The sequence below is a fragment of the Mastigoproctus giganteus genome, chromosome 2 (assembly GCF_048544385.1).
Source record: "Mastigoproctus giganteus isolate SK-2022 chromosome 2, ASM4854438v1, whole genome shotgun sequence".
NCBI lineage: Eukaryota > Metazoa > Arthropoda > Arachnida > Uropygi > Thelyphonidae > Mastigoproctus > Mastigoproctus giganteus.
In genome coordinates, this window is record NC_143576.1 from 155806498 (window position 1) to 155878586 (window position 72089).

The window sequence follows — 72089 nt, forward strand, 5'->3', positions numbered from 1 at the left end:
TGGAGTTAAAGTTGCGTAAAGATTAAACAAGAGCAGGTTTAGTGAATTGCTGGCGCACGAACGTTGCGAGTGTTTTCGCTTAGCGAATGCCGTGCACTGGACGTTTAGTTTCACGTAACGTTGACCTGAATCATATGACAAGAGCTTGGCTTTATCAATCGTTTGAAGTTTTTCTCGTGGGGTTGCCGTTTTCAACCTAGTAGATCGGTCGAAATGACAACCCTTGATACTCTTCAAAGTTGTAATGAATTTCTTCAAGAGGACCGAAGTGTCGATTTGAATAAAATTTGAGACAAATTGAATCCTATCCAATGAATTCACCCTTACATACAGGGTGGTTCTCCGCAAACAGGTTTTATTCTGCAGACCAACGCTGAAATGTATTGAGGAGTAAAAATCTAAGAGTGTATCACTTTATGTGGTCTTGATCTTATTCTGATTTTCGCATAACTGGACCCTTTAAAGATTCATTCGAAGGTGCAAGTTCAAGAATCACGCAGAGGTTCCAAAACGGTGTATAATTGCAGGAATTCTTTAAGAAATGTTTTTTTTTTTTTTATCTGATAGAATCAGAAAGTTCGTTGCAGCTGGCTGAAATAAATATATACGAGTACAAAGACCATGTAGGGGGATTACAATGGACAAAATAGTATATTCTACGTTTCGGGAAAAAAAAAAAGGGTCCATAAAAGTTTCTCTCATCTAGACGATATTCGAAACCAACCTATGATTAGATAATACACTAGAAAGAAAGGACTGAGATTGCAAGTACAATAAAATTAATTTTGTAATGCCTAATGAGCTGCCTCATATAAGACAAACTATTAAAGAAAAGTTTGCAATCCTGAATCGCTTGATTTAATTTAGTTAAATCAATCAATTAATTAGGGCATTAGTTAAGCCATCTGCGGCACAGGAAGTAGGGTTTTCCTAGTGAGTTACACAAATTAAGTTCACGCAACATGAAAATCGGTCCGTGAACATACTTGATAAACGATGAAATCATTTAAGTCTCAAATGCATTTTATCGGTAAATCGGGTGTGTTCATCATCGGTTTTTCTGTTCTGGTGGAAGAAAAAAAATGTTTCTAGAAGAAAAAGATATATACTCTACTGTATATCATACTACCCTCGCACGACGGTAGTATTTTTTCGCAACCGTAGCCAATCCTTAAACTCTGCCATGGTGTGAAAACGGCCCATAAATGTTCATCGCTGTACTGAAAGGATGTGAACCCAGGCCAGTCCACACGGCGTGGAAGTAGGGTGTGGAAGGGGATTATGACTCCTGTGCTGCATACGAGGGTTTAAAACTTCCAAAGCAAGGCCAGTATCTACAAGAGCAGATTTAACCAGTAGAAAGTTCTGAAAGAAGTTCGTATTATCCAGTTTTTTGCCCCAAAAGCATCAAGGACATGAACTCTGGTCTGAATATTTGTATTGTTACTCCAACCGAGGAATATTTTTACTTTGACTAAATTCGTTGACGAGACGAGCCTTGTACAGAGCGAAAAATAAATTCGGATCCTTCGGCTTTTCTACAAAGCCTCTGTGTGTGTGTATGGCGGGGGATAAAATGGTCTTTACTTTATTTCTTTTTTTAATGATTATTATTATTAAATATCTTTATTTAATATTCTTGTTTTGTTCCCTTATTAGATAAATAGACCTTTTTCTTACACATCTGACTTAGACTTCACAGGAGAATTCCAGATTCAAGGGAACTTCTCAATTACGTATAATTCCCTTCGGAAAGGCTGAATGTTCAAGAATGACAAAATCACACGTTAATTTATAACATAACATAGTTTATTTACATATATATATATATATATATATATATATACACAAAATGAAAAAAATGATCAAACTAAAGCAATACTAATATTATTCAGATTTGCCTATGTAGCATCAGATATGTATACAAATTAATACATTGAGTTTTACACTTGAAGGGTTATTTCTTTATAGACAACAAAATCAATATCCTTACACAAACTTATTTTAATTTCTTCTTTCTTCACACACGAACAATAATTACTTAAGATGTTTAGTTCACACTCTTTCTCTTATGTAAATCAAATTCTTACCTTATAAATTGATTTAGGAATTTCACTCTTAATTTCTAATTTAATTAATGCCCTTTTTTGTCTTGGGGAATATGATATCACAAACATTTCCTAATCAAGATGAATCGTACATTTAATATCAATTTCTGGACTAATGCTGGTCCCAAGGGTTAGCTACATTCATAAGGCTATTTCTTTCTCTGTATTTCTCTACCCTTCCCTTCCAAAATATATCATACATATATGTTAGAGAATAACAAATATCCAATTTCTCTCTTTTGCCTTTCTACCTATGTCAAATTATACATTACTCAAAATCCAAAACTATCATCTGACTTATCTCTATATTTATGTATATTTATTTATACCTTTGTACCACCTTCCCTTTACATCTTTCTAAATTTCTACTAATCTGCTATTAGAGTTCCTACAGTCGTTTATTTGTGAGGGAGAATACTATATACTAGTCACTTAATTTTACGAATCGGATTTCTCCGTTTTGGGGCCTTCAGCTCCTTTTCTTGGAATGGCATCATCGTTTGCCAAGGGCATTCATCTCAGGACTTCTAGTTTCTCAATGGGCTGTAGTCTACATCTGGATAGGGCATCATTGTGTCTTTTATGAATTTATGGGCTCATCTTCGATACTGCTACTTAACCTACAGTTCAGCTATTCTGGCGGACTCGGGATTACAACTTTACCTTCTCAGCTCACTTATCTGCGCCTTGCCTTTATCACTGCCTTCAGATGGTGGACTAGGGTTATTTTTCTCCTTACACTACTTATTTTCACGCTGGCCACTTTCTCTACCTTCCTACTCATCGAGCTACTAATTCCGTGTTTTCGCTCCTTCTCTCGAGCTACTAATTTTGCGGATTTCGCTCCTTCTCTCTCCACCTTATTAAAACTTATTCACAAGAAGAAAATTCACAGGGCATCTCTCACTAACCACTTCTCCACTTTACTTTTTACAGCTCATCCACAAGGAGAAAGCTCATAGGGTGCCACCCTCGCTCCACCTTTTAAAAACTTCTTATTAAAGTAAGAAATATTTCACAGCGCTCGTTTGCATACGGGTCACTACCCTTGCCTTCCAACTACGGACTACTCGACTGTTCTCTTCTATTATGAAACTCCACTAACTTTTCTTAACTTACTGACTGCACCTAAACTTATCTAACCCTTCTAAGATGGATTAGATAAAACTTATCTAATCCATCTTAACTTTGTCAGAACTTTCCTAACTGGCTGACAGGACAGGACAGGACTTATCTAACCCTACACAACTTATTACTCATTTTCCCACTAATATTGTCAAAAACTCAACTCTGTCTTTCCTAACTCATCTTCACAAAACACCCACATCTCAACTGTGTGTTCTTTTTAATCCATTTCCACAAACACCGACAAAATCTCAACTGTGTGACTAACTCATTTTCACAAAAAACCAACAAAATCTCAACTGTGTGTCCTTTCCCAACTCATCTTAAAAACACCAACAAAAAAAAATTCAACTCTGTCTTTGACTAACTCATATTTACCGACACCGACAAATATCTCAACTTTCCCTGTCTTTACTAACCCATTTTACAAAAAACTCACAAACTCAGTCCTTTGCTGTATTGTTCTTTCGGAGCCATAATTATTCACACGTACTCACTAGCTGCTACCTGTGTCCCGTTGTTATCACGTTATTTCCCGTGTGCTGGGAGCTGAGGTGCACCCCTTCTGTTAGTCATTTCTTTGTTTACCCCTCTCTCTTGTGACCTTGTCTAAATTTAATCCCTTACGAGTGACCCATTATCTTAGTAATATTTGTGACTGGTAATGTTTTGCTGCCCCATATTACTATATCAGAAGCTTTACTTTTAATAAATCTCACTCTTGTATAAAATATTTATTTGTAAGATTACATCTTACACCTCAAAAGGTCTCAAGGATCTTGTGGCCATAGAGCAGTTCCCATTATCCGATATGGCAATAGACGTGGCGAAAAATAGTAGGCTAGTCATGATTTGCCCCATTTCCCGAATGTTAGACAGAGATTTTTTCCCACCACTCTAGATGAAAATAGTTTCAAGACTCAACCTAGACCAATCTCTAATAGAACATTGACTAATTAGTCGCCGCCTCCGTAGCCAGGTGGGAAGGAGCAGCAGTGCGTAGCACACGCTTCTTGATTAGACCGGGATTCGAGCCCGTCACCACCAAATACGGAGGATGCGGAAAGGTCAGGAAATGACCACCGCATATCCCGGAGCAATATAGCCTTAGTTGCTAATGCTCCTAAAAACCAAACAACAAACAAACTAATTAGTCTTGGCTCCAGAGTCGGTGCTCTCTGCAGCAAGATCACGTGTATGTGTTAAGCAACTAAGGCTATGAAGCATCAGTATATTATGTCTGTAATTACGTGTATAATTCGGTCGCTTTACTCTTGATTGGAAGAAAACTTGAGTTTCCGGAGGAAAAGCCATGCGACCCTTGCCAGAGACGATTGACTAATTCAGCCACGTTGTGAGACAGAAAAAAAAAAAAAAAAAAAAAATTCTCCCATCACTGATGAGATTCGAACTTGGGCCTTTTCCACTGATGTGAAAGAATGGGGGTTATATCACTGTGCTATCCATCGGCTACAGCAACTTAGATGGGAGGCGCTATGAGAGGACGTGGAGATAAAAGGAATCAACTGTATAACTGCCCTGCAATTTCAGAGAAAAAAAAAAAAAATTACGTGCACGTTATCTGCTACCATATTTTACTGCTAAATTCAGATAGCAGCACTCGTAATTGGACATTATAACTCTTCACTGATCTTGAACGTTTCTTTCAAGTATACTCCTATCTTATTTTTTTCCCATAGTCTGGAAATTATTACTCTTGACACCTCATCTGGCAACTCCTGTCAATAGCCATCTACTTTTGTGAACCTCACGAAAGTCTGTGGCATTCTGTAGAAAGAAAAACTAACCACATGGATTCTATATTGAGTTATGTTATAAATAAATGGCAAATTAATGGTAAAATGCTAAAGATTGTAACAGGTCTCGGTACAATCTTTAGCTTAGTCGGTCGAATGTGGGTATTGAGAATGTGTCTGAGGAGCGTCATCTACGGCAGCGTACTGTGTCCACAATGCCGTTCGAAGGAAAGTTAAATGGTTTGGGGCTGTTTCTCGTAGTTCCTATTCGGACCGTTGGTTGTAGTAACGAAAATCAAAATCAATACCAAGTCGTTCACTAACATTTTGGACAGACTCCATGCTGCACGATCACTCTGCCTCGATCGATTACCTTGGAGATATACCGGAATGCCGGTCAGGCCACGGAAATTACGCCGTTCTATACAATATCGATCGGTCAATCCATGAAAACAGAGGTCAAAGGCTGGTCTACGCCTTATTCATTTGTTCATTAAAACTCGCGTTTTACCAACCTGATAGTGTCCAAATACTTTGTTAGGGTAGTGTATCCAGGAAACCAGAATTCCAGGTCTAAACCTAATTATAATCGTTCCGAGAATTCGAGTCCCATAACTCAAAACTAGGATTATTTAAACAAAAGGTAATCAATTGGAATCAACATTGTTAGTTGAATTCACCACGTGTGTGCTAATTTTTACAATAAGTTATAATAGGATTCTTTATGCCTTCGTTACAAGGGAAAAGAAGTCTGAAAGTGAGGGGTTGGGTGCTATTCTCACACTCGTTTAACTCAATGGACTAATTTTGAATTTGTCGCTAGATTAAATGCATGCTAAGCTACAAAGAAATAAGGGTGGGATCAGTGTATCGTGTCTAGTAAGTGTATGTATTCTTCGGACGGTTTTCTGGGAGGAAAAAACCATGACACTTTCGTCCGAGACAGAATAACTCAGCCACGTTGTGAAAAAAACAGCCCATAAAAACTCCTCGCACCATTGATTTGAACTCGGGCCATTTTAGCCCATAAAGTAAACAAAAAAAAAAAAAAAAGGTTTAAGGATACTGGTTGGAGAAGATTAATGTTTATGGAACGATGAACTCTAATATAACGGATTATGATAAGGGTTAATTATTGCAAATTAAACAGTAATTCTAAGGGCTTGAAATGATATTTTAAAATACTTCGTTTCTCCTGATGGATTTTTATGATATCGTTTGAAACGAAACTCAGGTGATAATAAAATGAAAAATTCCAATTAGACATAATGAATTAAAGTGGATAAACTACCTTTTCATTCTCAATCCTTAAGTAAGAGATAAGAAAGAGATACTTCACAATGTGGATAATCCCGATACGTATTAGCAATAAAACTAACGCAGCTGAGGTTCACTGAGACAAAGCCTCCCTCACAGGATTTCCGTATTCGTTAAGTGCTTTTCCTTCGAGTGTTTATTACTTGTCCTTATGACTGCTCAGTCCGTGACAGTCCGAGCGACATGCGGTTGACCCCGACACACAGCTGCACTAGGACCACCCGTCTTGACCATGGTGCTCGTGATCTTTTGTTTGGACATAAGATGTACACATGCCAGTCGGCAGGAAATAATAGCCTTTGTGGGTTCTTCTGTGTATTTCTCTGTGACTTTTTAAAGAGACCACATTTATGGGTTCAACAGACTTCCAGGTTCGCTTGTCTTGAGCAGAACGAAAGTCAGTTTAGAGTAGTTTAGACAGTACGTTAGAGTTTTATCTTAGAGCATATTGACTTTAAAATTACCAAAGTCACGAGATGAAAAGATTACAATCTTTACTTTTTTCTTTAAATTCAGTTCTTTATATGTTTAAACACACAAAGGTTTGAAGTGCAAAGGTAAAAATACTTTTCCTGTGGTATTTATTTCTCATGTGAGGTAATAATACACTATAAACAAGGAGCACTCTCCCTTCACAAAAAAGGAAGTATAAGATTAACGCTTTTGCAGTACGTACCACCATGATAAACGGCATCGTTTATTTTTGTGTAAGTGCTGTTTATTTGTTGCGCAAAACTGGATTAGTTGTTGTAGAATTGCCCATGGGAGATCGTTGCTTGAAAATATTTGAACAGGCCTTTTTCTTTTCGAGACTTTCCACAGAATTTGAAAGTGAAAAAGAGGTAAGAAAAGAAAAGAAAGAAAAAGAGGTACGCGAACAGAAGTAAAGGAAGCCAGAGAGAGAGAGAGAGAGAGAGAGAGAGAGACTCCAGTCGTTGAAACAAATGTTAACACAGTGTACTGTGCAGGTGCTGTTGGGTCATCTGTCTTCACATCAGACACTGAACTTTGTCTGGCTGAGAAGTATGGGAAGGAGATAGAGAAAAGAATGTAAAAATAAACAAACACATTTAAGTGAGCAACGTTTGGGTGGTCTTGATGCCGATGCCAATAAGAGGGAAATTCAAATGGCTGAAGCCATTGCCAGATCCGTTATCGTGTAAACATCGCTGGGAAGTGCCGACTCATGTTTCCTGGGTCGGCAAAAGCACAAGGATTGTTTCATCAAACGTTAAAAGCTTGCTAAATAATATTTCCCCATGAAAGCATAATTATTCTGACTTTTAACGCCGAATTGCCTTTAACACGGAGGTCATATACACTGTATCATCGAAAGTACTGAACACCGAAGAAACGCCCACAGCAAAAACGTAACGCAAAAGTTCACTACTTATTTAATTGCATTTGAACTTTTAATAAGCTTGCTGTACTTATTACGTTTGATAAAATACCGCACCATTCCATACTGCAGTTATTTAGCGATAATCAATTCGGTAAAACTCTAATGCGTTTCCTACAGGCATCGAAGTTTAGGATGAGCTGTCATCAGTGTGATATGAAAGGTTCGCAAAAGGGCAGACCACTTTGGAGATAAGTTACTCTTGTTATCACACAGAGTTTTCGGGGGAGACAGGGAAATTCTTCATTAATTGCCCTATTAATTCATGGAAACGATTGTCTCCTACCGTGCCTCTTAGCTAAAACAAAAGAGAAGATGTGCACCGAAAATAAACACGTTGATTACTAACCCTACTTATAAGAAACTATCCTTCACAGATGAGCTCTTGATTCGTTTTTATCCCTTCTATTCGTGTGAATAGTGTGCAAATTGTGTGGAGTGGTAATTTGCATGCTATTCATTGTACGATAACGGTGGCTATGTAACGAACATCTTTCATCTGCTCTGCATGAATAGAATCCCTGAAAGCAGACAGGTTTGTTCAGGAAACCTCTACTGATATTTGCCTTTAGGTGTATGTTGTACGTAACAGAAAGCAACGCATAATCAGATAAAATGCTTTTATTGCCTCACGTATAAATTTAAATACGTAATTAAAAAATATGAAACTTTGTGTCCCTCAAAGAGAGGGACACAAAGTCCCTCCCTTTGAGGGTGACATATCACGACTTACAATGTCTTTAGTCCATTTTTGAAATAGCAATGCCTTAAGTTGCAAGTCGCTTTGTGTGACATTACCTTCTAGAAGCGAGTGTTGTAAATTGGGCTATAAAAATTGATGCTTTTTTCAACAGTGTTAACATGTTTTTTTTACGTATGGTTGCGTTCGTTAACAGCGTTATTCATGGTTCTGTATCTGAATTTACAATGTCCATTCTCAAAATCCCACTTTTCTCTTGGTACCATTTCCATGTAGTTAGTTATCGGGCATAACTTATAGTTATGCAATTTATACCTTCTTGTAGAATTCTATACACACACCTGCATTAACTCCTACCTCTTGAGCACCTTTGAAGATCGATGTGGGTTTTTCACACATTTAGCTAAAAGAACTGTTGCACTCGTCTCCTGTGGATTCTTCACGATTCTAAGTGAGATTTCTCTGCAACAATTCCAGCAAACGTGTTGCTTTTTAGCTTCTGGAAATGATTCACAAGTAACTAATAACCAAATCGTAAAGGGTAACTCAATAAACTGATCCTTCCTAACATTTAAGGTCCGTTCTTTTCATTGCATTTTCCTACCAGTGGTTCTGTATAATAATTACATTATTGAATATTTTCGACTTTGGAAATACCCTTTCGCGCAAGAAAGACCTTGTATATTTTAATTGGTACCTCGTAGATAATCGAAATTAGGCTCCTTATATGAGTACCACAACCAGATTAAAAAGACTTTCGCGTTTTTCTCTGGCTAAGAATAGAAAAAGGAACGGTTCTATTTTTTAACATAACTTTATCACGTACAAGTGTCTCTAATAGGTTCCCTTTTTGTCATGGGCTATTGCTGTGCAATCCTTTTCCCCACCATACGTTTTCGATGAGGTTGAGATAATTGCTGTTAAGCGAGCCATTTGGCCTGCAAAGAATATCTGCCCTAAAACATTTTGTATGAGATTGCTAGAAAATGGCAACACAATTCGTTCAATAACCTTTTCCCAGAATTTTCATTTAATAATAATAGTTCTGCAAAACCTGAATATTAACATTTCATTTCATTGTGCCTGTTAAAAAAGTGAATTCGCTCCCACGCCATTGGTGAGATTTCTAAGTGAGATTTCTCTGCACAAGATACTTGAGAATTTATGTTTTTGACAATTCAGGGTGCCAACAGAACGATATAGGACCCGATTAAAGATTGAGACTACAAGATAAATCTTATCTTGTGGCCCCACATTACAGATAAAGGTTTAAAAGGTTTTGTAAAGTATTTCAATAAAATTAAATAAGTTTGATTTATTAATTTACTCAATATTTGAGCCATCTGAGGTTTTTTTCGAGGTTCTATGTGATACCATTGGGGGTTTCTCAGAAGCTATGTCCATTTTGCACGATGGAAAATTCATCCCTAGAGCTATGCAGGTTAAACTTTAACCAGAAAATAAAACTGCTTGATAAATCAATTTTCAAATATACACACACTTTTAGGAAAACTTTCTTTGGAAAATTTAAACTACAATAATAACGAGTTCGCATGGAAAAGGCCCGTGTTTGAATCCTGTCAATGAAGCGAGGAACTTATGGGCCTTTTTCTTTCCGTGGCTGAGCTAGTCGGTCTCGGGTGTGGTAGAAAGGTTTCTTATCCCGGAAACTCGTAGAAAAAAAATAAATAAAAAGGAACGATTTGGGTGGAAATGTAAGCGTATTTTCCTGTTACTCCAGGGACTTTCCTTCATGCAGTAACTGAAGAGAAAAATCACAATAATTTGCATTTATTATTTACACATTATGCAAGTATACTGGACGTACTAATACAACTTTAAAATAGTGTTAGTCCTCATTGGAGAGGCGTCTCCTACCCCAAGGAGAAGAGCACTTTCGGCCATACACTTTCGTTTTCTTTTAAGTCACCACTACTTCATCTGTTATACTGATGACATTTTTCTGGCTTTACCAGCTCTTTCCTGTAAGTTAGCTTTCTTTGCTCTGGCCGAGTGGTCAAGCGATGCGCTATGATATATAAATACATGCGCTTTGAGGATATATATACTGTACAGTCAGTCCTCGTATAAGACGTGTTTACACTACACGAATTCGATCATACACGATTTATAAATAGGGGAACGATATCTTATATAACACGAACCGAATTCGCTTATGCACGATTCGCCTTTGTGTTTACAAGAAATGGCAGTTGAACGCGGAATCACCCCAACCGAACGCAACACGATAGGAATGAAGAGAAGATTCTGAAAATGTATTTGTTTTTTATATGAGTGAAGAGGAAACACATTTCACCATAATAACGTAAAAACCAACACAATTCCAGCTATCGATATAATCGCAAATGCAATTAGATGGAGTTTACTACCAGTTTATAACAGATTCCACTAGCAGGAACGCAACTGGAAATTGTTTTTATTGTTTTATGGTAGTAACACCTAGAAATGTGCTTTAGTAAAATGCGAGGTGTTAATCTCTGCCTTTGCGGTGTTTATTCAGTTGTTACACGCGCGCAGCTTTGTTTATGTGTATCAAGCGTGCCTCCTCGTTTTGTAATTGTGCTTTGTTCCCTAAAAATGAGTTAAGTACTTAAAAGGTGTGAAAAGAAAGCGTCCTGGTGAAGACACTGCGGATTCAGAGAGAAAAAGAAAAGCAATATCGACAAACAGAGGCGAACTGGGTCAAAAATTCTTACCCGGGAAAGTTAATAGTGGCCTCATACTATGGTTTATGGCCAAAATCACTCCGGCCCATCGGGGTTTCCCCGGCAAGGCTTATGGCCAGTCCGCTTCTCTGTCGAATGAGAAAAAATATGAAATTGTGAAACGCTTTGAGCGAAATGAAAGACCATGTGATATTGCACGTGCTACAGACCTAAATGAGGCAACGCCGAGAATTAGAAAGGATGCAGAGAAAATAAAAAAAAACAACTTTCATAGCAGGAACAACTCAAAGTGTAATTAAAAACCATTAGATTAAGACACAAAGAATTGGAAGAGATGGAATATATATACACACACACAGATTCAAACTAGATTCAAATTTTAAGCGTCCGAATGCTAAATTTATCTTCTCAGTCCATTGCACAAAGTTTCACTCTACTATTCTAACAGCAATTTGGTTTATGAACCTCGTTCATAATCTGAACCGCACATGGAAATACTTGGCCATCTATATTCCACTTCTTTTTTTTATTCATCACTAATATGGTCTTTCATCTCGAAATTGACCTTTCAGCCTATATCAGCGGAATATTTTCTCAGCGAGTGGTGAAATAACAAGCTCGAACTTCCTATTGTGCCATAAAGACATCGCCTTTACTAACAAATCGAACTAATGTCTGTTATTATTGTTCGGTGGCATTACAAAGCTAGTTAGCGTTTTGGATCTCTGATCACTAACCAAAGTAACTTGCTCAACATCTGGGACCTTCTTCAGTTGCTAATTCTACCCAACAACAAAGGAGTCACTCCGTCTTAGCAGTCTAAACAGATTCGATTCTTCGATCATCAACATCTCGGTCAATCTAGCCACAGCTTTCGATCTTTATCTTAATGTCTGCCTTCAAAACAAAGTGTATACAGAAAAAGTATCTTGGGCTCACTGCTGAGGTATCTTGGACTCACTACTGAAGTTAAGTTTTAACTACAGTAGCGTTGTCATCTCTAGTTTCAATGAGGGGTTTTATATATTTTGTTATTTTATTCTTTTGTTAAAGCCTAACTTGCCTATATTAAGTGTTAATATTTTTTTATACAATGTAAACCCCTGTAGCTTCTCTGTACCGAGATATTGCCCCTTTTTTTTAGTTGGCAATAAATGATTTTATATATAAATATTACCACCACTCAATAGAAAACTATGCATTACATCTTTAATACTTAATTTTAATAACAACGTGTCATAGCGCAATGCATTTAAACAATAAATTGTGTAAGTTACCTTTTAATGCCAATTAATTTAAAGTTAAATTAGCTGGCCTATAAACGTAAGTTTAGTTAAAAGTTTCTCTATAAAAAAAAAACAAAAAAAAACTCTTGATTTCACAAAAATAGTTTACTTTCAAGTTTTCTTTTTTTTAATCTTATGCAATCCAAGAAACTTTTTGGACAAAAGTCTCACGTTATTTTGCTGTTTGGTTGCACAATGCGTTCCCCTTATAAACCTAAGCGGTCCATTGGCTTCCTAAAAATCGGTGCTTACTCCTCTCAGTAATCCACTCATCATTTTAAAAAAAAAAAAAAAAACTCTTCACCATCAAATTTTCAATTAAGAATATCGAGAGAAGGGGGGAGAAAAAGAGTTCTACAACTTTCCAAAGGATTGTACAAGACTTTGGGTTCAGATTACAAACTTAGAGGAGGCGGGGGGGGGGGAAGAGAGAAAGAAAAAATTTCTGACTTTTTCAATCAAACCAAAACTTGTAACCTTTCTGTTAACATTAGAATATCCTTGAGGACCGGTTTCTTCCCTCCATAGGGGGTATGGATCATGATCCACCTGCTTAGAAACACAACATATTGGATGTTCCTCTGCATTATTCTGTCGTTTACTGTGCAGCTTCAATATTAATGGTTTATCGACTACTTCAGCTATAATGAGTATTCTGTTCCGTGATTTTTAGGAGCTATTTAGTACAGGAGTCGGCAACCTACCTTATTAATGTCAAAGTTACTAAAGACTATCTAGGATGGCTCCACAAGACGGCTTCATTAAATCATACCCTCAAGATTTTTCCATAAAAGTTTTCACAAAAGAGAAACGGGCACGTGCTCAAAGTTAATTTCAAGGCAGAGCTTTCAAGAAGTATTTAAAATCCAACTCTCGCCGAGTGCCACTTTTGAAAAATAACGAGTGTCCTTGCATACAGATGCCTGCCTGCCTTCTTAAAAATTCGCCACTGGACCAGGAGATTCCATACCAGAATATCCTTGAGGCCATCTAGGATGGCTCCACAAGACGGCTTCATTAAATCATACCCTCAAGATTTTTCCATAAAAAGTTTTCACAAAAGAGAAACGGGCACGTGCTCAAAGTTAATTTCAAGGCAGAGCTTTCAAGAAGTATTTAAAATCCAACTCTCGCCGAGTACCACTTTTGAAAAATAACGAGTGTCCTTGCATACAGATGCCTGCCTGCCTTCTTAAAAATTCGCCACTGGACCAGGAGATTCCATACCAGAGGGAAACAGTGTTACACTGTTCACATGCGAGCTAATCTGGCACGCCAATCCCGAAAGTTTGTATACTCCTCATTTAGTATCTTCGCCTTTATAAAAGGTCTTGTTTTCGTGTGAGTGACCAAAAAGTGACCACTGTGCGCCTGAATATAAGCCTGTAAAAGCATCACCATAGACCTCCTCAAAAATTTCCAGGTGTCTGTCGAATTTGCTGTACTGGAACTGACGGGTCTGCCACCCTCCGAAACTTTCTAAATAAACCTGTTTCCATAATCTTTCATGTATTCTCTGAAAGGTCTTTTCTGATGTCTTGCCTCTGCTACATTGCATCTACCAAGTCCACACATGTGATGCATGTTTGCCCTCTCGCTATTGAAAAAGTCTCCATTATCACGGCAAATGCACAATATCAAAATATTAAATCTCCAAATATAGTGCCCTTGTCAGGAGAACTAATTGATATCACTCAAAGAACGCTACAGGATCTTGTTTGCATAACTATAGCAATGCCCTCTGAGATATCGAGCACTGTGAATAGTTGAAAGGAGCTAGCTAGCTATGCTGAGTTTACGGAAAGAATTGCTAGAACACAAATTGCTGTAATTAGGAAACAATGATCTTATTTCTCCCTTTTTATAATACATATATAGTAGCTATGTTCGTTTGTCTCGGGAGAATGTTGCATGGTCTTCTCTTCCGAAAAGAACCTTTCATCCCGCAGCGAGCAAAATCGACTATTGACAGACTCTTCGTGGCGTCAATTGTTTCGATATAGATTACAATCCAATCTATGGATGGATTTTTTTAAAAAGAATTTATACTTTTAGGCAAGATCTTATAATGTTGGGACATTAAATTTTTGACATAAAACATTATAAATTTGCCTTTCATTTTTGCAATATAATCAAAGAGGTCAGAAAACAAATGAACCTTGTGAAACGTCAAACATATTGAGAGTCATATTCCGTAGTCCTTTTCAATCGCAGTCAACACCATTTCCGTTTCTATTCTAGAAAACGCTTCATCTGTTTGAAGTCATGATATTTATACTGTAAAATCCCGGATCGAATATATACACAGGGAATCCATTCATTATAAAAAAAAGTCCCAGATATTGTTATCGCAGAATCTGTTGTCCCAACTTCTGAAAATATTCTGCAGAAGGCAGAATATTTGCAGAAGTTGGGGACCTAAATGTCTGAATTTGACTAAACTCTTTCCTAAACAATTTATATGCCTTTTTCAGAGACTAAGACAGAAGCTTAATATCAACTTCTCTGACATATATTCTCAACCTAGATTTATCAATTCATTAAAACAAAGGAAATCAATAATATATGTTTATTGATGAACTCCGTCTAAGCATCGATGCTAACGATTCATCTTAATTTGGTTTTGAATTTTTTTCTCACGAATTGGTCTTATATTCATCGGCCCTTTGAGTCTTTGCTTGATTCTCAAATGTTTAAAAATAAATTCACGAAATTGCGATTATTAATAATTTATTGAAACAATAAATGTAAAAAAAAAAAATTAAATCCTCAACTTTCCACCGGTAAAATTGATGACTTCATTTCCAGAGCGAGTTAGTAATGATTCATTTATTTTCCATTTTTTCACGTGCGCGAGTTAATCGCCAAGTGAGGAAAAAATATAGAATATTTTCCCCATTAAATCTTTATATTACATTTGATTATGTATGATTGAAATTCATGCGATGTTGAACATTTCTTTTATTAGAAACGTTTCACTTAAGAGTTTAAAAAGAAAACCTAAAGAACAAGTATCAAAGTACATGTATCACGGACTCATGTAAATTAGAATTCAGTCCAATGCTTCGTTTTTATGAATTAAGCTTTTATATCGCCAATGTACCTCACTATATGATTCTGCGCATATCACCTTACATTGGATGATCCAGCAGCCTAATTAACGGAAATGTCCTTACCTTCTAAAAAGTGTTCTTGGATCCAGATTATGGAGGTATCGTTTGAGAAGGTACCTCCTACAACCACGTGACTTGAGCAGTGCCATAAATCTCAGGCTTTTTTTGCCTCATTACACGGGTCTTTAAGGCACATACTGTTGCCCGCTACAGTGACAAATTGCTGTCCTCCCTCTGAAATCTCCCCGATCCCCCCCCCTCCTCCTCCTCCTTTCGCCTTCCGTATTTCGCTCTGGGGTCGGGAAATGGAATGCGTGAAGTGATGTCTCCGCCTCTTCCATCCTGATAGGCCTGCCGATGACGAAATGAAGGCATATTAGTGGGTCGTTATGGCGACGTCCAGTTGTTTGTCTGTCGATCGCAGTTCCACGTGTCTTTGCGAGGATTACATCTATCGTAGGGTTTCCGATTGAATTTTGTAAGCGAGTGTAGTTTAGGAAGAGCACAATATCTGTACGTGCGTCTTTATATAGCTGCTTTCGATTGGCATTCCGAACTCGTAGAGACTCGATTCAGTTTTAGAAAACTGTTTTGCGTTATCAGTAAGACGCGACGAATTCGTGACTGAAGTAGGACGTGGAAGTTGATTAGAGACGCTACCGTTGATCCGAACAGGGGCTATCCTTAGACTAAGTGGCGATCTTCCCACAGTGGAGAGGATTGTCCTTTGATTGACAAGAAAAGTGAATTAGGGGACCCCTCTACTTGGTTGTGACATGCTCTCACCTGGGATAATGGATAAACGGGAAACCCCACGGCAATCTTTGTCCGAATGGACACCCGGTCATTACGAATTCTCGACAAACCGTGGGATGACGTTTCCTAATACGTCACCCCTGACGCCCTTCTCCATTTTTCATATCCTGACAAAAAACGACCCGATATCGAGATCTTTCATAGGTGACCGCCAACGGGATCCCGGACAAGATATAGTGGGTGCAGGCAAACTGGACTCGCACCCAAAGTCTCACTTATTCAAATTAAAGGCACTCGAAATGGGCAGGATGTCAACACGAGCATTAGAAGGAGACGACACGGTGATAAATGTCCACAACTCCGATCATTTGAACCTGAACTACACGGAGATCAGTCCCCCAATTTCTCCATCATCCGCTGATGACATGACTCTCGAAAGAAGACAGTCCGGTGAAAAAGGTCTCAAAGAACACCAGAGAGAAGTTCCCCTCGAGAAATGCGAGGCAGAATACGGAGGATCAGGTGACGGAAGTCAAGGGGAGCGTAATCTGCTGACAGCTGACGAAAGCAAACTTGAATCAGGTAAGTGTTACTAATTAAGCTACCAATGCACTAAGATAAGTAAACTGTTGTAAAGATAATTTAAAAAAGATATTGCGATAGCACTATCATTCTATTCGCCTAAAACAGTTATGCTAAAAGTAAAAATAGATCGATTGCAAGATGTACAGTAAAAGACGCAGTCTTTGTTACTATGATAAAGTTTTCTCAACTTTGTGATGAGTATTTTATAGCTGTTTTTCCTCTTCTTTGAAATAACTCAATCTACAATTACGATAATTTGTGTGTGCGCATTCTGTTTGACTATTTGCTGTTACGATTGCTTCTGTAAACAGAACTGGCGCTAGTTCAGAGGCAACTTTTATGGAACACAAGTTACTCTACACTGTTTTAATGACAGTGCAATTTGTGTTCTTTACTATTAATGGTCAAGTCCTATGTAATGTCTTGGAATGTTCATGTAAGAACTTTAATTGATTTTAAGTTAAGAATATAGGGAAGATAAATTAACCTGGGTATAAATTCTATTAAGCTAAATCCGGTGCTATTGCACCTGACAAGAAGTACAAATTATTTGTGTATTTGAAAAATCGCTACCAGAAAAGGAAAACTCCATTTACAAGGCATTCCACGAGTCAAAGTTTCTACAAGTCTAAAATCTTTGATTTTTATAAATTCTTAACTCTCATAAAGGCAGGAAAATCAAAGGAGCCTGCCCATTACTGATCCAAATTACATAGCAGTACTGTATTGCAAATAGTGCACTTGAATCCCTGTAGTTGGTACGGTACGCGAGATAAAAATATGCGTTGATTTTCTAGACCTTTTTGGAATGCTAACATTTATATATTTGTACTGCTTCTGAAATTTTAATGAACCATCCAGGGTTTCATACATGAACAAGGAATTTGCCTTGGTTATTTTTATTCTGTTAGATAATGACTGGAGATTATATTGAATGAAGTTAAAGCAAGTGATATTGATAGTAGAATTCGATCGATTCGTTCATGGAGAACGAATCGATCTTAGACTACGTTGCGCTTAAACTTCCTAATCACATTCATATATTTCGTTCTTTTCAATGGCCAAACTGCTGAAAGCGAAATATAGGATGGGCAATACGATTGCACTATTTGTCATTTTAGCTATGGGAAGTAGAATAGTATTTAGTGTAATTATCAACATCCTTACTAGATGATGTTTGAACGTTGATGTTTGAGCACGATACGCAGGCCTACATTTTCAGGCAGCAAATTTTTCCTTCGTGACATTAAACTCCGAGTATTATCCAGTAGTTAATTAAAACGTTCCAAAAAGACCAGCAATTCCAAGAGCTTCGGCGAAAAGCATAAATAAAATAAAAACGTTCAAGTATCTTTTCCCATTTCTTTGTTGTTCACGAGTTGTTGTTATTTCTGTCATTTAGGGCCATATTTCGCCGTATATAATGTCTCTAAATTGAGCGTATTCTGTGGTCGATGTGCTGTTTGCTGGATGAAAAACCAGAGTTTCTAGGAAGAAAATCTCGCTTAAAACAGACTAACTCGGCCACTTTGTGAAAAAGAACAATAAATTCTTCGCATCATTGACGAAATTCGAAAACTATTTTTTTCCAGCTGGTGTGGAAACCTTGAGTTAGTGTACCACCGGTTTGAGAAACGCTGAACTATAGTAGACAATTTCTACAGGCGGCCATGATCATTCATTACCTATTTCGTGACGCAATCATGTCATAATTTAATCCCTTTTCATCAATAAACTGATGGTCTAAGAAACGCTTCTTACATAAGCAGTCGGTACCACGAATTGACAAAAAGTATACGGAATGAAAGAGAAGAGGGCAGCTAACAAATGACCAATTTCTCTTCATCATAGAGTACTATAACAATTGGCGGACCATGGTCTGGGTGACTGATGAGCCAGAAATTTCAAAGGACAGAAATAACTAAAATAACAAAAAATTCTATTTATACTAAGGGACGACCAGCCGATCAGAGATAGAGATTACCAAAAACAGCAGCGTATTTAGCAATCACGCGGACTCGAACCACGTCCCTCAAAGCACATGTATTTATGCACCCTCGCGCTTTACCACTTTTCACTCGGGAACGGCAGACTAAAAATGGTGCTTTCGAAAATAGGGAAGGTATTTATTCAAAGAGATGTAGAATAAGTAGAGTTTATGATATCGTATACCCAGGGCCGGCGTTAGGGATACGCAAGTGAGGTACTTGCCACAGGCGCCGTGCTACACTGCATATATACATGTGTGTTAGGATATGATATGAATTAAGCGCCGTTACAAGGTTTTGCCACAGGCATCACAAACGTTAGCGTCGGCCCTATAATACCATAAGCACTGGAGTGTTACAGGAGGCAGGAAAACACGATTTTTTTTTTTTATAATTCGGAGAATGTAATAGCTGCGAAGCAGCTACAAATGTCCTGCGATCTGATCTGAGTTAGTACGCGTGAATGTGGCCTAGCGCTATGTTCACACACAGCGTTCTACCATAATGATGAATAGCGCGTTCACATTAGGGTCAGGAGTGGAGTGTACTATTTCGGTGGATTCGAAGTGCACGTCGCCTGATCCAGCAGTTTTTCCAAAGTCGTGGTCAGAATATGGCGTTCTGCACTTCTATAGCGTAAAATGAAATTTTGTGATATAAAATGTATTTAACAATAAAATCCATTTAGTTATTTAACTGCAGTATAAAAAGTTGATTAAAGAACTATTGAGAACATTCATGTGTAGAATTCAATACCTTGAATTCTACATACGTTGTTACTTAAACAAACTTAAGTTTCTTTAAAAACTAACAGTAATGCGAATCGACTGTGCAGCAAACTGCCCAGGGGCGAATGATACATTAACACCACCTAAACTTCAGCATTATTTGCATATTTCACTTGAACATTAACGCCAGAATGATCAAGTGGACCCTACTTAAGGAATATCATGCATATGAACAGAGTCAGGAGTAAATAACTGCATCCTGTGAAAAATGTTATGTATTGTTATTTTCTGTGCATTACAATTAAACGTGGCAGTTTAGTCGATACGATACATCACCGTCTCGTGAGGACTGAATTCGATTCCCATCTGCCATAGGCGTTCTCGATCATGGCTTTAGTTAGCTGACCTCAGGCAGAGGGATTGTGGTTTTCCCTGCAAGTTATTCGGATTTTTTCCACCTGCCAGCTCAGCATGCGAACACAAACGTCAGCCGAGAGACATTTAATCATGTTTGTACACGTACAAACAATCTGAAAATAACTTATTTTTCATTAGTGCTGTGATGAGCTGGATGTTGTTGTCGCCTTATGAGGTTCTACTTATGAATTCGTCTCCCAATTTTCACTGGCTTAATATTTTTGACGATGTCCTTGTGATTGTTTGGTAATAGCCACAATGTTCAAGCCTTCACTGTCCCACTGTTGATCATTTTTATTCAATTTTTTTTTATAATCTAAGCAGATTTTTCAATCCATTTAGGTTAGAAAAAAAGATCCTTCGGAAGTGGAATTTGATATCGGTATGATGAGTACTAGTCTGGTATGCAGTGCGATTTTGGTCATATTTCGGAAATGTTTTTCAGTTTTTTATGTTAACGTGCCACAATTTTTTTTCTTTAAAATTATGGTCCTCCAAACATTTGTTTTTGAAAAAAAAAAAAAAAAAACGAACAGCGTGTCTTTATGAATTTCAAAAACTTTTTCTCATACAAATCTCCTTCATAAACATTGCAAATGTCGTAGGAATCAGCTGATTTTCACCTTTTGGAAACTGCCGATTTCATTTTTGTAACTTTAGGTAAAACAGGATATGGCTATCTATTAATCTATTATGGATAATCCGATAATAATTCATATGCAGTATTCTGATGTTTTGCGATTCTTATTTTTAGACTACATTTTTAATGGAAAATTATTTGAAGTTCACTCTATCAGGTCAGAATTGTTCACAAAAAAAAAAAAACAAAAAAGATATGGTGGAGGTACTTCTGGTTTATTTTGTATTTTTACAAATGTTATTTTTATATAAAAAAATATATGCAAAAATTGAAATATCAAAGGCTACGTCCTCCTGTAAAGCACAGATGGCCACAAACGGATTATACAAGATTAACCCCTGGCATGGTGCCGTGAAGGGTATTGTATGGTCGTGGTACCTGCGTGTACCGGTGAACTGTACAATAAAGATCTTATTTATTAAACGCGCCTTTTCGATTTTCTTAGGCAGCCAGTTTTCGGTAGCTGTTCTCTTTAGCATCCGGTGGCAGAGGCCATCATATCGATATTTCTCCCCCCCCAATTCTTTAATATCTTTTTAAAGACTTTCCGCCTGCTGTTCACTTAAACTACCTCAATTTTCCGAGAAATAATTACAATGAAAGGGCAAGAAGTGTGCTTTGACACTCATATTGCAACTGTTTTTCCGAACTTCTCCAGCATGTCACTCGCGATCGTCTCATAATATGGGTGTTTGTTTACCGATAAAAAAAAAAAAAAAAAAAAAAAAAATTGTGTACATTTTGAAAACCAGTCCAAGGGTCTCTTTCAGTTTGGTTTTTTTCGTATGTAAGTGATGGAAATTTAGGACAGATATGCTTGAAATAATTTCCTTCTTTGTTTAGAGTTTGGACGAACTGTCTCATTAAGCCTATCTTTATATGCATAAGGTAACAGTACTTTATTTCGCTCTACCAGTAGCTCTCCTTTAATGTCCTTTGAAGCTGGTGTCAGAGACTTTGTTGGTGGCCACACTACTTTCCCAATGGTCACTGCAATGTTTGGCGTTATTCTCTTCAAACTACGCCTTCACGAACCTTTTTGTGACATGGGGCGTTTTCGTGTCAGAGGGTACAAGGGCCATTTCTACAAAACTGCCATAAAGCAGGCCACACAGAACTGTTCAGAACTATCCATGCAGTGCCACCAGTTGATTTAGTCCATACAATGAGAAATACCCCTTCTGAAAACGGCACTTCCTCCTCATCCCAAATTCACAGTTGGGACAATACACTCAGATAAGCGTTCTCCAGGTATCCTCTTCCAACCAAACACGTTCATCACACTGGGAAAGCGTGAAGCGGGATTTGTGAAGCTCTATCCCCAGTCCGGGTTTGATGTGCCTTGCATTATGCTAATCGACAGCGTGCATTTATTAGGCGTATTAACATACACTTGGGGAATCGCAACCCCAAAATAAATTATACCCGTGATGGGTTTGAATTAAAAACAGAGAAAGAAAGAAAGGGATCTGGGAGATACGATACTGGCAGTTATGAAGTTTTCCGAGTACTGTACTGTACTGCAAACAGGCGGCCAGGAACGCCCGTGGTGTCCCATCGATGATTTATCTAACAATATCCTGTGGAGATAGGAGGTCATAATCCCACTGTATAAGGCAATTGTAAGGCCACATTTGGAATACTACGTCCATGTATGGAGACCACATCTGAAATAAAAAAAAAGACAGCTGCTTGAAAGGGGTCCAAAATGAATGAAGGCGAAATTTTCACTGTTAAAGATTTCCAGAACTAGAGACCATAAATTCAATTTACAAGGGAAGAGGTTTAAACTAAATTGTAGGAAGTTCTCTTTTAGCCAGCGAGTTGTTGATTACTGGTAAAAATTGACTCCGCGATAGTTTAGGTTGGCAGTTTGAAGAATTTTTTTCTTACCTAAGTTTTTTTTTTTTTTTTTTTTTGGCCGGCGTAGCAAAAGCCTGCGTCTTGGTTGCACTATATGGCTAATGCTAATACCTTATATTCTAGCTAAAGGTTTACTGAAGGTCTGTTGTAGGTTTATTGGCGCATTGGCAACTATAAAGTACATTTGTTCCTTATGGAATGTAAAGTGTCAAATGTCGTTATATTTATTGATTGCTTTTAGAAAGGTAAATAGTTCTGCAACATCCTACTACATGTTAAAGCATCATGAAAGTTCAAAAGACTGGTAAAAGTAGTCTTTCGCTGCTTTTGCCATTCTATCATTAAAATATGAACTGGGCCGAATTTGACAATTCTGGCTCTGGGGACGCTGATCATTTGTCAGAAGGTAACTTCTCCCAAAGGTACGTGTGTTCAATACAGATTCGACCAAGAGTGACTTCCTCTTTTTTTCATTGGATCTTAAGCTAGATATCCATTGTTCTGGTTTTTGTTTGATGTAAAACAGTTTTTAGAGGTCTGTGCTTCCCAGAACAATGGCCGCTGTATTTTGCATGTCATTTTAATTAAAGATTTCTAGTCATTGCATGGAACTTTAAGGAGAGGCAAAATCGTACCGACATCATCATAATCGGGGCATTCATTTCCACGGATTCCTAATGATCCAGGAACCAGCAGAATTTTATTAGTTTATTACAGTTTTTAGCTGTAATCAACTAATGTGGTTCGGATTTTCGGCAAAAGAGGATGTTCCGAGCACGACCAGCACTGAAAGAATATATGCATACGTGATGATTTTTATTTTTAAAGTGAAAGTTCATTAACGTCCTTCAAGGCTAGAAATATGGCGTACAATTCTGATGTGTAGTGTAGCTGAAGTACTGGATATTACGTTTATTGCAGCGTGCTAACTTGAGGATTGAATGGGCAATATGTCGCATGGACAGAAACGAAATGTTCTCTGTTCTTGCATAAAACATTTCCTTTTTGGAACTGTTTTTTTATTACAAATTATGAATTATTACTGTTTACTAATGCTCATCTCAAATGTGACGTGCTGCGTACATTAATTAACTTGTTCATACTACCAAGGCTAGTGGGCTGAAGCTCTCCCGTGAACAGTCATGTCCTTCAGCTCTTCACGCATTGGTTTGCCTGTGGCTTCCAAACTCAGATTCTGATTGCGAGATACGGTAACCAGCTTTAGACTCCCCGGCTTCTAACAGTCAGTATTTTTAGTTTACCTAGTCTTTTCTTGGACTTAGTTTCACCTCCTGGATTTTAATTCTTCAGTATATTGTCCAATTATTGCTTTGGGAGTGCTTATTTTTTTGAACAATAGCACGTACAGACATTTTCTACACATGACATTCAACTATCATTTTCCATTGGAAGTCTGTTAGTTCCTTCTGTTTGCTAATCGTTCAAAAAAGGAATGATTCAAAAAAAAATAAATAAATAATAATAATAATACATAAATAAATCTCCTACAATCAGAGGGTTATCTTAAGATTTTTTGATAAGATAGTGTACATCTAAGAAATGGCACAATTTTTGATGCCCAGTCCAGTTTCCTGGTTTATATATATCTATATATATAGAAAAACTGTCACTATGTGCCAGTATCGCTTAAAAGGGGCAAGAATGCATATCAGTATCGACTTATTTAAAATCACACATTTCCTCATTACGCAAAGTTAAAAAAGGTTCAGAAGATAGATACTTGTTTTGTTGTCTTGAATTTCTATTAGATTTCTGGAAAATACATGTGAAGGAAAGTTGTTTTAAAGAACAGAAGAAAGAACTAGTTGAGAAACAAAATACTGAGAATTGTTGAAATGCGCTTGATTATTAACGCCAAATTTCAATATTACGCAAAGTTAAAGGTTGAGAAGATAGAAAATACTTCATGTTGTACTTTAATTTCTATTAGTTTTCTGGGAAATACAATACTGTACTGAAAACTTTTAGTGTGTTTCAATTTGAATAAATTCGAAGATGGATTTTTATGAAGTCTTTCAAGAAGCTAAAATCGCATGAATTTAAATTGGTACTTCGTGGAAGGAACCCGTTGAATATCAAATCTCAAACCCGTTGAAAATCAAATCTTCATTTGATATTCAAATCCCGTTGAATATAAAATGAAGAATACTATTTAAGCGGGATGGAAATTTGATCAGCTCCACTTCGCTGGAATGGTTCTCTCAGACAAAGGAAAAAAAAAAAAAAAAAAAACAACCTGAAACATGCTGGCCTGTTTCAGCTACGTAACATCAGCCAAAAAAATAAGCCATTTCGCACATCCGTTTCCTGTAAACGTTTGTCCAGTTCCTCCTTGAATTTATTTAAATTATCAACTTCCACAACAACAACAGATGAAAGTTTGTTCCAGCAATCAACTATCTGCTGGCTAAAGGCAAATTTCAGCACAATCTATTCTACGACTGTCTTTCCTCAGTTTGAATCTATGTCCCCTCAGGTTCTTAATCTGAGCAAGAGGAAGAATCCCATCAGCATTGAGCTTTCTCAACCCGTTCGAGGCCTTATACATCTCAGTCAGATCACCTCGCATGTATCTAGTCTCCAGACCTGTACGCAGTACTCAAGGCGTGGCCTAACCATTACCTTATACAAAGGGATAATTACCTCTCTTTCCGTATTAGCAAAATTCTTGTATATCATTGACAATACCCCATGACCTGATTTGGCAGCCTGTCTACACTGCTCTGAACATTTCATATCTAGCTACACTCTCAGGTCTTTTTCATTTTCTACCTTCCTAAGTGTAGTACCACACAGTTGATATATTTCTACCCATATTCTTGGTAGATTCTTCCCATATGCAGTACTCAGCCCATCTGCCCAACTTTTCTATAACCTGTTGCAGTAGCACACTGCCATTACTAACCCTGCCAACCTTTGTATCATCTGCAAACTTCGACATTAAGTCTGATATACCTTCATCAATATCAACGCTACATCATTGATAAATATACAAAACAACATTGGGCACAACACCGAACCATGGAGTACCCCACTAATAACTTTATTCTACGAGGAGCAGCGTCAATTGTTTATCACTCTGTCTTCCCCCATTCAACCACCCTTTTATCCATCGTAGTACCCATAAAAATACCTGTAGAAAAGGCATCCAGCATTAAGTGAACATGTGTCATAGACAATGGAATCAATTTAAGTGAGGAATCGCTAGTTATCCTGATTGCTGTCTTTCGATGGAGGTCAAGAAGCTTAAGAGAGGTTTCAAGAGCACTGCCTCAGATGTGGGAATACCAATCCAGAATATTGCAGATTTGTAATTTGTATAAAGTCTGTACCTGTTTAGAAGTAAACAAATGCCAACAGCACAAGGCAAAAAAGTTTTCTAGATGCAGAGGAAGTAATATGAGATATGCTTATGACAAGCAAGACTGGAAGTCAGAAGAAGACATGTCTAAGGAAAGGTGTTATTAAAGATGAGTCTGAGAGTGATAGACGTTTTTTGAGAGAGAAATAAGGAATTAGAAGGATTAAAGTTAGCTAGTTTCTTCTTTCCACTGGGACCCTGCCTGCAGTTTATTTTTAAGTAAATGATATGGATATTCCAAAAAGGCATCCAACAAAAAATTATTTCAGAGTTTTCTAATATATGTTGAAACTTTTCCGTGACACTATGCAACAAGTTTTCATTAGTATTATTTCTCATGGAATCTGTTTTAATTCGATGATTTTCAAAGCGAACGCAATCACGGAAAAACTAGTTTCTTCGAATATCTCTCACAAGAAATCATTAATCATTTGCAATGAGGTCGGGAGGGGAGGTATCCTTGGAGGCCATGCAATGTCACCAGATTGGGAAACAGATCGAGAAAAGAGATCGGCGTAGCCGAGTGATCAAGCGAAAAGGTACTCACGTGCACGCACTTCAATGACCATAGTTCAAGCCGGCGTGGTGAACTCCTCTGACTTTGTAGTCTTCTCGGATTATAAACAGAAAGTTTATTTTCTATTAGTAGACTTCCGTAGCGGGATGGGAAGTGTGCGCTATTGAAAATCCACAAATCTGTTCGTAGTCTCAACGCTTATTTTGTAAAATATAATCTGCAGTAAATGAATGCATCGTTCTGCATTCGCTATTACAGTTTGATCATCCTCCTTGAAAAACTATAGTCCTATGTGGCTACTCCAAATCGCACTGTGAACTGATTGCGTAACGTTATTTCATAGAACTTATTTGAGACCAATTGGAATTTGGGATACCTGAAGGAAAAATATTTTGATTGTTCTGATATAGTTTAATTAAAAAAAAAAAAAAGAATATTCCACAAGAAATTAGAGTAATTGATGAAAGCTGTGTTGTATCATGGATAATTTTCAGCGCGAATTATAAAGTTCAGTAACAAAACCAAGAGGTACATTTACCTGACTCAGTTTTAAGAATTAAAGTTGCATTGTTTATAATGTTAAATTCTTTTTTCAGAGTTATGTCAATCTGTTCAACTGATGTTACAAAAACTATTAGTTCGAAGTGCTATACCTTGTAGAAGAGGAAAAGAGTGAGAGAAAGAACTGAACAGTGGCGAACATCAGCATAGGTTAAAAAGTTAGAACAATTTTTTCATTATACGCAATGAACAGTCAGAGAGGCGAAAGCTCTGGACAACTTTTGAAGATCCCGTTAATCTGGATTTCCCCAATCCATTGGATTTATTTGAAAATAAAACTGCTCTGAAATAGCAAATTACATTCAGGAATCTTTAATGTGGATCATACATGTCAACAAAAAAGTAGGTAGACCTTGTTTTCGGTTGTCTAATGAGCTGTCTAATTTAAGAAGACAAGTACATGCGGCTCGGCGATGATACCAGCGCCATCGACATTGGCCTTCTGCTGAGGTTGAGCAGTTACATACATTGATACTGTATTAAGAATACTTATACAAAAGCAATCATAAATACAAGCGCACTATGTGGATGAAATCAGTTCAATCATCTGATCATAATAATCCTTGAGAACTTCTATATAAACTGACAAGAGATCGGCTACATTCACCGGAAAATTTTGGGACCATGCAGACAAATGGGAATGAAACTTTGGATTGGTATGGAACAATTAATGTAATACTGGATAGGCTTTTTCCTATTGATGATGGATTGGATACAGATTTTCATTTATCTATCCGTTCAGCTAATGGTAACTACTCCGCCAATGAAAATTCAGTATTGATGGGATCGACTCAGCATAAAAAAAAAAAAAAAAAAAAAAAAACACACCTAAGTGATCTGATATGGATCTTTTAGAAAATATCTTTATATTAAGATTTTACAAGATGAGACCAAGGATTTTGCTTGTACTATATAATAAGCGTTTGTGTGAGGGTTTATTTCCTACTAGCTAGAAAATTAGCATTATTAAAAACTTATTCCTAAGCCTGGAAAAAACAAGAAATGATGCTAAGTCTTATAGGCCAATTGCTCTGTTGGCTAATATGGGGAAGATTCTGGAACGCCTTATGACTTCCAAAATAAACTTCCCTCCTTCGTGAGGCTAATTTAATTTCCCCTTAGCAATATGGATTTTGTCCTGGAAGACCCAGTGAGGATGCACTAGTGGATTTTGTGAGTCACATAAAAAAATTCTTATAAATATGTACTTTCTATTTTCATGGATTTCGAGGGGGCTTTCGGCTCCCTTTGGTGGGAGTCGAAAGGATACGTTAAGTTAATTGCCCTCAGCAGTTAGCTAACTTAGTACGAAGTTATTTTTCACAAAGGAAAATACTGGTGAAATCAATTTGTGTGTAGAGCGAAGGGTTACTCGAGGGTGTCTTCAAGGCTCGATTTTGGGACTGTTAATATGGAATATAGTACTACAGGAATGGTTAGCACAAACTTTTGACAAGACTAGACTTACTTATTGCAGATGATTTAAATATTTTATTTGAAGGTAATTTCCCAAAGGCTTTAGAGTCTTCTGCCAACAATGTATTAAAAGATCTATATATGTGGACACTCCAGAACAAGCTTACCATAGTTCTAAAACTAAAATGATTATTTTTAAGACTAAATTAGATCTAAACAGACCTCCTCAAATTAAAATTAATGGGACTCAACTTCCTCTTGTAACTGAAGTGAAATATTTAGGAGTGACAATCGATTAAAAGCTAAATTTCTCTGCACATCGTTCTTATTTATCTAGTAAAGTTAAGTTCACTGCAACTATTTTTAGGACATCGAGAAAACTTTGAAGTTCTACTATTCTGCAGTCTTCCTCCATATGGTTACCTATACTGCTGGTGCATGGTACTATAGGGCGGTAATTGTTGGATTTCGACGAAAACTCAATGTCATTGCAAAGGACAACGCTGTTGGATATTCTACGTGTTCGTTGAACAGAATCGACGGTTGCTTTGCAAGTATTACTTGGAATGTTACCATTGGACTTAGTATTTCGAGAGCTATACTTTCATATCTGTAAACAGATTCCAACCGCATTTAGATTGAGATTGGCACACAACAAGATGTTAAGAGAGCGAAACAAAGAAGTTGAAATGAGTTAGTGAACAAATGGCAGGACAGATTGGATACATCCGAAGCTGGATTAGTGACCAAGATATTTATTCTTCGGGTTTCTTATTTAATGGACACACAAATAAGTGGTTCTCTATGAGAATGTTCAGCTCATTCTTACAGGACATGGATCGTTAAATGATAAACTGTTTAAATTCGGCCCCAGCAATAACATCTCTATTTTTGTGGGGAGGCCGAAAGTTGGAGAGATGTTTTGTATGACTGTCTGCAATATTTGGACATCAGGACAGATCGTGAAACTACTGTGGGAACAATTTTTCCTGGTCAAGAGACCAAACTTATTGAAACTCCCTTTAATCTAAATGCGCTTCTTCATGTGTTAGCCAGTCAGGTGTTTAAAAGGCGAAAATTTCTGCTGACACTGATGTCTTTGGCTAGGTCTAGTTTTTGAAAACAGTGCATAAGAGTTCAGTGAAGGAAAGTGTTAAGAATAAAGCTCTACTTTCTTTTTATTATTTTATTTCTCCTTCTTATTTTTTTAATTTTCCTTTTTGTTTCTTTTTTTTCCTTCCTTCAACCTCTGGAGTGGTCTCCCAGAAGCGTGTATATATATATATATATATATATATATATATATATTTTTTTTTTTTTTTTTGTTGTTTTCTCATAAACTGAGATCCTAAGGGCCCTACCGACTGTAACTGGTTTACCTTCCCATGGTGTGGACGAGTACACAGAAGCACCTTTCCGGGTGAGGATTGCTGCTTCTGGGTAGCCAAGCGACCAGCACAAACCACACTTGTCTGGCCCAATTTCACTGAGTTTGTAAAATTACGGCGATACCAGGTGGATTTGAACTAACGTTCTAGAAGCCGCCCTCAACAATAACACATGTCCACTATATTATACCTAGTTACAAAAATCGGTAAGCAGGCAAAGCTTTATCTAAAGATAAAGGTAGAATTACTAGGATGTAACAGAGGTGAAAATATGGATGGACAGAAGTAGGGCCAACAGCTTTAAACCGAGACCAAAATGAAAGACTACCATTTCGAGAAGCAAATTTTCTATTTTGACTCTTCAAAACCGATATTTGTATTTATTAGCAAATTGTTCACAGTTATGGCTAACTTTGATCTTAAATTTTCATTTCACTTTCGTTTTAATAGCCCAGAATGCCATTAACGGGAAAGTGATAAAAATATAGACTAAACAAACCATGTTCCAACTTAAAATGACGTTCCTAAATGTAGTTAGCCCTCCTCTCCCGGGGTGCATTATAGCCTTAGTTGCTAATGCGCCAATAAAAACCAACCAACCCTCCTCTCCTCATTTCTGCAAAAGAACTGAAATAACAACATACAGTTTCCTTACACATAGGTGCCTCAGATATTATAAATTCAAATCTGGAAGGATCTCTGTGATCCGAGCGAACCAATCCTCTACAAGATGACCAACATCGGGTAGTATAAAACAGGTGTCACAAGTGAAATAATGAGCCAACCAACTTATGAACAACACCCAAATGATGAGGAAAGAAACCATTATGATGCAAGAAATAAGTTGAAAGGACCTCTCTGATGCCCTTTTTCCATAAATATTGTCAGCGTGGGGAACTTTTTTTTTTTATATTTTTGAACGATTGGTTAAGATTCTTGAGTCATAGATGAATATTATTATTAGCCATATGGTGCAAGGAAGTCTGAAGATTATGCTGCACCAGCCAAAAAAAAATTCCTCAGTTACCCTGAGAGAGAGAGAGAGAGAGAGAGAGAGAGAGAGAGAGAGAGAGAGAGAGAGAGAGAGAGAGAGAGAGAGAAGGGATTCACCAAGAAAAGATATCCAGCTCAGGACCCTGGGTGTGCCAAACCCATAATACTTACCCGATGTGAGCCCCTGGGATTAATGGAACAGGTTTCTCAAATTTTGGAGCAAATGCACCTACTTGAGAATGATATGCAAAAATAAGCAATTATCACTAAGGAGTCAGAGGATTCTTCCACCGAATAAGCAATATTAGCGAATAAAAGGACACAACTCCCTCCATCTCCTCCCTTCTTGAAATGCAGAAATATTTACAACTGGACGAATTTGTAGTGTATGGCGTAATTCTAGTTATCCAAAATTCTTCGATTTTTCTCTCATAATTTCATTCACAGAAATCAACACATTTAATATTTAACTGTAAAAAAACAAATCACCTTAATATAACAAAATCGTAATCTAATGAAATTGTGGCAGAGCCTTAGTTGCCAGAGCAACTAAGGTTATGGGGCGACAATATGCAATTTCTGTATATTGAGTGTATTCGGTGGTTGATTTGCCTATTTTACTAGACAAAATAAAAAAAAAAAAAAAAACCGAACTATTTTCTGGAGGGAAAAACCATGCAACCCACGCCTGAGCTCTAACTCCAACGTTATAAAAGCCCACACAAATTCCTTGAGTCATTGATGGGATTCGAACCTAGGCATTTTACACCCACTCTGGCATGAATGAAGCGGAGAAGAGTAAATGTCAAGGGGTGTGTGGGTCTTTGCAAGCACAAAAACATTGAAAATTATTTATAGCATTCAAAGCACGTTACTAAATTACATAATTTTCTTTCATTTTTTCTGCTTTACTTTTTTACGTTGTAAATGGAGTGCGTTTAAAATCGACTATGGGAAAAGTTGACTAATCGAGTTATCTTCATCTGAACTATTTCGGATTACAGGTATTTTATTACATCAGAATAATGAAGATCGCTGGCAAGGCACAAGACAGAATAATTTCCTACGTCATCAGCCTTCCTTTATAATGAATTCAAGGGGTTTTTCTCGCCCGAAACTTAAAACGGAAAAGGAATGGTTATAAAACGATTGCTGCCAACAAAAAATAAAAACAGTAATAGCAAGTCACATTACCCGGGTTGGGTCAACGAAGAGGAAAAGGTACCAACTCTTAAAACATCCAACTATCAGGGTATATAAATTATGCAATGGTCTATGGGCAAGTAGTGGGGAAGAACACTTAGCACATAGAAAGATTAAAGCTTATAGCGCTATGTGGTCGATAAAGCAGGAAGGAATTAAAGGGTTGTTATAGTTGGACTTCAGGCATCTGCGCCGTATACATAAACCATACTGTGCGTATATATTATGTGAAAATTGCGTATATTCTGTGGCCTATTGTCCTGTTTACCGGACGAAAAACCCCAGTTTCCGAAAGAAAAAAAAAAATAAATAAAATACTACACACACCTGAGGCAGACTAACGTTGTGGAAAAAGTACATAAACATTCCTCACATTATTGATGTAATTCGAACTCGAGGCCTTTTCTACCCAGTGTAGACAGGATAACGATTATATGAGCTGTGCGAGAGTTGTATCAACTGTGTTCGGTTGAAGGACCATCAGTGACAAAGACCATATTGCTCCGTGTAAGTTACGTGTGATCTGAGTTAGATTTTCTGTTTTCTGGACGAAAAACCAAAGTTTCCGGCAGAAAAATATCCATGAAATAAACATATTTCATGATGTTTACAACAGATGCTGATCGCCAATCCCAAATGGGGCGGCAACCTATGATGATGATGACCCTAGCCCGACTAACTCAGCTACATTGTGAAAGAGGCCCATAACAATTCTTCACTTCATCGACTGGACTGAAGCCTCAGGTCTTTTCCACCCGATTTGAGAAGGACAAAGATGCTAACCACGAGACCTCTGTGAGAGGGAGAGTCCATGGGAGAGACAAACATGCTACAATATATATATATATATATATATATATATATATATATATATATATATATATATATTTTTTTTTTTTAAAGTACTTAATAATATTCCCAATTTATGCTTCCATAAAATGATCCACAGACCCACCTATACAATCAGCCCTATATGTTTGTAGAGACTGGGTTAGAATACTGGATACTAAGAGAGGCAATTAGAGTGTGGTCTTTCATCTTATCGACATCAATCTTGCCTCCAACTTCGGCCTAAATTTATGAAAACTTCACAATCCTGCTTCGAAACACTAGATACTTGCAAAGCTAATTACTAGACGAATTGATTCGCCCTTAACAGCACAAATTATACAATGCCGAGAAGAAATGCAGAAAGAGGATCTGAAGCGAAATCTCTGATTTTTAGGATCCGTCAATCTTTGGAACGCACACTCCCTAACAAATGCAGTAAAACTGTATAACAAATGGGTAGTGAGCTATGCGCAAATGAGTTATCTTATTACCGAACAGGAAAATAACCGCAAACGGATGGACGAATCGGGAAAACAGCACAATAAAAAAGAAGAACAATTTGGAAAGCATGTGAGGGCAATCCCACCCACCAGAAGAACAAGATGAACGGAATTCTGACAATGCACGACTCCTGCTCTTTCATTGCATTTAATTTTTCTGCTTCCTTTAAGTTGAAAATGGAGTGCGTTTAAAATCAATTAATCTATTACTTTAAAAACTTCCTTTAAACTTGATTTGCACTATGAGTGCAAAGTAGCAGATTAATCTAACACATGTGCATCGACTGTATTGATCTACACATGTAAAGACAGCGATATTAGAAACTGTAAGAAATGGAGTAGAACAAGTAAGCGATATCATCATGTTAAACATGTTTATTGAAATAATATAAGATAGTAATGCAGCCCGAATTTGTCTGATTTTAACGTCAGATTACTCTGCAATTCTATATTATTTAACTGTATAGAGTTATCGCAATTCCATTCTAGAGGAAATGTTTTTGTTATCGTGTTTGGCGCATCAGAGATTTAGAACATATTGTGACGTATATAATTTATATCATTAAATTGCGTGTTCTGTGGCCAATTTTCCTGTTTTTCTGAACGTAAAACTAGAGTTTCCGGGAGGAAGAAACATGCAAACCTCCCTTGAGATCGATTAACTCAACCATGTTGTGAAAAGGCCCATAAAAATTCCTAGCGTTGCTGATGGGATTTGAACCAGAGTCCTTTCCAGCTGGTATATGGCGGATGATGCCTATATGTACAGTGTCTCGCGAGGGACTCTAGAGGAAAATGTATCCGTAAAAGGAAGTTCTCTTCCATACTCCGCTTGGATGTTATTCGCACAGTTTGGCCTTCGTTGGCTAATATAGGCCACCCGCAGGCTGATGAGAAGCCAATAAGATTTGAAACAGCTGGCTTGGCGCTGCTTCAGGTTTTTAAATGCATAGCTGACTTGCCTATTCAGCTGATTCTATGCGATTTAAATCCCTTTACAATGCTATAACGAAAATAATTCAGCTCCCGACGACTCCCCATTAATAATAGTTCTTTGTAAGACTGAACGAAATAGTTCTGACAAAAAGTTCAGTAAAATGATTTATTTTCAAAATGCACTTATTCATAAAATGTATTTCGTTTACAAAAAGAGAAAAACGGCATGTGAAAATCTTAAATAGTTAGGAACGAATGAACTCTAGTTTGGTTTCGCCAGTCGTGACTGAAACCCTTTCTTTAGCAGGCTGTGCCAAATGGCCATGTTGTAAATAAGTCTAGGAAATAATAAAGTAAAAATATTTACTTAAAAGAAGTAGCTGCAAAGATGTGGCAAAATAATTCAGTACCACATTTTGTTTTCCACGTGTCGGATCCTAAATGAAGAAGGCTCAAATACGTTTTTATTTAAAAACTCATTACTGTTCTATCTAGGAATTTATTTATTATTATTTTTTTTATTTTCTAGGGGACTCTGTAACAACAACTACAGCTGACTGCCACGGTATCCCTCAGCAGGATGACCAGCAGCATATAAAACCGAGGAAAAAGCGATCCCGTGCCGCCTTCTCTCACGCGCAAGTGTACGAGTTGGAGCGTCGCTTCAGTCACCAGCGGTACCTGTCCGGTCCGGAGAGAGCAGATCTCGCGCAGGCGTTGAAACTGACCGAAACCCAGGTGAAGATCTGGTTTCAAAACCGTCGCTACAAGACAAAACGCCGTCAAATCCAACAGGAAGTTATCCCCCCTGCTACTGCAAAGAGAGTCGCTGTCAAGGTACTGGTCAAAGACGATCAGGTTGTTTATAGTCCGGAAGACCTAGTCAGACCTCCTCTCCTCTATCCCTCATTTCCCATTCCAGGATTTGCCCTCGGCTACCTGTATGCCCCTTGGCTAGTCAGTTGTGGACAGACGGGAGACGTTTCCAATCTATCCACCATCCGATAAAGGTGGCCCTTGTGAGTGCTAAGAGATCTGTAAATATTGGTTAATAAAAAGAACAATACGTTCGTTATCACAATGTTAAATATTTAATGAAAGGTCATTTACCTGTAGTTTATTTCGTGCCACTTCTCTTCAAATCCATTAACATATAAAAACTCTTCGTTGTCAAAGTATAAGTATGTCAAGTGATATCCCAAAAGTGACCACCCTTATCAGAATACCAAACTGAAAGATCGCGAGATCGGCTGAAAAACCCTGGGCCAGTATTGTTGATAACAAAATAAGAATGGCAAGAACCCACTAAGGTAGATCTATGACCCCTAAAATAGAATAATTCATGAAACGTTACCCAAAGTCTGACTGAAGCTTTTCGAATGTTTCGTTAGGCAAAGGGCTACGAAATCAAAACTTTTTGAAAGTGGCTCGCATCTATCTGTCCCAAGCCAAGTATATTTTGTAAAGGAATGAACACTGCTTACGTTGTTCTCCGTAATTCCATGCATCCAACGTAATAAGGTATGGAACGTTCACGTATTTTTACGAGTCTAGAAGATTAGCAGTTTAAATTAATTAGGTTAGTAATAGAGTACTGAAATTTGGACAAACTAAAAAAGTGTAGGAGGGAAATAACATGTGCTAGTTCTAAGGGTCTAGAACGACGGGTTAACGGAATTCTTAAGCTTTTTGGTCTCATCTAGCAGATTGCATGGGTTGATTGACGATATGAGGAGATATAACCGAGCACTCAACCGAGAGGTGTTGGTTTCCTTCTATGATATATCTGAATATGGAGACCTCTCTAATTTTACTATAGGAAGGAATACAATATCTGTTCCGATACCACGAATAACAACATTCAATTTTGTGTACCGTGACGATATAAGCGGAGGAAAACGATATTTTTAGCCCGGGAAGATCCTTTCAATATATGATTCTGAAAATTACCCGTTAAGAAAATTAATTTTTATGTTGTTAAAGATATCGGGTATTCGTGGCTTTAAAATTTCGGAATGAGATTAGATTTCTGCTCCACTGCGCTTCCTCAATGTTCTAAACTTGACTGCATTTATCATTTGATTGAACTGATTTTGAAGAAGGGATGGAAACTCCCAAATGCAAATCAAAAATCTTAAGAGTGCAAATCTATTTTCGCATAATAGCGAGGTTTAAGAAATTAGGCGAATTTGTCGTTTCCACTTCTAATCTATATTTCAAAAACGTTCATAAAATGTTATTAAACAAGTCCATATTCTGGTTGACAACCTCCTCTGTTGTTATGCAAAATACTGTATGGTATATATTTATGACACACACACATATGAGGTTACTGGATGATTATTATGATACGCCATACAATTACATTATTGGAAAGCGCAATTGGATAGTTAGCTTTCAGGAAAGAGAATGGTATGAATATTCTGTTTTGTTATTATTATTAATAGTATTAGAAATAGTAAGGCAAGCAAACGAACTCTTTCTGTATCAGCCAAAAAATAATAAACAAACAGAATACTCATTCTGTTTCTATTCCCATAACGTAACCAACTTATTCTGCATTGAATTCAGCCAAACTCACTGCCTGTGCTACACTTGTTGGCAATTTATTCCAATATTCGACAACCCACTGCACACAAGTCAACTCGCGCGATCCAGTCTTCTGTTATTCCGTGATATTTTATACTTTTGCCCAATTATTGTCTCACTTACGAGAGAAAACAGACCATTTAATTTACTCAAATCAACCCCACTCCCCTTCAGCCGCTTATACACCTCGGTCAGATCTTCCGTAGATGTCTAGTTGTCAAACTTTACGCTACACCTTCTAAACCGGTCTTCCTACATGAATCGATTTGTATTCGCCAGTACTCTGGTTGTCCTTCGAACTCTCTCCAGAAGTTCTGTGTTTATCTATGGTGTGGTCTTTAGATCTAAATACAATTATCCATATGCAGTTTAACCATCGTCTTCTGTAGAGGAATAATGACGTCCCCCTCCCTGCTAGCAAAGGATATACAAATCATGTACAGGACATGTGCCCTCCTAGCTGCCTTTTTACACTGCATGAAAAATTATTTCAGATTGAATCGTTCGTAACACCAAAGACTTTTTTTTTCGTCTTGAACAACTTTTTCGTCCGCTTCCCTTAACTTATTAATGACTCCAGGATTTCTATTCTACAAGTGTAGAACCTTCACAGTTAGAAGAATTAAAACTTTAATTGCCATTTTTCGGACCCATATATGCAACACATTATCTTCGCTCGAAGGCTAACCTAATAATCCAGCGCGAAATTTGCTTCTTACATGGCCTACGTATTTCTGGAATATGTAACTTTAATTGGACTATTGCAAAGCGGAAACTATATTCAAATTTAAACAATGCCTAAAAAAAATAAATGCGCTCTTGTCCGAAATATTTCTAAGTACAATTTTCACATGCTACGATTTCCGAAAGCATGGGCTGTTGTAAACATTCAGAATTACGCCGATAGGAACACCATCTGTCTAAATTAATTAACGAAGAATAATATCTCTCTCTCTCTCTCTCTCTCTCTCTCTCTCTCTCTCTCTCTCTCTCTCTCTCTCTCTCTCTCTCTGATTGATAGTAATCAATTCCGTTAAATGTTGGTCGTTCCAGAGCCACAGAACTTAAACTTGTTTTTTTTTTTTTTTTTCAATCACCATATTTTCAAGTTTGATTAAATTTCAATATTGGATTACTAACCTAACTATTGTAAACTGCTAACCTCCAAGACGTTACACATGAGATCCATTAACTCCATCGTTCGTTTATTTTGCTGGGTTCATGGAACTACATGTAAAGTGATATTCCAATAATGCACTCCCGTCCACTCTAAGAAAAGAGATTTGGCTTGAGCGGACAGATGTGCTTCACTTTCAAAGTGTTTCGTCACTCATCCTTGCCCTTCATGACGATACATTTGAAAAGTTTTATTAATGCTTTGGGGAAAGTTTTATAAATTCTGTTTTAGGGGTTCAAAGTCTAGCGAAGTGTGGTCTTGATACTCTTATTTTGTTATAAACAATATTGGCTTTCGGCTTCTTGGCAGATCTCACACTTTGTCTGATTGATAGCTCGATATGGGTTCTTTTAATTCTTTGGGATGTCACTTGCCGCACTTCATGTAATTGAACAATCCTCAGTGGAGTTTTTATATGGGTATTAATGGCAATTTGGAATTTGAAGAGAGAAGTGCCATGAAATAATTCACAGCTAAATTACCTTTCAGTAAATATTGATTATATGTATATCGTACCTGTCATCTTCACTTTCTCATGTTCGCTGCTGCTTAGTGTTTATTTCCATCTGTATTGTATTGTAACACCAACTAGGAGTAAAACCTTCATTTTAGAACTGAAGTACAACGCACGTGTTGTTGCAATAAACAGTTTAAAACCATTAGCTTTTTTGTTTGTTTCATTTCTTCTCCTTTTTTGTTTTGTAATAGTTGTTCCTTCCAGGATTATAGTGTTGAATTTTGGTGATAATGTGTTTTTCCAGAGCAATGTATTCACTTAAAAATCCAATTTATTCCAATAGTTTTAATTACTTGCCAACTTAGCAGTTATTTACTTATCAGAGGTCAACTTTATGGCAGGGATTTTTATGGCATTTATTACACATTGGCCATGTTACTAGGTCTTCGTTGTACGATATTAATTCCGGAAGGACGGGTTTTTTCCACCAAAAAGGTAAATTGACCATAGGATTTACTATGGCCGTCATAAGAACAAAAAAAAAAAAAAAACAACAATTTATAAAGTCTCTACTGAATCTATTGTCTAACAACAACTGAGTAACCAAATTAAATAAATAATCAAATTCACTGCTGAGATACACACGTGCAAACTTAAAGCTATTTTAAAAAATACCTTATCACCACTTGTCAAGGTTTCAATAAAGTCCGAGGCACAAAACAAATAGTTCGTGAAACCAACTAAAGTTTATGAAATGATAATCATCCACATTTCATATATCGAATGAAGAGTTAACGAGGATTAATAAAGGTGGAGTTATGATCACTCTTCATTGATCTCATCTTACCAACAGGGTTATTCTAGAGGTCGGCAGGAAAACAAATCTCATTCCTCTTTAAGGGCAGATTTTAGCTGATGTAAGGTTCTTGAAGGAAGGCGACAACTTGCAATATATTTACCCAAAACCATCACAGGCATGCGCAGTTGTGTTCTTGGTTCAGTTCTATGAACCAAGAAGGTTTCTCCATTCTATAGATATTTCCAGAAAATCGTCGACCAACTGCACCCTGTGGAGAAGTGCGTTATCGTCCATAAAAAAGGAACTGATATCCAACTGCACTCCGAAAAAGCCTCAGAGCTGTAAGACTTCGTCTCTATATCGTTCAGCATTTTAAGGTTCTATTGTCAAAGCCACGAAGGGGTGCCCAGACATTAACGGCAATCCCCGCTACACCACTATTCCCTATCATCAAAAATGTCCTTTTTCCATATGTTGGAGGAATATCTCCCACAATGTTTCTCTTCAGATGCAACACCTTTGAGGCTGACTCAAAACACAATTTGACTCCATTGATTAGTTCCCAGTTATGGTGTCTTGTACTTCATGACAAACGGGCTTCCTTGTGAAATTGGATTAGAGAAACTCAAATCACGGATTTTCTTACTTAAGAGTTCCTTTTGTTTAATCCTTAGAAATATTATTTACCTTGATACAGCACGACCTGTTGCCGAAGAAAGCTTCAGTTGCCGTGGAACGGCCTTCAGTTTTTCTGGGATTACATGTTTCTGTCTCCTGGAATTGTTTCCACAACATCGAAATGACACTTTTGGACACAGCGAAGAACCTAATAACATCACATGTGGTGAGCCTATTTTCATCCTTCTAACGGCTCTCCGTCTCTGTCAATCAACTAACGCCTTTCCATGTACGTTTCTGTGTACTGAGTGTATTCAGAATATTTAGAGTATTCAGAAAGTTGATTACTCCTAAGTTTAGCATTCAGCTTTCTAGCATGTCAAATACAAACAGGTTTAATATTTTAAGACTTAACACCTTACACTGTTACGTTCTGTCTTACATTGCTTTGTATCTATCTGAAAGAATAGTCCGATTTCCACGAAACTGAGTAGCTAGATGCATAAGTTTGTCGTAGAGTTGAACCCGTATTACAAGTAGAATTTGTAGTGTACGTAATATTGACATTTGTGATTCTAGTTAGATTTTACAATTTCAATAATTTAAACCAGTGTCTCCCAACAGTTTTAAGCTTGCTGCACACTAAATTCGTCAAAAGATACGACATAGCTTTAGGCACACGCGCGCCTGTTCTACGCCTCCGTGACAGCATAGTAGTTTCGCCACTTGTCACCATTGGAGACGTCTCAGTTGTTCGAATCCTATTGAAAACTGGAGAAATTCTTATAGATCTCTTCAACCGAAACAGGTCCAGGAAGTTCTTCTTACGAGTGCTTACGATAATTATAAATAGCTTCGATTCGAGATACTATGTTCATAAAAGTTATGCAGTTTTGAAAACGGGAAATAGCACGCTTGAGCAGAATAATCAAATAATGACTGAAGGAAATATGTAATTATTAGAATAGTTTAATTACAGAAGCAGGAGGTCAGTTAGAAACGGATGATTGCAAATATCAATGCAATCATTTGGGAGGGCTTTCCATTTAAAGTTCTGAATGTTACAGAACTTTAAATGGAAAGGAAGTCATAAATGTTTGAAAACCCCAGTAGAGGCCCTTTGCCTTAAAAGAAAGTCTTCCGTTAAAAGAATCTCAGGAGGGAATTAGTCTTGTGTGCTATTTTTAGAGAATGGATTGGAAAAAGTAAACAAGAATTCATGATTTCCAGTTAGAGAACAACCCAGTTATCTCTTGATTCCGCTTAAGTAGAACGAGGTCATTTTACCGTTGATAAGTGTAGATAAATCCCGTGCGCATCTGGGTGAGATAGAAAATTACAGCTTAACATCACTATTCTTAAAGGGATGATCAGTGAAAATATGTTAAAATGGTATCCCTATATGACATACAAGATGCCACTACATCGGCTACCATATTAATGAAAAAAAAACTCTTGCAACTGAGTTTGTTTAAAAAAGAAAAAAAAAAAAAAACTCCCCATAAAAGCATTTTTTCATTCGAGGTTGTAATGAAAGCATACTTCTCTAATGCACAGTATATTGATGCCTCAGTCGATTTGCCTTTCACATACCTTAAAATAACAACACAATCCTACTAAGACATTCAGTCTTTCTAATTCTTACTTAAACTGTAGAACAGGAGACCGTGTCCTCTTATAATTAAAGTATATATATATAGGAAACACGATTAACAAGGCCTGAAAATAAAAAAAAGGATTGATTTTCTGGAAACTTTCCATTTGGTAAGAAATTAGTCGATCTCAGACTGCGAGTAACTGTCTTTTGTCCTCTGTGTCAGAAATAAAAGAAACCGGAAGTCAGACTCACACATCCCGAATGTATTTGTAAGCTGAGCACGTTTAATAGAAAGCCGATAACGAGAGAGAGAGAGAGAAAAGCAAATCCCGTTAACCTACAAGAAAATCATATTAAGTTATCCAGAAGCAGGTCTAATATCATGGCATCATATAATAATAAACCTCCTCATAATAACTCCCCTTCCCCGTTTGCATTGTAACAAATTGACGGCAGGCCTTTCGGGTCATCCGTAATTACGACCTCCGTACCACGAAAAGCAAGTTATCGGTATAAAGATAATCCTTAAATGGTGTCAGACAACGTTAATGGATCAGAGGGAGGACAAGACTTGGGCGGCGCGTACGCACCAATTCCATCAACCGACCCTCCTGTCTAGCACGTGCCCACGCTACTGCCATCAACTGGGTACGTTATGTTTACTCTCCAACTCGGACGGATTAAAATAATTCCCGTCTTACCTTGAATGCAAGCGTTTTGTGACAGAGCAGCATCGGTCCCTTTCACCGAGTGAGAAAGATTATTGGAGTAATCGCTTCCAAAGAACAGGAAAGCAATCACGAGCATCGGTAATCTGTCAACAGGGATTACTTACCACATCGATCTCGGCAATTTAGTTTTCTGAAATTAATCGGTTTAAATGTACAGAACGGTTAAGATGCGTCTTCGAATTGCTAATTCGAGCAGAGGAAAATGAGTCAATATGCAAGGCCATTAATGTTTCAGTAAAGTCATGAAGATTTAAAGTTGTAAATGGAATCGAAGCGTGATAAAGTTGGATATATAAATAGAAGTATCTTTCAGTAGAAGGAAATTGGCCTTTAAAGACTTATTTAAAGCTTAAACAAAAAAGTCGAAGTGGATCAATATGCTTCTGCTAACGAGATAAAATGTTAAGAATTTCCTTTGAGCGAAATTCTTGGAAAATTGAGCGACAAACGTTAATTGTTTTGAAGGAACGAAAATATTTTCGAAAGACGCCCACTTTCTTGCAATGAAGCGATCAACGGGAATTAACAGAACGTTGGAAACGAAGAATGGTTAATGATCAAAACTCACCATCTCGAGCTGTTTGGTCATAAAAGGTCACTCGGTCGATGTATGATTGTAGTGTTGAATGCAAGGATGATTTTTCCGGATTAAGTAGATAGTTGGCGAGGGACTTTCTCCTACGTTTATTAAAAGGGTTTTTCTATAAGTTTCTGGCTCAAGTCATTATACGATACACATAAACACATATTACGATTTGTGCTTCATCGACGTTCGACCCCGTTCTAAAAATTGGACCAATGGTGATCTAATACATCGAGATACATTAAGAAATTCTGTTCTTAAAACAAAAACTTTACCTCAGACGAGAGGCACCTTGGATTATGCAGTATTTTTAATTATATTCCTGCCTATTGACTATAACAAAAATCTGGTTAAGAAATGAATTTAAGTGAAGGTAAAATATTTTAAACTTAATTTAAATTTGGAAGGGAGAATGCCAAGTTTATTTTTAGAGAAACTCCCAAACAGTTGCTTGAAAAGCACATCTACTACAAACTTTATTCTTCTTTTCAGTAAAAGTGAGAGTGTGTTTAATTAAAATACATCGATATAACAAGGCGCTATGCTTTCTATATTTATTAATAAATAACTTTTCACTTTTCTGTTAGGTTAATGCCGCTACCTGCTGTATCTTCTGTGAGAGAGAGAGAGTTCTTTCGCGAGTTGGAGAGGCTTCGAATCTCTTGGAGACTGGAGGAATTCACAAAGACCACTTCACTCGGGACTTTAGTTAATCAATTCCAGAGGGAATAAAGTTTTATCTGCGTTTCATTTCGGATTTTTTTGGGCCCGCACAACATTCAAATCAACCTATGAAACCCAAGTATTATTGGAACTGGTGGACATGCCCAAAGTAGCCCCCCCCACAAAAAAAAAAAAACAATAACTACCGGTTAGTCTTAAAATTGCAATTTTTATTACTGGGAAGCAAGAATGAAACAGCGTTTAAATGAAGCAATTTTTTTAAAATTAAACAGCAATTTGGAAAGGGATGGGCACTTTTCTTTTTTTTTTTTAATTTTGCATCAGGCTTTAAATTTGATTGTCTTTTTATGTATTTCCAATGTAAATGTTACATTTTATAACGTTGTTAGGTTCTGGCAGTGCTTTATTGATAATATAGATTAAAATTTAAAAAAAGGTAAGTGGTATAATTATCTGTTGTCCAAATTTCACTCAAATAAAATCAGTTGGAGCAGAGTTGAAATGCACGAATTCATTTATCATTTAGGGTATGTCAAAGTTTGAGAACCATTGGCTAAAGCCATTGGTCCAAAGTCCTTCATCCCTCGGAAACCGATTGAAATTCAGAGAATTATTAGTCCACTTAATATGGTTATATTGTAGACGACTTGTCGCTACGTAAACAAGTTGTTGGTAACTTTACCATAATATGGCCATTCCTGTAAAGCGATCTACATCTTGCAAATCTTGAACATTATTCTAGTTTGAAAGCAACTGTCAGTCATGCAATAAATCTTTCCCAGCTAAAAGGTGTTGATATACTAATTATATTTCCAGTCTGGCTAAACTTTTCATCGTACAGTGGCATGACCAGATGACGGTCATGCCACTATACGATGAAATTAAATTTAATTTCGCACAGATGTTTCCGAATATCCCTCTGACAGCCTCCATTCATTTTTTGTTATAATTTTACCTGACTCTGAAAAAATCCTTTGTAAGAAAATATAGCATCAGGAAAATATGGAATGGTTTCGTTTTGAACCTTTTTTTTTTTTTTTTTTAATTTGGTCCTCCCACAAAGTCCCTCATATCTGTTTATTCCATGTCTAAACGATTAATCATCCATATTACAGCTTGCCAACGTTGACTCTCATTGCGTGGTTAAGTGACTGGAACATTGATATTACGTTGGTTTAGTTTCGATTTTAGTGGTGAAGTAATCGTGCGTGGGTTGGGTGTGGGAATGTTCCTGCATGTGTTTTTGTTTTAATAGAGTATTATTGAAGTTATAGTATCTGTGGCCTTGATTAGTTATCTTGATAAAATGGTAACGTGCATGAAAACAATTACGAAGTTGTAATCACTTCTGGCTTTGATCGTCCACTCGAGCGTATAAACAGAAATGTATTTATTTCTTTAAAAAATAATAAATGTATAAAATTGTAAACATTTTCAGGTAAATATTAAAAACTTTCGCCTCTATAGCGTTAATTTTAATCCTGTAATTTTGAAATGTTTCTAAAACTAGACTAAAACTAACTGCAAGGGCAATAAATTATCATTTTTAAAGCTTTTCCTTTAAGATGGTGAGGTAAGCTCTCTGATTTTATTGTTTGCCCTTGAAGACCACTAAGAGGGCAAATCGCCAAAAATACAGCTGGGGTGTTTAATATTTACTTCCAGAAAGGGTGATGTAAATTCTGCAAATTCTTTATATGTTGTGGTTGAAATTTCCGATTTTTCCTGAAGTAAAGCAGAATTTACACAAGAAAAAAAAAGTTCGCAACCTTCTTTCATGACCCACCAAATTTGACCACGGTATGAAAACAGTCCATCAAAGTTAAAGTTCTTTCTGTCCCGACTGGAAGTATTTCTAATTGGCCAGTGAAGGGAATCAGATCCTCTCATTTTTCCCCCAGTTGAGAGAGCAGCAACATTTTGAATTGCGATTCTTGCGAAAGATTCTCAGAAAGAAAGTGGCTATGGTTTTGCCATCTGAGGAAATAGGCTTAAACATTCCTGCATTTAGCGGGTAGCGCTAAAATCAGCAATGTTTAGAAGTTGGAAAAATACTCGTAGAATGGAAGCAGGAAAGTTTTTGGTTTTTGAAAACTTTGAATTTGTATGGCCTCCCGGAAATATAAGCAGAAATTTTAATGAAGCAGTGTGTATTCTCTGGGACAATGCTCAATGCCTACTTCATACAGTTTCAAGATCGAATACCGTTAAAGACGAAAGAAACTTTGAGATCTTTTCAAATGGAGCCTATTTATACGATCGGAACTGGAAGTATATCTTTCAAAATGATGCCTCATGAAACACTACTACGTAAGTTAAAATTTGAAGAATTCTTAGTGATTTTGGCGGTTGCAGTATGCAGTGGGTAGAGTCACGATCATATGTTTGAAACTCTGTTTCATCCATGTTAGCATATAAAGAGCTATGGAATGCAGGCAACTTACAGATATGATAAACGGGCAGCACCTGAGGACCTTAGTTAGCCGGCACAATTTTCGATACAGTCAGCTCAACAAAGTCATCCTTAAAAGACCTTGGAGTATCACTCTGCTACCACTAAACAGTTAACTTCAAGATCCCGGAAATTTTATCAATAATTAGTAGGAAAAGAAAACCCCGACCTTTTATCATTAGTGAAACTGATTTCTTTAGAGGACAACACCAACTACAGATAATACAAATACAAAAACTTATCCTTTTCAGAGGGGTGGAGGAAGGATGGCTTTACTGATCAGTTTTCCTTTCTACAGCGACCGGGGTTGTCATGGAAATGGAAACTGATAGGGCGAAGTCAAATGTCAGCTGAAGATAATAAGCAGCCACCCCACTGTTGATAGATGACCATTACGGTGCGCTTCCATTTTGGCATTTTCAAGAATCTGAGGATATGGAATGAAAAACGGGAAAGATAGGAAGTGCATATTTTTTCCATCGTGTCAAGGATTTTTCCACACAGCTGCCACTCACACGTCACGTGATATCATTAGGTATTTCTCGCACCGAGGGAAACAAGTACTCGTTACAAGTACTTTCATAGAGCAGGGAGAGTGCCCAATAGAAGCAACTGCATATTTAGGGAAAGCAGCAGGAAACATCTGTGGTGTACTCTCAAGCTAACGTGTAGGGAGTGTTAAACTAAGTGCTTTATACTATTCAGCAAATCTTCTTTACAAAGTACACCGTGTCAGACTACTGGAATTCCTTTTTGTTATGGAACTGCTAAAAAGCAGTTGGTACTATTATGGATTATGCACTTCATCGATAAATATATAAATAGACAACAAACCTAAGAGCAGTTATCATCCAATTTTAAAGGATGTTGTATAAAACAATATGAAAATATTGAAATGCAACATGTGCAGCTGTATCTCCAGAAGATAAACGACTTCTTTCATCAACAAACACCACAATGAACTTTATCAAAGAATAACAACTGTCTGGAGGAGCTACTGGACGCTTACATTTATTAATAAATACTGTATTCTGCCTTTGTTTCTACGTTGTGTCCCAATAACATGAATTAAACATGGATTCTCTCATACTTTTGGAAGAATTTGCGATGAATTAACAGTTCATGTTATTTTGTTGCATGGAATATTTAACTATTTAACATACGATTTGATATTTATTAACTATCCAAAACAACCAAAAATACCATTAACGAGAAACAACGTTGTAAGCAAATCTCACGACCTCCATATCTTTAAAAATAGCAAATCTAAAAGCGGTCGACTCGATATCAAGGGCAGCTAAACTAGAAAACGTTTGCTTAGCAACTTTGCTTCTTAAGCTCTCCTTTATTTGAGGAGGAAAGAAAAATATCTCATGGGAAGAAATCGGCAGAATACGCGAGGGCTGTCAGCAGTGAATCTGTCGTAGTTGTCAATGAGATAATTTATCAGATGTCGGACTCGCTTTGGTGGTGAAAGATAAAACGATCTTCCAATTTACCCAATTAGTTGCAATGGCTGGGAGAAGATATTCTTGCATAAGTAATATGGTTTATCTATTTCCTGTTGTAGTGGTTCTCTTGAACAGCAAGATGCAAGGATGAGAGGAATAGAATTTGCACACTGAATTCATTTTATTTCTTTATTTTTCCATTTTAATCAATCTTAGGAAGACTATTTTTTTTCCTTTTCAGAATAGCATTCACAGAATCAATCTCCTGTACAATTATTGCAAAAATATTCGAACTGGATGCTGTCTCCTGCACAAAGATTGCAGCTGGGTCTGAAGATCAGAGACTCGATCTCAAATGACAATTTTAATAATAAGTATTGTTTTGTAATTCAGGCGAGCACACAGGGTCAAAGCAATTAACAAAATAGAAAATAATATATTATTGCTGAAATTAGCGATTCCAACACACAGCGTGCGGAGCAGTGTACGATCATCTTCACCATCTCATACAGAACGAAATTATTCATGGTACTGGAATGATCACTATTATTTAAGAATAAAGAATTGAAGAAAGTTACTTTTTGGCGCTGGGAATACTTTAGTCACAGTATCCAGTTTTTATGGTTTTTACAGTGTACTGCGTGCATGTGTGAGCGCGCGCGCTCCTGTATTTACGGCTATTTTGCATGTTTCTTTAACTAAAATATTCAGAATAACCCAATGGGGGGGGAAGACTTCTTCGTCCTGCTGAGATTGGAAAACTATACCCTTGATTGAAGAGACATTTAAGAATTCGTCCAGTTAGTTTCCAACTGAAATCGAGCCGAATCCTCTCCAAACGAACGATGAACCTACTATATACTGTGACGGAAGCCCTGAAGTCTCATAAAAAGGGTAAAGTGCAGCCATTATCAACCCACTGCAGGATGGAAGCCTCCTCAACAATTCATGCGGAGGGAAATGGACCATAATCTGCCACGCTGGTCCAGTGCGGGTTGGCAGATCGACCGTATTCAGCAGTCAGAGGGCTTGAACCCCGGTCTACTCAAAGAGCTTGTGCTACTGCACTCCCGGTACTGACCACTCGGCTACGGAGGCCGTAGCCGAGTGGTCAGGAGACTCCCATCATAGCTTCATCCCACCTTCTTTGGTATCTCGTATGTAAAGTCTCATATAGCATACACTAAATAAATTAGTTCGCTATGTACATAATTTATGAAATGCTAGATAACAGTCTCATTCTGTTTGAAAATGTTGCTTGCAGTCTAATAACACTATACAACAATTTAAAAATAAAAAAAAAGGTTCCGATATGCATTTTTGGTGTTTTCTTTAGAATCTGGGCATGCTCATTGTTCATATGGCCCTGGTTTTTGCACAGAATCCATGATTTGTCCAGAAAAGTAAATATGCAATACGTCAGATTTATCAACAATGTTCAATTACTGCGCAGAATAGAGTATTAATTTTCGCTCGAAGTAAAACAACAAGTTAAAAAATAGAAATCCTCCTCGCGTTTATCAAAAAAAAAAAGAAAAACCTCAAATTTACATTTGAACGGTTTTTTTTTTCATGGTCAATGTAATCATCTCGGACCAGGAACTGAATGTAGACTCCCATCATAGCTTCATCCCACCTTCTTTGGTATCTCGTGTGTATGAGTGAGAGAGAGAGAAAACCAAAGTAGCTAAGGCATCAGCTTTCCCGTTTCCTTGGCGAAAAATCCGCGTAGGACCATGAGATGATGCAACTCACTTCTAAAGAACAACCAACTCAGCCACGTTTTGAAAAATGCCCTTAAAGATTCCTCTGTACATTTGACATGATACGAAGTCAAAACGTTTCCATCCGGTATAGGGAGGATGGTAAATATATTCATTTTGCTACATGTGAAGTTAATATCTCTTCTCTATTGGCTGCATGTTCTGGTGAAACTCCTCATGCCCTTCAGAAACGTCATTCGCGCACTTGGGACGTCAAACTCTTATTTGGATTTCTTCAGATGAAATCTGAAGAAATCCATGTGCGAGTGCAAATGGAGCGCGGTTGACATTCTGCATCCCATTTTTCCATAATATTCACTCTTAAATGTTACCAAGAAACCCATTCATAAGGCGAAACGACTCCGAGGCATTACGCTCAGCATCAGTCATTTTGTCTCCCAATTGCCAGCGTTCCAAAAGTAATCGATGGGTGTATATTCCCATCGTGAAGTAACAGAGCTTTCAAACTGTTGTCTAATACGAATTTCTTCACAAATACTAATGAATTCAGGAAACAGCACAGATTCTGTAAGAGTGCAAAATCGTGTGTAAGTAACATGTTTAAACGAGATGTCAGGAGTTCTGTTTTCGATTTGGTTAGACCTAAGTCTCTCACTAAGTCATCCAGTTCTTGTTGATTAGGAAAATGTGGCACTTTACTAGAACAGGCTTCTGAGGTGTAATCTCAATCACGTTCTTCAGATTCGTCACCCAGTTCTGAAGATCCTCTCTGGAAGGAAGATTAGGAATTGGCAGATCTTCATTGCATGGCCATATCAGATCAGTAGAGAATGATATGGCAGGACGCACTAAAACTTTTCGATCCGCAGACTTTAAAATTTTGATATAGCCACCATACAAAAGTAGTAGCAACTATGATGGTTGTAGGCTTTCTTCACATTCGAGGTATAGTAAAAACAAAAGTTTGTGCTACCAACAACGATGTCATATGCTTCGCATATATATATATATATATATATATATATATATATATATATATATATATATATATATATATATATAAAATATCACCGAATACAACAGAACAAACTGTAAATAACTTTCATCTTCGTTTGATAGCCATTGTGAACTTAAAGTTATTATACGAATACTACAGGTTCTTATTATTATAATACATATTGAAAATAAAAAAAAAAGGCCGATTTTTATCCAGAAGAAATCCTAAAGTACTTCTTGTAGACATTTCAGTATTTTACTCGAGGGCAAGATGGAGTTTATTTAGAATCTGCTTGCAGTCCAGTCAAATAAGAAAACGATTTAATTAACAATAAATTCGCAGCATGGAAAACAATTATATTTCTTTTACACCACAACAAAAGAAGTGAATATTGAAATGCTCTTTGATATTTAAAAATCGGTGCTTCGTAATTTGATAATTATTTTGATCACGTTTAGATCAAACGTGATCTAATTTTTCTTTTCATTACATTAAATTATTTAATGTCCGAATTCGATCCCACTCGTTGAATTAGAAAACTGCCGTGCATATTAAGAATGTCGCTGTATTTGTTTATTTTATTCTTTTCAGATAATAGTACTTTGGTGACGTGATTTGTATTCGTGTCTACGGAATGGTGAACTTTATCAAAACAAATTTCTACGCCGCGTCTTCCACGCACACACACGTAGTTGAGTGCAACGTCTTTGTGGAATTGCGAAGGACCGTTACACTCCTGAACAGAATAGATCAGCATGCGGTTAAAGACAAACTGTCTGCTCTCTACTTTCCCATCACTTGTGGGATAACAAAGAGCACCGCCTCTCTCATTTAGCTCTCTTCAAGAAATGGGCAATTACTTCTACAAGTGTGGGCATAGCTAGGGCGGACCGCTAGTGCGAAGGGCACTGAGGGAAGCTTAACCTCTGCATAACAAAGCTCGGAATGAACGTGTCTGGACTGACTCTATTAGAATATGGAGATACGCCAGAAGCTTTCGATGGTTCTCTGATTGAGACACGGATTGACTATTCCTCGCGCATTGACGGCCCGAAATGGAAGCGACGTTTGACTGCCGGCGTACGAATGCAGAATGCGATTATTATTCACAGCACCAGAGCTGCTGCTGGCTACTACAGCAACGTCATTAAACGCTCTATTATATGGGTGGCCGCCACGTTCAAAGGACGCACTCCACCAGAAGGGTAATGTGGTTTGAATTACCACTGATTCATTGCCGACACTGCTGGACTCCCTCTGGTTTGCTGGCTCCGAGGAGCAGTGAATAGCGACCGTCTACAGATAAAAGAACCCCTGTGTATGTGTGTTGGTGGACGAAACACAGATAAGTTGACTTTTTTTTATGAAAAAAAAAAAGAAAAAAAATTCACCCCGCCCACACATGTCCTTGTATTTTATACAGGATTAAAAATAACAATTTTAAAAAAATTCATTAATTGATTAAAGTACAGTCTGATAAACCAATAATATCAACGAAACGGCGATTCTAAAAGTCTTTTTGTTGTTGTTGACTTGTTTTCGTTTGTATAGGAGTTCCTGGGTCTCCTGGCAATATCGAAATGATATTTCACACTTGTGATGAACATTTTGGTGGAGAATTTGTATCCCCTGTAATTGTGTCGGTTAATCTGGCAGGATCTGTGGAAAGTGGCCTAAATCACAACAAAATGCAAATCTCTATTCCTTCCTTTATTTTTTTCTACAATAGTTTAAAGAAAACGCAATTCGTGAGACCTTATTGTAAAGGTTTCTATAATGTTTTCCACGCTGGTTTTTGGCAAGGAAAACTTCCTCTCAGCTTACATCGCCAAGTTTTTTTGCAAATTTCTTAGGTAAGCTGTATAAAACTTGACCAAATACCCGAGAGCTGCTATTGCGTTTACACAAATAGCTTATATCATGAACGTGCTTATTATAGTTAGTTTTTTATTTATTTATTTTTTTGTAGCACCAGTTTATTCACATTAACTCTTTTCGTAATAAGTCTGCATATAATGGGGGATATTAGGAAACCAGTCAGGTGCATTGTTCTGTTCAAATATACACTGAGTGAGCACTGAATTATGACCACCCCCCATGAAAACTGAATGCGACCCGTTGATCACGTGAGGTATGAGAGCGCGGAGTTAATCGACCTACGTATCATAGATAAAGGGTCAGTGGTTTAGTAGGTAGTAAAATTCGGAGGGTGATGGGTAAAAGGAAGGATTTATCGGACTTTGATAAAGGACAGACTGTGGGTGCTCGACGAGCTGGTACCGCGATTTCCCAAACGGCTGAACTGGTGGGGTGTTCGAGAGCCGCCGTAGTTAAAGTGTACCAGGACTGGCGTAAAAATGGTCAAACAAGGACCCGACGGAAATACTGCAAATGTCAGCGAAAGGTCGATGTCAGAAGTGAGCGCTGGGTCCGACAACTCGTACAGGCGCAGCACTGTTGAAGAGTTGACTACCCAACAGAACATGGGCCAACCAGGAAGAATATCTGGCATGACCATGCGTCGCACGTATGGGCTATACCAGCATACGACCTCTACGGCATCCTCTCCTAACCAGGGTTCATCGGAGTAAAAGACTCGCCTGATGCAAAGAGCATGCGAGTTGGACGTTAGAAGACTGGAAGAAGGTGTGCTGGTCGGATGAGTCATGTTATTTACTCCACACCATGGGATGGTCGTGTACGGATTTGGCGTGACAACATGAGGCGCTTCATCCATCATTCATGGTATCAAAAGTGCAGGCCTGTGGAGGTGGTTGTATGGTGTGGGGCATGTTTCACTGGCAGGAACTTGGACTCCTGGTGCATGTGGAACAACGTATCAGTGGTCTCCGCTATCGTCAACTGCTTGCTCACAGTGTACACCCCCCTATGTTACACTTTTTCCCGAATGGCGATGGTGTTTTCCAAGATGACAATGCGCCGAGCCATCGGGCACTTGTTGTGGAGGAATGGTTTGAGGAACACAGTTCTGACTTCCAGCATATCGATTGGCCTCCGAACTCCCCCGATATCAATCCATAGAGCACTTGTGGGACACTATGGAAAGGCATATCAGGCGTCTGGATACACCAATCACATATATGGTTTCCATTCTGGCAAAGCAACTGTAGAATACAATTTGCAGGCATAACATAGACTTATTGACCTGGGAGTCTATTTGAAACAATCAAACTTCACTGAAGGAAGCTGTTCTATCTATTAGAATAACTGTGTCCTTGACCATTTGTAAACAAACTGCATGTTTTTATTATCCACAGAGGAGTGTCTTTGTTCGCATCAGGGACGAGTTCTATGAACTACATTCTTTTCCCAATTCACACGAACCTGTTCGTGTTGTGCATGTACCCTATTTCAAGATGCGTCATGGGCTCTTCCTGGTTTGTCCACACCTAATTACTCTTTTGATTATCCATTACAATATTTTTAATAAGCTGGTATTTCTGTTATAGCCTTAGAAAACAAAAACAATGGCCAATGTTACCTCAAAAATCAGAACATTCTTCTCGAGGACTTCATTATTTCTGGCATGGCCATTGAATACTGACTGATACCCGTCAAGAGAGAGAGAAGTTGTGTATTTTTGTAACTAGAGGGGACAAAAGTTCCACATGGTTTTTCGTTTTCATCAAAACAGGGATAGCATTGGGTTGATGAAAGTCTTACAACTGCGGAAAAAGGCATGGGATGTACTTCTGTTATTGAACCAGAAGGCTGGTGATAGGTTTCTATAACCCTCTAAAAGTGATAGTAAGTCCATCTGTGATGTATTATCATTCGGCAAAATAAATCAACAGAAATTATTAGACAGAAACTGAGGTGAGCGTGTGCATTTGTGAGGAAAGGTACTTGTAAAATTTTCTACTAAAAAAAAGAACTTCATTACATAACGTGTTATCAAAATATGAAGACGATTTGGGAATAAACTGCAGAAGGTAAGTTTTCAAAGTGCAGGCGATTCTTCTAAGTCTCACTGCAGTAAGAGATCGTTACTCTTCCACAGCCTCTTCGGAAACAAATAGGACGTACAAGTACACAGTGAATGCACTAATGACGGAATGCTATTTTTATTCCTATCTATCAATTAGTGGATACACGCAACGTGCATCTACTCGTTAACTCTCTTTATAAGAGGAGCGTCCCAATAATACTCATAAAGAGATACACAATGAACGAAGAACAGTTACAAAAATAGAGGCTGTAAAGATAAGAGATACACAGGAGTATATTTTTGGATCAGTAGCATGAACTGTTAAATATAAGACATAAATAAAAAATTATACTCCTGAGTGTAACCACCTCTCATACGTCTGCCTTTAGCAATACAACTTAATGTTTTGATTTCTTTTTTTAAATAATTTTTTTTATCCGATCTGTTTGTAACAATATTCGCAATTTAGTCTCTGATATGTAAGGTGTATTATTTACTTGATAATGACAAATGTCCATTCCTCCTTAACAAAAATGTTCTGACAACTAACTCCAGTATTTATAACCTAGAGAAGGGAAATTTTTTCAGATGGCATCCAGTTTTCATTTTTATATTCGGTTTCCCCCAGTCTTATACCCACATTAAAGATGCCATTCTTCTTTGATTAGGGGACCAAAACGGATGCAATCTTGAAGGTAGGCCACAAGAACATTGCTGAGCCAGTTTTTATTTCCCCAAGCAATCAAAAAGGCGTTGAAGAGTCTTGTTGAAGGCCTGCCTTCTGGGAACCAACAACTGAAGGCAACTCAATCGAGTATTAGTAATAAACGCAGAAAGCAGGTTGACCAGCGCGTTCTTCGGTACCGGGAACCGCGTTAACTTGTTTGTCTGTGGACACAATGTACATCTTGACCAGCACCTGTTGTCAGTACTGAACTCTGTTTACTAGAAGTCGTCAAATATGCCAGTATTCATGTGTGAATTTGAGGATATAAAAAAACATGAATTTATAGAAATCCTTAAGGGCAGACTTTTGAAAATGGTATCTAAGATTGCAAAAATCACTCATATTTTTTAACATTACCGAACGTTAATCGCCACAGAATACAACAGGTGGCTACATCTTTAATCAAAAAATGTAAATTTTTCGCATGCTAGTAATATCTATTTCAAGAAAACAGTTTGCAATTATAAAATATAATAGATATGATCGTGTCGCTATAGTTATCTATCTATATATTAAAAATGTTCTAGTGATATTTATTTCAGCCAATGGGAGAAGAGGGCGGGGAAATTACCTTACTACAAATGCGCAGGTAATTAATTACATAGATCATTTCCTATTTAGATCAGTACGTTATAAAGTTAGTACAACACTATTATTATTATAAAAATAATAACAAAATTATAGAAATATTTACAAAAAACTAAACCACTTACAAACATACCTCTACTATATCGGGATGAAGGGTTCCCTTCATCAGCTGACATTAATATACAAAAAGCATTACAATGGAACATCGGATGATGCCGGGCGTGGTCACGTATTAGACAGTGAAGCACGTGCACGAGGTTGGTGAACATTAAATGAAAGGAACATTAAATGGGTTACTGGACAGAATCAGACACTTGCTGTTGACAAAGTACAGCGCGTACGTGGGACGCATGCCAATGTTCGTCGCATTGCAAGAAAACTTCCTCCATAACGTTCACTAACCTCGTGCTTCACTGTCTAATACAGGACCACTTCCAGCATCATTTGGTGTTCCATTGTAACGTTTTTTTTTGCATAGTAATGTCAGCTGATGAAGGGCCCCATCGTCCCGATGCAGTTTGTGTATTTGTAAATAGCTTAATATTTTGAAGATATTTGCATACTTTGTAAATATTTCAGTTAAATATTTTAGTCCTGCTCTTTCGGATATAACAATATTCCTCATGCATTATGGAATCCGAAGCAAAAGGAGTTTTCCTAAGTGACCTATGTAACGCAGGTAAATAATTACATAGGGATATTTATTCGACCCTGAGAATGCCGGTGTGTGTGTGGTGGGATTGTAGTAGACAATGGGAGAAAGGGATTCGGGTCACGTAGTACAAATGGGCGGAGCAATTACGTCACTACAAATGCGCAGGTAAATAATTACATAGGCCATTTCCTGATTAGATACCAATCAGTGCGTTTCGACACGTGTGTGTTTTACGTAGAAAAGATTTGACTTACTCCGTATCCTCTACATTTTACGTAGAGATATGATGGGGTTGGCGAGAAACGCGAGTAAGAGGAAACCCTCCTAGTAAATATTAATAAAAAAAATACTTACCAAACCCCATTTCAATTTTTGACTAAATGCGGTTTTGTGTGTGTTTTTAGGTGTTTAAATTCTCCTTGAAGGCCAAGTAGGACGTTTGGTGTCAGTTTATAATATATATTTTTATATTAATTATTTTCGGCAATGAATTTAAAATGGAGCGGGGGAGGAATGGTTGCAAAACATATTTGATTTAAAGTGAATTGATTATATATTTTAACATATAATTTATCTTGAAGTGACAAATTAAATTACTTAGAAATCGAATAAAAGTGAAACTCTGGCGAACAAAAACAAAATTTGGTTGATTAAAATTGAAATTTTAAACTAGTGATGTAAATAAGAATAATTGGTTTTCATTAGTATTTATAACTAATGTAATATGATCATCTATACCAATTTTTTAATTGCAAGCTAAGTGTATTGTCATGAAATAAAATGTATTGTCATGTAAATATATACATATTTATTTCTGATTAATTAAGACCTGTTATATTTTGAGACGATTAGTGTTTTGTAATATGGGCGACTTTTAGTATCTTTCATAAGAAAAAAAAGTCAGCCGCTCAAGGATTTTAAAAGATGGCATCTGAAGCTGATATAGAAAGGCATTATTTAACGCCTTCTAGTAACACCAGTTTCCAGTACTGACAGCAGGCGCTGATCAACCTGCATCCTGTGTGTGTGTGTGTGTGTGTTAAAGGTTGCTTACATGCAGAAGGCAGGGTCAGAAGAGTATTGTCAGCGTCGAGGAAAATGTTTATCTGCTTACTGGCTGATAAAAAAAAACACCATAAAAAGAACGTTAACCAGCACAAGTTCTCGGTTTTGTGGTCACGTGGAATACGCGATTGGGTAGGTTTTACTGGGAGGTGTATGCATGTTCTCAAGTTCCAGTCTTCAGATGATGGCGAATTCATCAAAAAAAAAAAAAGACTTGCTCGAGCAAAGAACATGTCGCTTCAGCGCATCCGCCGTACTGCCCATTTATCCAATCAGCGCAAAGCAACAAACACAGTAGCTACTTCTTCAACCGCTGATATTCAGCAAGCTTAAACTAAAATTCATTCCATTAAGAGGGCGAATTAAGACAGCCAGCGATGATCTGTCCTGACCAGCTGTTATTATGTGCGCGCGCTCTCATCAATGTACATCATTCACTTAAGCTGCATGGGCGTTCTGACCTGGGCTGAGGCTCCCCAGACCAGGAAAGCTCCTCTCTCACACTATACGTTTATTTTATTTATTTATTTATTTTTTTTGTTTGTTTGCGTTGTTGTTCTAGCTATCCATCCAGGATTGGGACTTCCCTGGGCCGGAACAGTCCTTCTCCTCTTTACCTCTTCCCTCTCTTCATCTTATACAAGTTTCTCTTTCCCCAGGGAGGAGAGCGTGCAGATAGTAATGGAGGCCTTGCCCTCCTTCTGCTGGGGACGAGTACCTGGAGGAAGGTCGTCCAGGTGATCACTGCTTCCAGGTAACCAAAAGGCCAAAACACAACATCACGCTACAGAACACGCACATAAGCTCACAAACACAGTTTTTCTTTCCTATCACTTTCTCCCGTGCGGGATGGAAAAAAAAAAAAGAAGGGGGGAAAAAAATTCTCTCTCTCTCGCCTTCCTTTTCATCTATCTTCATCCAACCTGAGATATTTCTGTGTGGATTTTTTGGATAAAAAAAAAAAAAAAAAAATATTTATTTTTACGAGACACACACCGGCCTTACCTTGACAGTCTGTAAAAACTGAACAGAGCAACGAGGCGGAGATGAACTTTGTTCTTGGAGCCGCCCATACAAAAACAAAAAAGCTGCACGGGAGGAAGCTGCACAGCAGACACAGGTCTGTCTTGCAACTTTTCGATATGCAATGGAATAATGTTTTTGCCTGGTCAACTGATTCTGCGTGTTCATAGTCAGTGAGAAGCTACAGCTGCACGTCGCTGTTGGTTTCCGGTAAATGGCTACCTGCGTTCTACAGGTACGCCCTAAGAACTATAACCGGCATGCAGATGAACGCATGCCGATTATAATTCTTACCGGGAACGACAAAAGGCGTTGGTCAATCTGCTTTCTACGTGTTCGTACTCAGACTGGAGGAATTTCTGACAGCAGTTTCACTCTGGTTTAAGTTGTACGGGCTCAAGTACATCGAGGATAGGATATATTTCTTCCCACAACACTTAAACCTGCCCTGAACAAACGCATTTACAGACTCGAGTATTCAGGCGCGGGGGAGAATGGAAAACACCGCATATAGCCCATAAAATTATTCAGTTTTTAAGGACTTATCTTTGATCGGATATTCGGTATCCACCCAGTATATTTAAAATAATAATAAATAAAAATAAAATAAATAATAATGTAAAATATAATGAAGAAATGCTCATATATAGTCGAGTGGTGAAGGGGAGTGCAGTAGCACACGCGCTTTGAGCAGACCGGCGTTCAAGCCCCCGACTGCTAAAACGGTCGATCTGCCAACCCGCACTGGACCAGCGTGGTGGATTTATGGTCCGTTTCCCTCAACATGAATCGTTGATAAGGCTTCCATCCTACAATGGATTGACAATGGCTGCAGTTTGCTTTTCTTTTCTTTTTTTATTCCAGGGACAGTCTTTTCAACGTTGTGACGGAGTGCAGTCATCGAAAAAGAAAAAAAAAAGTAAGTCCTCAGAATGATGGACAAAGTTTTCTAGACGTGACGAGCGAGAAATAGGAGATTCTGTGTCACAAAATCGAAAATTACGTTTCAGATTACTTTGACATTTGTAATAAAAGAAAGTGATGGCTTAGCTGTTACATAGAATCATTTCAATACAATATATTAATACACCTGTATTTACTTTAACCTTGCATTAAAGCATATACTCTGTTTGGTCATGAACTACAGTATCTGTAATAATTGATGGTACTTCATCAACTCCGTTTACTGTTTCGGAAGTCGTTCCTCAAGGCTCATCACTGGGTCCGCTCTTCTTTATCTAATGATCTTAATCTTATTTCAGTCCATTAACGTCCAGTGGCAACTCTATGCAGATGATATTAAACTTTACAAAGTTATTTTTCCTTCAACTAACAGCGATGAACTCTAGTTCGAATCTCTCCAGTTGATTCCCTCTCACTGTGGCTCAATAAAAATAAAATTTGTTTAATATCATCTGCATCAATTCTGCAATTCTGCCCAGGCACGATATGAGGGATTATATGCTGAAAGCCTTGTGGATTAACTCAAGAATCGTGTAGTTTGACCCTCCGTGCATACTGATTATTATATTGGAATTGCAAGTATTTAGGTGCCCTGTTTCGATCTGACCTTTATCCCTCTTCCCACGTTGATCACGTAATATCTCACACTTCTAAACTTCTTGGATTAATCAAGCGTTCTTCCTGTTTTCAAGAGTGACAAAGCTATAATTCTTCTCTCTACAAGCAGCTTTTACTTCCCATATTTAATTATTGTGATATTATTTGGTCCCCACAACAGGAATATCTTTCTCACAGACTTGAGAGAATTCAAATTAAATTCATTAAATTCTTATGCTGTCGAAATCACATTGCCTTTCACCCTCGAAATCATGGAGCTCTTTGTGGTCGCTTCAGAATCATTCCTCTTCACTCCAGACGACAACTCCATGGGTCTCTTTTTGTCTACAAAATCATAAACTCTGTTATCGATTCATCTCGTCTTGAACAAATACCTTTCGCTATACCCAGTTTGAATTCTCGTTATAAAATTAATTTCTCAATGCCTGTTCCTCTTATCATCACTTACTTGGTAGTCCTCTGTTTCGTTTCCTTCAGGTATTGAATAATTACAATATTAATTTTACTCTTAACCCATTTTTCTATAAGAATTTTCTCCTTACTTTGTTTTCTTAATGTAAATTTGTATATATTTTAATTCTAGTTTTGTATTGATTATTACTGTTTTGTATTTTCTGTAACTCCTAGAACCTTTATTTAGGGTCTGTGTGCCCTATATATATATATATATATATATAAATAAATAAACCACGTAAATAAAACAAACTGTCTAGAATTATTTTTTGATCACTTTTCTAAGCCAATTTCGACTGCAGGTTTATAATCTTCCCAGCTTATACAGAAACAATCCACAAATTCTTTTCAACAAAAATGTTCAGTAAAATATTCATAACGAAATTGTCATAAACATAAAAACAGGAATTCTAAATAACTGCATTTAACACGCTTTATATCCTCCATGATTTGTTAGACAAATATAGGACCATGCTGAAGAAATGTCCATGTGTCTGCAATTCTGCCCAGGCACGATATGAGGGATTATATGCTGAAAGCCTTGGGGATTAACTCAAGACTTGGACTCTGCAAGGCTTTTGGGGGGGGGGGGGGGGATTTCTAATAAATATCACAGCTTGACCCGCACTTGTAGGTAGAAGGAATCTGCTTTGTAGAGACAGGATACATTTAAACAAAGGTGGTGCAAGAATTTATGCCAGTATTATTGAGGATCCCTTAAAGGTTCAGGGAAACTACTAGTTTCGGGGAGAGGCAAGGGTAATATAGATACGCGTTTATCTGATAGTATTGGTCAAATAAACGCTTGCACATACCTAAAGAGTTCTTGTTTCTTATAGCAACAGAACATATTAGCAAGGTGTTCTTGAGAGCAGAAAAGTTTCAAGTGAGCGGGGAGAAAATGCCAGGGAAGACAGCTTAAACAACTTTATGATGCGTAAGGGTAGTTAACTATACAAGAACACTCAGCCTTAATTGTTTAAACAGTAATGTCAGAAGTGTCGTCAATAAAATGAGTGAATTCGAACTGCTGGTTAGGACAAGTAACGCTGACATAATAGGGCTACCAGAAACGTGGTGCCACCCAAAGATAAGGGATGAGTTTCAGTACGGTATATATAATGTATTTAGGAAGGGCAGGAAGATAGAAGGGGCGATGGGGGTTATGCTTCTTATCAAAAGTCGCCTGAGCGCGACGAAAGCTTTCTCGGATTTAGACGTTTCGAATGCTACTATAGAATCTGTATGGTTTGAGATAGTTGGAAGCAAAGGTGTAATGACAGTGGGAATAATCTACAGGCTAGGTGATTGTGAAGATTATAATGAGAGCCCCTACATGCAAATGGCATGGGCAAGTAAGCTTGAATGTCTTATTATTAGTATTAGTATTAGTAACGGCCGTATGGTGCAAGAAAGCCTATGGCTTATGCTGCACCAGCCAAAAAAAAAAAAAAAAAATCCGAACAAAACAATGATAAAAACAAAAATTAAATAAATAAATAATAATAATTAATAAATAAATAAAAATAATAAAATGAAATTAAAAATTAAATAAAAAGGAAATTAATCCTATCATCCTATGCGCTTCCCTTACCCGAAAGTACTATCCAGATGACCTTTGAATTTCCCCAAACTGTCGGCCTCTACCACCCATGAAGGCAACTTATTCCAGTAATTTATAACTCGCTGGCTAAAATAAAACTTCCTGCAGTCCAATCTAAACATTTCCCCGCGTAACTTGAATTTATGTCCCCTAGTTCTAGCATCATTTATAATCTTGAAAATTTTGTCCTCATTCATTTTACTGATGCCTCTCAGAGCCTTAAACACCTCAATCAAATCTCCTCTAAGGTGTCTAGTTTCCAAACTCTGCAACCCACATATTCGAAGTCTTTCTTCATAAGGACGCCCTTTTGCCGATCTCACCAGGCGAGTTACCCTTCTTTGCACCCTTTCAAGAAGCTCGATGTCTTTCTTTAGGTGCGGTCTCCATACTTGAACACAGTATTCCAAGTGTGGTCTAACATAGGCCTTATATAATGGGATTATCACGTCCCTATCTCTACTTGCAAAAGTTCGATAGATCATCGATAGGACACCATGGGCCTTCCTTGCAACCTGTTTACAATGCTCAGAGAATTTCATGTCTGACCGTATCGTAACACCCAAGTCCCTTTCCTCCAGTACTGGGTTTAGTTGAACTCCACCAAGTGAATAAGTTATTTTGGGATTACTGTTTCCCAGGTGTAATACCTTACACTTTGTTGGATTAAAGCACAGCTGCCATTTTTCTGACCATTCTTGAAGTCTATCTAGGTCTCTCTGAAGAAGCTCAGCTTGACAGTGATCATTAACTACTCTACCAATTTTAACATCATCTGCAAATTTAGACATCACGCCCTCTATCCCTTCATCAATGTCGTTTATGAAAATTAAAAACAACAGTGGTCCTAATACTGATCCTTGGGAAACCCCACTTCTTACATCAACCCAATCTGAGGAATAGCCATTTATCACAACCCTCTGCCTCCTGCCCTGAAGCCATCCTTCTATCCATCTAAGGATTTTCCCAGTGATTCCAACCTGTTCCAGCTTATAAAGCAACCGCTCATGTGGGACTGAGTCAAAAGCTTTGCTGAAATCTAAATAAACAATGTCGAAATTATTCCCTAAATCCAGCTCGTGAGTGACCCTTTCGAAATAGCGAACCAGATTATGGGTAATTTCAATTTGCCTCTAATCGATTGGAGCAAATGGGAGGGAAACTGTACATGAGTCAATTTTTAAATCCAATAGGTGACTGTTATTTGTATCAACATGTCAGGGAAAGTACTAGAGTAAAGAATATCCTAGACCTCATCATCACTCATGAATCAAATGACATAACAGGGCTGACAGTAGAGGAACCAGTAGCAGGAAGTGATCACGAAGTTCTACGGTAGACGATGAAGAGAGAGGTAGCAGTAGTTAAAGGCAAAGGAATGGGTTATAATTTCAGGAGAGGAAATTACGACGGCTTAAGATGCTACATGGCAAGTTTCCACATTACTTGAGCAGAAAAAGACGGCATGGAAAAGTCAGAGCAAATAAAAGTACCGAAGCCTATAACAGCTACAAATTGATCTGTAATAGTGCTACAGAAAAGGTTATGCTGGCAAATGTAGATTATGAAAAATCGCTGGCAAAGAGAGTAAAGAGGGAGGGGGGATAAGGAATTCTTCACATAAATGCAAAGAAGAGAAGGACAAACCAGATCGGACCCTTATATAATGGACCTGGGAGAGTATTAGATACCCCCAGCTGAAGTTGCAAATGAACTCAAGAGTTACTTTGCATCGATATTTACAGAAGAAAAACCCTTCAATGAGAAATTCTAGGAGTGAAGTTGAAAACAAATGTAATTAATGATGTTGAAATTTCACACTTATTTAATGAAAAAACTATCAAGCCTACAGGCCAGTAAGGCTCCTGGGGTCAATAGCATTTACCCTTTAATCTTAAGGGAGGTGGAAAGTGAGTGCATTGAACCATTGAGGCTAATTATGCGAGCATCACTAGACTCTGGGGAGATTCCCTTGGATTGGAAAAGTGTCAATGTATCTCCAATACCCAAGGGCTGTTCTAAGAGTGAAGTGAGAAATTACGGACCGGTTAGTCTAACTTCAGTAGTAGGGAAAATCACGGAGACTATGATCAAGTGTGGAATTCAGGATCACTTAGATAGAAATGGAATCCTAAAGGATACTCAGAATGGTTTTGTAAAGGGAAAATCATGTTTAACTAATCTGGTTAGCTATTTTGACTAAGAGCTGGACTCAAGGAATAACTTCGACTTTGTTTATTTGGATTTTAGCAAAGCATTTGACTCAGTACCACATGAGCGGTTACTTTATAAGCCGGAACAGGTTGGAATCACAAGGCAAATCCTTAGATGGACAGCAGGGTGGCTTTAGGGCAGGAGGCAGAGGGTTGTGATAAATGGTTATTCCTTAGATTGAGTTGATGTAAGAAGTGGGGTACCCCCAAGGATAGTATTAGGACCACTGTTGTTTTTGATTTTCATAAATGACATCGATGAAGGGATAGAGGGCGTATGTCTAAATTTGTAGATTATGTAAAGATTGGTACAGTAGTTAACGATTGTCGCCAAGCAGAGCTTCTTCAGAATGACCTGGATAGACTTCAGAGATGGTCATTAAAATGGCAGCTATGGTTTAATCCAGCAAAGTGTAAGGTATTGCACCTGGGGAACAGTAACCCCAAAATAACTTATACACTTAGAGGAATTGAAGTAACGCCAGTAGTGGAGGAAAGGAACTTGGGTGTTACGATACAGTCAGACATGAAGTTCTCCGACATTGTAGACAGGTTGCAAGGAGGTTCCCATGGTGTCCTATCCATGATTTATCGAACAATCGCTAGTGGAAGGAAATAAGGACGTCATAATCCCATTGTTAGACCACACTTGGAATACTGTGTTCAAGTATGGAGACTTCACCTAAAGAAAGACATTGTTCCTCTTGAAAGGGTCCAAATACGGGTAAATCGCCTGGTGGTGATCGGCAAAAGGGCGTCCATATGAGGAAAGACTTCGAATATGTGGGTTGCAGAGCTTGGAAACTAAACACCTTAGAGGAGACTTGATTGAGGTGTTTAAGGCTCTGAGAGGTATAATCAAAATGAATAAGGACGAAATTTTCACGGTTATAAATGATTTTAGAACTAGGGGCCATAATTCCAAGTTACGGGGGGAGTTGTTTAGACTGGGTTGCAAAAAGTTTTATCTTAGCCAGCGAGTTATAAATTACTGGAATAGTTACCTACGTGGGTGGTAGAGGCTGACAGTCTGGGGAATTCCAAAGGTCAGCTGGATAATTACGTAAGGGAGGAGGGAAATGTATAGATTGTTCATTTCCTTTTCTCTTATTAATTTTTAAATTTTCTTATTATTAATTTGTTTTTTAATTCTTATTTTATGTATTTTTTGTTATTTTATTATTATTATTTTTCCCCCGCTGGTGCAGCATAAGCTATAGGCTTCCTGCACTATGTGGCCATTGCTAATAAAGATTTGAACAATGTTCATCTCTTTATTCCATCTACTCCAATTCAAATAAATACAAATAAACTTATATTTTAGTCATGCGCAGAAGGAAATGGCATCCGAGCTTTTATTAAGCAAAATAAATAAATATATATTGACAATAAAATAAAATTATTGAAGTTATGTTATTAAAATATATTTTTTAAAGTAAATCTTGAATTTCATTCGTTATGAGATTAAGCATTCGTATGAGGTATTTTACAATTGAGTTATTTAGAAATACTGTATATATTTTTGAAATATTTTAATCAACAACAAAGCGTCTGTTTTGATCAACTTTTGTTTGTATAGAAAAAGTGAATTCTCTTTTCTAACCTTCCATGTCCAGTTTAACATTGCTTGTTATGTTCTTTAACAATTACTAGCACACCTAAAATAACTACAAATTCTTCTTGCATTAACTATTAAAATTTATAAAATAAAGTTGCAATTCGATATTTATATTTCGCTTATAGAGTTCTACCATTATTTTATATTAAAAAAACCATGTATACAATAAGACATCCACAAGTTGTACAGTTCCTTAAACTTTAAAATTACGCTGAAAATAATCAATTTTGTGTTTCGGTACGAAAAAAAAAAAAAGGCATTTGCTTCCCACCAGTTTTTAGGAATAAATACGGCTCAACTTTGTCAGGAAATTAAAATTCCATCTCAAAATGAGGTGGACTGTAACTCATTGTGATTTATCACAAATTAAGAGATGTTCGGGAGGATTTATAGCAGGTTGAGTATTATAATTATGCTCACTCAGAATTCTTTAAAGCTAGAAATGCTTTTTTCTTTATGTGATAACCTAACCTATGCTATACAGGGAATTCACAGACGAATCTCTCTCTCCAAACAGCTGCAATCAAGAGCCTATTTGCCGACACATTAACGCTACAAATGACTCGACACCGTTTGGAAACGAAACGGGCGTTCCTGACGGTAGTGCAGTTGAAGAGAGAAATATGCCGTGGACAGTGAGATGACACTGCACGGAAATCCAATCTGATTTAGCGCTACTAACCCATGTCCGCTGTTATACAGCTGACAGACGCCTTACAGCAGGCTAAGTGGTGTCCGATAACATCCGTACAACCCTACTGTGGTGCGGATCAAGATGACCTGTGTTTTTCTAGTCAGAATGTCACCGAGATGGCGTTAGATTAGGCCAGAGAGGTGCATATCGAGTTACGGAAACACTTCCAGACGTAACGAGGGCAAAAAAGAACTCAGCAATTTAGTTATTTGCAATGCGTATGGATTCCACCCCCTCCTTGATATCTCGCTGCCCCGGGGAGTACCTTTCCTTCCTCTAAATGAAAGAGAGAGAAGAGTAAACAAAATGAGGAGGGATAAAAAGAGAAGAAATGCGTAATATTAAATGAAAGGAAATTTCAGCAAAAGAACTATGGTCATGTGTGAATTTTAACACATTTAATATTCATAATAATGTTCGGTAATACATTACCAAGGGGTGCGCCATAGCATTATCACTTCTCGTAGGCCTTTGTTGTTCTTTCATGGGTGTAAACTGGGAATCTGCTACACAGGCGATCACAAAGCCATTTTACGCATCAGAGAATTTATCTCCAACTGTAGCTTTTTCTGTTCCCACAGCACAACTCATTTTGAAAAAAAAAAAATCCGCAAATACTAATACTCAAATATGAGCATAAATAAATTTTAATTGGAGTGATGCCAGCTCTATGCAGAAAACGAAGCACACTTTATTCCATTTATTTTTTCATCCAGAGTGAGGCTGGAGAACTCATCCAATTATCCAGTCTCATTCCTATTTTGGTTTGGATGTCATACATGCACTCATAGATCTGGCATTCTCTTTTCAAAAAAGTACTCGTATTCAAGAATTGCTAGTAAAACACTTTTACCACCTGCCGGGCCTGTTTGTACTAACTACGTACTATTCAACATCTCTCGTATGAGTTTTCCAACGAATTAGAGCAAATTTTAGGTTGTTTTTATAATAAACATCACTAATTTAATAAGACAATGTACTCATCAAGAATAGCCTCTTTCTATAAAGCTTTCAGCAAATTGGTTTCCTTTCAGCATTACGAAGTAGTACACTACCAATGCAAACACGAGTTGCCTTGGTATTGCAATACTGTAAACAAAAAGCACTTCTCTAACGGAGATGTGTACTGCTATTTATTTAAAATGCATGCTACTGCCCAGATCATTGTTCCTCCCTGTTTTGGGCCTCCTCGGTGGGCAGGTAGCCATTGAACACTTGACCAATCCAGTGATGATGCATATCCACACATTGTGAAATGGTGCAGCAGATGAATTAGACCTTGTTAAGTCTCGAACAAAAGCCTCAAGGTATGAAAGCTATAAAAAGTCATTGACCCTGTCGAGCATAAGCCCATTTCTATGTTCCACATATACTATGATTTTTTATAGTTTTCAGATTTTTTTTTTTAATTCTGATAAATGGTCAATGTAAATAACGTGTACGGTGTAATATTAACAACTATCAGAGCCCGTATGTTGGCTCTGATAATCGCCTTCATACTGCATATTGATTTTGTAATTATTAATTAGGCCAATTTACAATCGCTCGGTACAGTTTGTGTTTATAATTTGTATTTATCCTTAATCTGAGAATTTAGACCACAGATACTTATACGATGTGATTACAAAAGGCCATACGTATAATGCGGCACAAATACTAACAAATATTGATTTCAAGGTGAAACGTCAGCTTTGAAAAAAAAACTTACTCGCCCAGTCCATAAAGCCATTAAAGCTTTAACCAGTCAAATAAAAACCAAGGCTCTCATGTTACTGTTGGTGAAGGAGGTTTCATTTTCCTAAGCGATTCTATTTTCTAAATGTACTCGAAAATATTTGCACTTAAACACCAAGCCAGAGCAAATATTTTCCAGCAATTCGCTTCACTCTAAGTATAATATTATCTCCCACCCTGCAGTGATTCCTTGTTATAAACACGTGCCAAGAGCAATTCACTTTGGCTCATCCATCATCTGAAAAACAAGAATGCAACGATTGACATTATCTGTCCAGGAGAGCTACCGGAAGTGAATAGGGGTAACAGTCCCTCTATCTTATCTGGCTATTGTTATCCAGGTAGGTTCGGTCATTAACTATGCCACCAGTCGGGATATTTTTAGGTGATAGTTGTAGATTCTGGAGAGTTACTCTTGTCTTCCTACACGTGACCTCTTCCATTTTAGTGTTTCGGAAGCATTGAAGAAATGACACGTAACGTGTCTATCGATAGAACTAGAATCACTCAGCGTTAGTCCTAATAGTAGAAGGTTTCGAAATACATACCCCCACTCTTGTCGATGTTATTATACAAATTCTTTAAACTTTATTTCGCACGTTTTTATAATAAAATTGCTGGATTATGGATAAGTTAAAGGAAGTGGGATACACATTAACCCCAATTGGGATGGACTGGAAAGTTGGCTTCGGTCCAGGCCACACGATCAGTGTTTCAACCGGTAATCCAGAAACACAAATAATAGGAACGCACTGCTGATTAACACGTGTATATAAGTACTACTTCCAGGATAACCAGCACAACTCATGTGTCACTAATTAAATCTGCTTCACCTGATTAACCGTCTCGGGATGAACTCGCAAGAAATTATACACTACATTGCCACAGGTAACCGAATACCCACATCTTCAAAGAAGCTTTAAGTCAATATTTAATAACGTTATGGCTTACCTTTGGCTTTAATTGCACACTGTATCCTCTTCGATAGACTCCGAATCAATTTATGATAGGTGGCGGTATTTGGTCCATTCCTCTTCCTAAAGAGCAGTCCACTGCGCTGGCAATTGCGGATGCGTTGGACTGGCCGGAATTCAACTTTTAAATTCCGTGCGAAGTTGTCCACAGTGTCAGTGCATCGCACGGCATTCATTGTTCCAGAAACGACGACCAGCTTGAAGCCCATACACGAGAAACAACCCCAACGGTGATGATACCTCCACCACACTTCAATAATGTTTTCTGAACATTCCTAGACACAAACCCGGTCAACAGATTGGAAAAAAGTACTGCGATTCGTCACTCCATAACACAACTTTCTAATTACGCTACAAGTCGATGTTGTGATGTTTGATTTGTGTGCTGCAATTCTTCTGCAAATTCCGGGGTCGTGCATTGCCCTTCTACTGACATCAGTTCATACGAAAACTCTAAACTCCTAGTTGACAGTATTCAATCAGGACTAAAGAGATATTCTTATCACTTTTCCAAGCGCCTTCCGTTCTGTTTCCTTAAATTTCTACTGTCCAAAACGTTTTCGAGACGTAGTAGTAGCACTGTGACATTTCTATTTGGTAATTACATCACACATACTTCATGTAGGATGTTGCAGTTTTGATACAAATGCGCACACTAATTGCTCTTATGGCATCCTGTAATGACTCCCCTTTGGAAGTCGTTAAGTTCAACCCATCTGCAACATATCTCATCTGATTATTTCTGTGTTGCACGCAGTTGCTTTTATGCCTATTCCTAATACGTGGATGGCGAGCATGGTTCATTTCCTAGCTGTCAGGGGGTGTTCGTATACATTGGCAATATAGCGAATATCTACATCAATCTGTATATAATGCAAAGCCCGCAGAATAGACTTTATTCTGTGTCTCCTACAAAAAAGAGAGTTTATTGCGTTATATACGGACAATCAACTGCTATAGACCTTAATTCCTTTAGTCGAATAGCCTAATTTACAAAATCCTTCAAGTCAACCAATGCATGATTCTGAAATCTAATAGTGGCAGAACGTTAGGGATAACGTGCCACCGGTGTTTTTTTTTCCAAACTGCGCCATCAGTACTCTTGTGAAGTAAACAGAACTCTGTTAATGCCAGAAGTGCAGTGTTTGCTGTCAAGCGGGACCGGTGTACCCCCCCCCCACCTCCGCGTAGTATACGCTGTATCGCAATACAAACTCAAAGAGCGAGTGAAATTCATTCTTGCATTCATTTTAATACATTTGGACATTCACTCACTCTAGAATGGAGAAACACACATTGGAGGAGGAGATGTTATCATTATACAAACAGGCAGTCCCACTGGTTGCAAACCCAGCAACTCCGCCGTGAGTGAGAACTCCGTCCATGCATAGACTGCCATTCATACAATTATGTACACACATCAGGAGGGGAGGGGAATTATCATTGTTCATACAAACAGCATATGTTCACACAAGTACAAGCTCTCTACCATGGCCGGAAACGCGAACGTGAGCGAGAGCTTCAACATACAGTTATTCGTACAGCCCGAACCAACCCGTTACCAAGTTCGACTGAAGGCAGGAACATACGCTCCTACACACAAAAAGAAGCATACATTCACATAACTATGTCTACTTACCTGCAATCCAGACTGTCATGCATACTATTATTCATACAAATCAATGCCCATAGCGAGGTTCACTTGAACTCAGCTGTAGCAGTACATACATTCATGCACCCAAAATACACGTACACATTGATACATTTAAACCTATTTACACTCATGAACTTAAGCCCATACATTCAATGACATATTTTGTGCCATAAAAACCAAAATCAATCAACATTCAACGACACATGATGTAAGGCAGCAGCAACTGACGCTTTAAGAACACATAAAAAACTAACATGTTTTTAATTTTGCGTTAATTAATACAAAAATTAATATGTAATGGTACTTCAGAAAACATATAGTATTAACAAATACTTTTGAAAACAATGTAATATAAATTAAGGGAAAAAAATGCCATAAATGACAAAAAAAAAATATCAGCCATTGACGTAAATGTGTTTGTACTTGAAAAATGTTTGCAACAATAACTGACATAGAGCAGTTTTGATATCTTTGAACGGATTTATTTATTTATTTATGTTTTAATTTAACAATCAATTTTAATTGAATTTTCAAGTTCGTTTCAAATTATTCTACTGAGTCATTTGCGAACGGGAATGAAACTTTTTAAAATGTATTTGTGAAAATCCTTTTTGTTACAATAGTATAATGAATTCATTCAACTTCGTTATTACTGAACATTTATTATGATAATATAATTAAAATAAGTTTTGTTTAAAATTACATTAAAGCTTATTATTTGAATCTAAATCTGTAAGTGTTAACTCTTAAGGTTTCCGAAACTACTGGTACCTTTACCTTAGTTTTGCTTCCTCAACAAACCCTGAAGTAAGTTGAGAGCTGGTCGGAAGCAGATGAATGCTCCCCAGGCGACAAGAGTAATTTCTGAAGTGCCTTATTAGGAGATTCTGTAGTCAGACGGAAGTAGAAGGGTTTCCCTGTGAGTTATTCCGGATTTTTTTAACCCCTACAACATGTAAATCAGCCCGTGAACACACACTTGTGCAGATATAATACGCATATGAATATGAGCGACAAGTCCTGCGGTTAAATAATGATTTGTATTTTTTTCCAAGGTGATGTTTCAGGCCCTTCTAACATGTCTAGCATTGATATCCAACAGTTCTTCATCCATAATGCAGTGGATGAAGTTCATGTACATCTATAATGTAATGGATGGTCAGTTCTAAATTTAAACAGGCGATTTGTGATTTTTATGGTGTTCCCAGATATGAAAGGTATTAAAACCTTCAGAATCTCCTAAATTCTAGAAATTCAAGCAACGTATTGTTGCTTGAATTTCTGTAGATTATAATTCTTATAATATCTTTATTAAAAGTACCATAGTCAACCCGACACTGACACACTTCCTAGAAGCAACCATAGCAAAACGAAGGACCACCAACAAGGTCAAGAACGTCACTACCAGACCGATACCCATGAGAAGAGGAATCTTCCAGTGAGATGCCCTGAGCCCACTATGGTTTTGTCCAGCAATCAACCCACTGTCCACTATTCAATAGC

General features: G+C 37.5%; 1 protein-coding gene across 1 annotated transcript; it reads left to right on the forward strand.

Moving 5' to 3' along the window:
* The first annotated feature begins 16364 nt into the window (after positions 1 to 16364).
* LOC150089680 (uncharacterized) lies at positions 16365 to 35204 on the forward strand. The gene is made up of 2 exons (XM_090390073.1): positions 16365 to 16830; positions 34726 to 35204. Exons 1-2 carry the CDS (start codon positions 16365 to 16367, stop codon positions 35202 to 35204), a joined length of 945 nt encoding a protein of 314 aa, XP_090246199.1.
* Positions 35205 to 72089: the final 36885 nt, after the last annotated feature.

What these genes read in the sequence shown, in the direction of transcription:
- LOC150089680 (XM_090390073.1), top strand. Translation starts at nt 16,365, where the DNA reads ATGACGTTTCCTAATACGTCACCCCTGACGCCCTTCTCCATTTTTCAT. An exon ending in CGAAAGCAAACTTGAATCAG is followed by an intron (nt 16,831 to 34,725) that starts GTAAGTGTTACT and finishes TTTATTTTCTAG; the next exon opens with GGGACTCTGTAACAACAACT.